The sequence below is a fragment of the Streptopelia decaocto genome (genome assembly GCF_964273445.1).
Source record: "Streptopelia decaocto genome assembly, contig: HAP1_SCAFFOLD_244, whole genome shotgun sequence".
In the NCBI taxonomy this organism is placed as follows: Eukaryota; Metazoa; Chordata; class Aves; order Columbiformes; family Columbidae; genus Streptopelia; species Streptopelia decaocto.
Genome location: NW_028116390.1, coordinates 57,967 through 116,966, shown reverse-complemented (window position 1 = coordinate 116,966; position 59,000 = coordinate 57,967). Strand labels below are relative to the sequence as shown.

Genomic DNA, 59,000 nt, shown 5'->3' with positions numbered 1-59,000 from the left:
CATTGAAACTTTTCAAATCCCTCTCAACATTATTGAAATTCTCTTGAAGCTTTTAAAATTCTCTGTAGAATTTTCAAAATCCATGTCCACATGTTTACAATTTCACGTCAAAAAATGGCTAAAATTCCAGTTGAAATTTTTTCAAAGTCCCTGAAAAATTTTCCAATTTTTGTCCCAATTCTTCCCATTCCCATTGAAACTTTTCAAATCCCTCTCAACATTGTTGAAATTCTCTTGAAGCTTTTAAAATTCTCTCTAGAATTTTCAAAATCCATGTCCACATGTTTACAATTTCATGTCAAAAAATGGCTAAAATTCCAGTTGAAATTTTTTCCAAGTCCCTTAAAAATTTTCCAATTTTTGTCCCAATTCTTCCCATTCCCATTGAAACTTTTCAAATCCCTCTCCAAATTGTTGAAATTCTCTTGAAGCTTTTAAAATTCTCTCTAGAATTTTCAAAATCCATGTCCACATGTTTACAATTTCACGTCAAAAAATGGCTAAAATTCCAGTTGAAATTTTTTCAAAGTCCCTTAAAAATTTTCCAATTTTTGTCCCAATTCTTCCCATTCCCATTGAAACTTTTCAAATCCCTCTCAAAATTGTTGAAATTCTCTTGAAGCTTTTAAAATTCTCTCTAGAATTTTCAAAATCCACGTCCACATGTTTACAATTTCACGTCAAAAAATGGCTAAAATTCCAGTTGAAATTTTTTCAAAGTCCCTTAAAAATTTTCCAATTTTTGTCCCAATTCTTCCCATTCCCATTGAAACTTTTCAAATCCCTCTCAACATTGTTGAAATTCTCTTGAAGCTTTTAAAATTCTCTCTAGAATTTTCAAAATCCATGTCCACATGTTCACAATTTCACGTCAAAAAATGGCTACAATTCCAGTTGAAATTTTTTCAAAGTCCCTTAAAAATTTTCCAATTTTTGTCCCAATTCTTCCCATTCCCATTGAAACTTTTCAAATCCCTCTCAACATTGTTGAAATTCTCTTGAAGCTCTTAGAATTCTCTCTAGAGTTTTCAAAATCCACTTCAACATGTTTACAATTTCACGTCAAAAAATGGCTAAAATTCCAGTTGAAATTTTTTCAAAGTCCCTTAAAAATTTTCCAATTTTTGTCCCAATTCTTCCCATTCCCATTGAAACTTTTCAAATCCCTCTCCAAATTGTTGAAATTCTCTTGAAGCTTTTAAAATTCTCTCTAGAATTTTCAAAATCCATGTCCACATGTTTAAAATTTCACGGAATAAAATGGCTAAAATTCCAGTTGAAATGTTTTCAAAGTCCCTTAAAAATTTTCCAATTTTTGTCCCAATTCTTCCCATTCCCATTGAAACTTTTCAAATCCCTCTCAAAATTGTTGAAATTCTCTTGAAGCTTTTAAAATTCTCTCTAGAATTTTCAAAATCCACGTCCACATGTTTACAATTTCACGTCAAAAAATGGCTAAAATTCCAGTTGAAATTTTTTCAAAGTCCCTTAAAAATTTTCCAATTTTTGTCCCAATTCTTCCCATTCCCATTGAAACTTTTCAAATCCCTCTCAACATTGTTGAAATTCTCTTGAAGCTTTTAAAATTCTCTCTAGAATTTTCAAAATCCATGTCCACATGTTTACAATTTCACGGAATAAAATGGCTAAAATTCCAGTTGAAATTTTTTCAAAGTCCCTTCAAAATTTTCCAATTTTTGTCCCAATTCTTCCCATTCCCATTGAAACTTTTCAAATCCCTCTCCAAATTGTTGAAATTCTCTTGAAGCTTTTAAAATTCTCTCTAGAATTTTCAAAATCCATGTCCACATGTTCACAATTTCACGTCAAAAAATGGCTAAAATTCCAGTTGAAATTTTTTCAAAGTCCCTTCAAAATTTTCCAATTTTTGTCCCAATTCTTCCCATTCCCATTGAAACTTTTCAAATCCCTCTCAAAATTGTTGAAATTCTCTTGAAGCTCTTAAAATTCTCTCTAGAATTTTCAAAATCCATGTCCACATGTTTACAATTTCACGTCAAAAAATGGCTAAAATTCCAGTTGAAATTTTTTCAAAGTCCCTTAAAAATTTTCCAATTTTTGTCCCAATTCTTCCCATTCCCATTGAAACTTTTCAAATCCCTCTCAAAATTGTTGAAATTCTCTTGAAGCTTTTAAAATTCTCTCTAGAATTTTCAAAATTCACGTCCACATGTTTACAATTTCACGTCAAAAAATGGCTAAAATTCCAGTTGAAATTTTTTCAAAGTCCCTTAAAAATTTTCCAATTTTTGTCCCAATTCTTCCCATTCCCATTGAAACTTTTCAAATCCCTCTCAAAATTGTTGAAATTCTCTTGAAGCTTTTAAAATTCTCTCTAGAATTTTCAAAATCCATGTCCACATGTTTACAATTTCACGTCAAAAAATGGCTACAATTCCAGTTGAAATTTTTTCAAAGTCCCTTCAAAATTTTCCAATTTTTGTCCCAATTCTTCCCATTCCCATTGAAACTTTTCAAATCCCTCTCCAAATTGTTGAAATTCTCTTGAAGCTTTTAAAATTCTCTCTAGAATTTTCAAAATCCATGTCCACAGGTTTACAATTTCATGTCAAAAAATGGCTAAAATTCCAGTTGAAATTTTTTCAAAGTCCCTTCAAAATTTTCCAATTTTTGTCCCAATTCTTCCCATTCCCATTGAAACTTTTCAAATCCCTCTCAAAATTGTTGAAATTCTCTTGAAGCTCTTAAAATTCTCTCTAGAATTTTCAAAATCCATGTCCACATGTTTACAATTTCACGTCAAAAAATGGCTAAAATTCCAGTTGAAATTTTTTCAAAGTCCCTTAAAAATTTTCCAATTTTTGTCCCAATTCTTCCCATTCCCATTGAAACTTTTCAAATCCCTCTCCAAATTGTTGAAATTCTCTTGAAGCTTTTAAAATTCTCTCTAGAATTTTCAAAATCCATGTCCACATGTTTACAATTTCACGTCAAAATTGCTAAAATTCCACTTGAAATTTTTTCAAAGTCCCTGAAAAATTTTCCAATTTTCGTCCCAATTCTTCCCATTCCCATTGAAACTTTTCAAATCCCTCTCAAAATTGTTGAAATTCTCTTGAAGCTTTTAAAATTCTCTCTAGAATTTTCAAAATCCATGTCCACATGTTTACAATTTCACGTCAAAATGGCTAAAATTCCAGTTGAAATTTTTTCAAAGTCCCTTAAAAATTTTCCAATTTTTCTCCCAATTCTTCCCATTCCCATTGAAACTTTTCAAATCCCTCTCAAAATTGTTGAAATTCTGTTGAAGCTTTTAAAATTCTCTCTAGAATTTTCAAAATCCATGTCCACATGTTTACGATTTCACGTCAAAATTGCTAAAATTCCACTTGAAATTTTTTCAAAGTCCCTGAAAAATTTTCCAATTTTTGTCCCAATTCTTCCCATTCCCATTGAAACTTTTCAAATCCCTCTCAAAATTGTTGAAATTCTCTTGAAGCTTTTAAAATTCTCTCTAGAATTCTCAAAATCCCTGTCCACATGTTTACAATTTCACGTCAAAAAATGGCTAAAATTCCAGTTGAAATTTTTTCCAAGTCCCTGAAAAATTTTCCAATTTTTGTCCCAATTCTTCCCATTCCCATTGAAACTTCTCAAATCCCTCTCAAAATTGTTGAAATTCTGTTGAAGCTTTTAAAATTCTCTCTAGAATTTTCAAAATCCACGTCCACATGTTTACAATTTCACCTCAAAATTGCTAAAATTCCAGTTGAGATTCTTAAATTAATGTTGAAATTTTTCAAGTTCCTTCAAAATTTGTGAAATTCTGGTGAAACTTTTTAAATTCTCAATTGCTCTGCTCTGGTTTTCACTGTATTACACCAAAACACCCACCTGATGACATCATTTCAACACAAAGGCTGCAATTGGCAGAATTCGGGTTCTTTGGGCGACTGAGACGTTGCTGAACTGACACCAAGTGCTGCGGTGTCCCTGTCACCTGCAGAGTCACCACATCCTCTCCATGGTAGCGGGCATTGTGACAAAGGTTCTATGTCAGCTGGGTGTGGCAGCCGAGCGCCCCCTATGGGAGGGGGGGACTGTCAGCCCCAGGCCTGTCACTGCCTGCTGTCCTTCCTGTCACCAGCAAAGCCTCTGAAAAGTGGCCATACCATCCCCAGACTTGGGGCCAAAGTGGCCCAAAGTCTCCAACAGACAAGTCGGGAATAAAGATATGGGACAGAGGGAGAAAGCGAAGGGAGCAGGAGAAAGGGAAGGAAGAATAATGTAACAAGGTGGATGGATGATGGCAGAGCGGTGGATGTGGTCTACCTTGACTTCAGTAAAGCCTTTGACACAGTCTCCCACAGCATCCTCACAGCTAAGTTGAGGAGGTGTGGTCTGGACAATAGAGTAGTGAGGTGGGTTGCAAACTGGCTTAGGGAGAGAAGCCAGAGAGTGGTAGTCAATGGTGCGGAGTCTAGTTGGAGGCCAGTATCTAGTGGAGTGCCCCAGGGGGCAGTGCTGGGGCCAATATTATTCAATATATTCATTAACGATTTGGACGAGGGAATTGAGTGTACTATCAGCAAGTTTGCTGGTGACACCAAGCTGGGAGGAGTGGTGACACTGGAAGCTGTGCTGCCATCAGAGACCTGGACAGGCTGGAGAGTTGCGGGGGGAATAACCTGATGAAATTTAACAAGGGCAAGTGTAGAGTCCTGCACCTGGGCAGGAACAACCCCAGGGTCCAGTAGAGGTTGGGAGATTACATATTAGAGAGCAGTGTAGGGGAAAGGGACCTGGGGGTCCTGGGGACAGCAGGGTGACCATGAGCCAGCACTGGGCCCTTGTGGCCAGGAAGGCCAATGGCATCCTGGGGTGTATTAGAAGGGGGGTGGTTAGTAGATCGAGAGAGGTCCTCCTTTCCCTCTACTCCGCCCTGGTGAGACCACATCTGGAATATTGTGTCCAGTTGTGGCCCCTCAGTTCCAGCAGGACAGGGAACTGCTGGAAAGGGTCCAGCGCAGGGCAACAAAGATGATGAAGGGAGTGGAGCATCTCCCTTATGAAGAAAGTCTGAGGGAGCTGGGTCTCTTTAGTTTGGAGAAGAGGAGACTAAGGGGGGACCTTATTAATGCTTATAAATATCTAAAGGGTGAGTGCCATGAGGATGGAGCCAGGCTCTTCTGGGTGGCAAACAATGATAGGACAAGGGGTAATGGGATCAAGCTGGAACACAAGAGGTTCCACTTAAATTTGAGAAGAAACTTCTTCTCAGTGAGGGTGACAGACACTGGAACAGGCTGCCCAGGGGAGTTGTGGAGTCTCCTTCTGTGCAGACATTCCAACCCGCCTGGACACCTTCCTGTGTAACCTCACCTGGGTGTTCCTGCTCCATGGGGGGATTGCACTGGATGAGCTTTTGAGGTCCCTTCCAATCCAAACATACTGTGATACTGTGATACTGTAATAAAAAGTAGTGTTGGGCTGCAGGACTGAAATGGAGGATTTGAGAGAAAAGAGGCAGGAAGCAGGAGAGTGAGAGAAAAGCAAAGAAGAGAAGAGAGGAAAGAAGAGACATGCAGCATGACGAAGGTTTAGTGAGAGAGGGTGGGACAGATTACAGGATGAGAAGGTGTCGAGGGTTAAGACTGCGGGGTGACAATAAAACCCTTCCCACTCAGGACAGGCGATCGGGAGGGAAAGAAGGACAGAGAGAAGAGAGTTGGAAAAATTAACAATGTTTTACTAATGCTACTAATAAGAATAGAGAAAATAATACAAAATATACAAAAGCAATCTTGAAAGTCTCAGCAACTGCAGGGCAGGCACCCAAAGTCCTGGACTGGACTCTGCAGCCAACCGGAGCTGGATTCAGTCTCTCACTAGGCCTCAGTTCTCAGGGATGACTCGCAAGGTCCTCTGCTAATGTCGCCATAAGGAAAAAAGGGAAAAGGTACAAGATCCTCGTGATCTCCCACTTTTATATGAACTATTCACGTGAATGGAATGTTATACACAGTTGGTCAGTTTCTTGGTCACCGGTTTCTCGTCGCCCCTCTCGCGAGATGTCCATCCGTGCTTATCAATAAGTTTGCATTCCATTGATAGGTTCACCAAAACATGTGTCTGGTTCTCCAGGAAAATGCAGTTAATATGAAGCTTTAGCTGACAGGCAAAATTCACTGAAAGAGAAACTTGTTTTTAATAAAACCAGGACAGGACCTTGTTAGGGTCCACTCAGCGATGGACTCGTGATGGTTCATTGACGTTCTTCTCGAAGCACAAAATTAAGGCATCTGAAACGCCAAGGGCTTCGAATGCAATCAAACAGTGTTATTTTATGATTTTGCCCGTAAAGCGGCACGTGATAGCGAGAGAGTAAGAAAACGGGAAAGGAAAAAGAAACAGGGAAAGGAGAAGGAAAAGAGGGGAATGAGGACTGGTTTACCAGCAGATGAGTTCCAAAGGCGTCCGTCCCTCTGGGGTCCAGTCCCGTGGAGTCCTGCCGGTCCTCATGGTGGTTTGGGATCCTCTGGTGGGGAGATCTCAATGACGTCCAGTCAGGAACCATCTTTATACTTCTTCACCCCCCCTCGCTCCCATTGTTTCAGGCCAATCTCCGCCTTTGGTTCTCAATCCGGGCTTAACTGTGCAGGCTCGAAAAGTCTTTGCCTCTCTTGCCAGCGCTTGTCTGCGCCTGCGTGGCCTGCACTCAGGGGTATCTCTCTGGTCCATTGGGTGACCTCAGGACCCTTGGTGGGCTTCTGGGCATGCTCTTTTTTGTTGTCCTTTGTTCGAGGGAGCGGGTGGGGACAAGGTGTGGCTGAGGCTGCAGGTAAGAATCCATCTTCTGGACGGCAGCGATTGTCCCTGGGTCAGAGAGACCCATCTAACAATCCCTTTTAGGAGGTGGGGGCTAGCTTGGCTGAAGCAGCAGGCAAACTCCACACAGCAGCCATTGTTAGCAGCAGCCTTCCAGGCTGGAGACACCTCTGCAACACAATGCTTCTCCTCAGGCCTCTGTCTAAGTCACTGTCAGTCTGTTCTGGATCACAGAATCACAGAATCACAGAATGGACTGGGTTGGAAAAGACCTCAGAGATCATCGAGTCCAACCCTTGGTCCAACTCTAGTCCGTTTATTAGATCATGGCACTAAGTGCCATGGCCAATCTCAGTTTAAAAACCTCCAGGGACGGCGAGTCCAGCACCTCCCTGGGCAGCCATTCCAATCCTGACCACTCTCTCTGCACAGAATTGCTTTCTAATCTCCAGCCTCAATTTCCCCTGGCAGAGTTGAAGCCCATGGCCCCTTGTCCTATTGCTGATGCCTGGGAGAAGAGCCCAATCCCCCCCTGGCTAGAACTGCCCTTCAGGTAGTTCTAGAGAGTGCTGAGCTCAGCTCTAAGCCTCCTCTTCTCCAGACTAAACAAGCCCAGCTCCCTCAGCCTCTCCCCATAGGGCTTGTGCTCAAGTCCCTTCCCCAGTCTTGTTGCTCTTCTCTGGACCCGCTCCAGCACTTCAATCTCTTTCCTGAGCTGAGGGGCCCAGAACTGAACACAATACTCCAGGTGTGGCCTCCCCAGTGCAGAGCACAGGGGAAGGATCACTGCCCTTGTCCTGCTGACCACGCTGGGTTGGATACAGGACAGGACACCATTGGCCTTCTTGGCCACCTGGGCACACTGATGGCTCATGTTGAGCTTCCTGTCCATTAGTCCCCCAGGTCCCTTTCTGTCTGACTGCTCTCCAGAGCAGATGGCGATGTTCAGGCAGATCCTGGTTTTGGACCGACGCTTACGGACCTGGAGCAGATTCTGAGAGTTTGCTGTTCCAGAAAGGTTTGGCTGGTGCAGCAGCTGAGAGGAAATGGCCAGCTATGATGCGTCCCAGGGTGATGCTTTGGGACCGGTGGCACGTGCATCTCCCTAACCAGGCAGTAGAATGCACTTTGGGCCCGGTAGAAGGAAGGTGGCAGAGGCAATGCATTGGAGAGCTGGTCATAGCCAGAGGCCATTGTGACACGGGGTCGTCATAGCCAGAGGCCATTGTGACACGGGGTCGTCATAGCCAGAGGCCATTGTGACACAGGGTCGTCATAGCCAGAGGCCATTGTGACACGGGGTCATCATAACCAGAGGCCGTTGTGACACAGGGTCGTCACAGCCAGAGGCCATTGTGACACGGGGTCGTCATAGCCAGAGGCCATTGTGACACGGGGCCGTCATAGCCAGAGGCCGTTGTGACATGGGGTCGTCATAGCCAGAGGCCGTTGTGACACGGGGTCGTCATAACCAGAGGCCGTTGTGACACAGGGTCGTCATGGCCAGAGGCCATTGTGACACGGGGTCGTCATAGCCAGAGGCCGTTGTGACACGGGGTCGTCATAGCCAGAGGCCATTGTGACACAGGGTCGTCATAGCCAGAGGCCGTTGTGACACAGGGTCGTCACAGCCAGAGGCCATTGTGACACGGGGTCGTCACAGCCAGAGGCCATTGTGACACGGGGTCGTCACAGCCAGAGGCCATTGTGACACGGGGTCGTCATGGCCAGAGGCCATTGTGACACGGGGTCGTCACGGCCAGAGGCCGTTGTGACACGGGGGTCCCCGCCCGGACCGTGGGGGTATTTAAGGAGCGAGAGCCCTGGGGTGCTCACTCCCAGGAGAGCAGCTTCTCAGGAGGCAGCATCTCCTCTGGGTGCCCGTTGCAGCTCTTTGGTAGACGAGACCCAAGATGCCCATCGACGAGGAGGCGAACGCCCACTCCCAGCCCTTCGGGCTGCCCCCCTTGCTCCACAGGCCACAGGGGAGGGACGGGACAGGGCAGGAGGGAGAGGCCGGTGGTTGGACGGGGCCGCAAGCAGCTGCTGCAGTGCCGGGACTGCCACCTCCATCCCCTGTGTCCTGCTCCTCCTCCTGCCCGCAGATCAGCCGCAGCCTGGGCCAGCGCAGCATCCAGAGCACCTCGGTCACCCCCTCGGTCCGGGAGCACGTCCAGGACCACCATAAAGGTCCCCAGGAGGGGTCTGGCTGGCCTCGCAGCACCAACACCGAGGCAGCAGCAGAGGCAGAGTGCCCGGCACCTGCCCCACAGGGCCCCACAGCCGACGACGCGGCTCTGTGGGACACAGCCCAGCGCATCGTCAGTGAGACCATGCGCAGGGCTGTGGCTGAGATCATGGGAGCCGGCCAGGAACCGCAGGAACAGCAGGACCTGGCCCAGCGCATGGACTTGCAAGATGAGAACAGCAGAGAGGGGTGCCAAGGCCGAGACACCATCCCCAGCATCTGGATCAACCCCTCGGTCCAGGAGCACCTCCAGGACGCCCCTGCAGGGCCCCAGGAGGGGTCTGGCTTGCCCAGCTGCACAGACACAGAGGCGGCAGCAGAGGCAGAGCACCTGGAACCTGTCCAGCAGAGCCCTGCAGAGGACGATGTGGCTCTGTTAGACATTGTGGAGCACATCATCAGTGAGGCCGTGCACAGGGCTGAGGCTGAGATCCAGGGACCTGGCCAGCAACCGGTGGAACAGCAGGACCTGGCCCCATGCACTGATGTTCCAATGGCAGCACCAGCACCCGCAGGACTTGAAGAAACTGAGGCTCATTTGGCAGGAGACAATGAGGGACAGGCCAGCACAGCCCCTCTCATCCCAGCTGCAAAGGACGAAGAAGAGAACACGGTTTCTCCAATGTCTGCAGAGCACGGAGGAGAGACCAGCGCAGACATGGCCTGCCCAGCGCAGGGCCCAGCTCCACGGCGACGGCCTTCCCGGTTCCGGAGGGCGCTGCGGGCTCTGCGCAGGGCTTTCCGCTGCAGCTGCACCGCGGGGCAGCACGAGGAGTAGAGCCCGGCTCCAGCGCCACGCGGGTGCCTGCGCATGCGGCTGGTCCTGAGCCTGCGCAGCGTCCACGCCAGGGATGGTGCACGGACGGCGACCGCGGCGTTCACCGGCCCTGAGGACGTGGTGCCGCCAGCCTCTGCTCGGCCTTGGGTTGTGTTCAGAAATCAATAAAGCCAATTAAAAAAAAAAAAAAAGGCAGTTTTCCGCCTGCGCTCATCTGTTCCTGCCCCACCTCGGGACAAAGAAGGCTGCAGGAAACCTCTGTCCTCGGGGTGTCCCGGCGTTGGTTGCGGGAAGCCTTGGGCTGGTGCCACCGCAAGCCAGGAGTTTGGCTGGATCCCCCTCAGGCTCCCTTCCCACCCGCCTGTCTCCAATTCCAGTCCACGTGGAACATTGGAGATCTATGGCCGACTTGGCCTGGTTGACAATCCCTGCACCGTACGGCATCCCCTTCGTCTCACAAGGAACCTCCCCATTGCGGGGGTGTTCCGGAGCACCTCCATGAGCTGATACAGGCGAGACCCTCCAAACCCACTGTCACGAAATATTACACGGAGGCACCCCGAGGTTCATTTAAGGGACAACAGAGTCCACAGCAACTTTTATTAAACCAGTGAGAAACAGGGTTTTAGCGCTCCACAAGTGACTTAAATACAGGTTCGGATATCAGCTGAGGAAATAATTTGAAGGGGCAGCAACTAATACAACAGCGGTCCACAGTGTGCATGCACGTGGCTGCACCAAAACAATGCCGGAGCCGTCCTGGGTCCCGGAGGAGCACACACTTGCCAAACACGGTGCAAAAGAGATGCACGTACTCGTAGTGAGTACGAGAAGTGTGCACTCGCGATTCCGCGAGGGTAAATTTATAATACACTCGCGATTGTGCGAGGAAATAATTTACTTACACGTGCCAGTGTGCACGGAATCCTACGCGTGCTTATGTGGAAGCACGGGAGGAAAATACACTCGCGGTTGTGCGAGGGGCTCTCGGCGGCCACTCGCGACTGTGCGAGGATTAATTTAAAGTACCCGTGCAAATGTGCACGGGAAATACATGTGCAAATGTGCACGGAAATATATAAATATGCTCGCAATCCTGCGAGAAGTTTACTTACACACGTGGCGGCAGGGCGAGCGGAGTCTTCATCCCGGGGAGCGGGGGGGCCCGTGGCTCCGGGCACCAGTGGCCAAGCTCGTGCTCCGAGGGACCCGCACAATGGGCCGAGTCGCCACCGAGAGTCCCGTTTTTATACTGGCTGATCAGATTATGACGTGTCGGCACTCTAGAAGCTTCTCTGCACCCCCGCACTGGAGTGGGTGCCCCTGGAGCCTTCCATCATCCCCCACCCTGCCTGTGGGTGCCCAGCGACTGGGCTAATGGGCCTGGCCAGGGTGCTCTGGGGCCAAACAAAAGCAGCTGTTAGCCTCAAGTATCAGAGAAAGAGGGAGACGTGCCTGCTCCTTCCAAACTGGAGGGGGGTTGCATTCCACGACACCCACACGTGGTCCCTCGCCTCCACCGAGGGTCTCCCAAGTCAGGAAGAGCCGGCTGCTCGCTCCCTTGCTGGAAATCCGAGCCGTGATCCATCTCTGCACAAGGCTCTGATGCACGAGGCTTCCAGCGTCACCAGAGCGCGTTCAGGCCTGAGACACCGGGGAGAAGCGCCGCAAACAGGGCTGGTCTGGAGAAGAAATCCGCCCGCTCAGAGCTTCGTCTCAGACGCGAGTTACTCTGCCCTGGGTTTCCGGGGCCCAAAAACGGGGGGAGGCTCAGGTATAAACCCCGTTAGCCAAGAGCCGCAGCAGCTGCTGATCCCTGTGTGGCGCATTGCAAACCAGCCAGGGCTGTCTGTGGCTGCTGCATGCCCCGGGCTGCAGCCTTCGCAGCATCCTCCTCTTCCCCAGCACCCCCGTGCACTGCACAGAACCAGAGCTGATTGCAATGACTGGGGCAGCACCGGGCAGCAGCAGCATCTCTCTCCCCAGCCTCCAGCTGCCCAGTTGCCCTGCGGGGAGTTTCTGCCTGGGAAGGGCACAGTGGATTGCGATCGGCCGGGGGCTCAGGACAAAGCACAGCAGCGCCACGTCCCCGGAGCAGAGCCCTTCATTCCCGGCTCGGACTGGTGTATTCCTCCTACTCACAGCGCGGTCCTTCTCTGAGATAAGGTGACGCCAGCGCTTTCAGGGAAATTGGAACGTCATGATGGAGCGGACGTGAAACAGCCTCACTTCATGAAAAGCCAAAGGAGTAAAACTGACATGGAACCAAGCAAGTAACTTGCCGCAGCTGTCCAACCTGCGCTCCTCAGGCGGGACGCGACCGGCGACATGTTCTGGTGCTGCGGGGCTGCGCCGCAACAAGTCAGTTGGGGCTGTGGCCAGAAAGGTAGTAGCACAGTATCACAGTATGTTTGGGATTGGAAGGGACCTCAAAAGATCATCCAGTCCAATCCCCCTGCTGGAGCAGGAACACCCAGGTGAGGTCGCACAGGAACATGTCCAGGCGGGTTTTGAATGTCTCCAGAGAAGGAGACTCCACAACCCCCTGGGCAGCCTGTTCCAGTGTCTGTCACCCTCACTGAGAAGAAGTTTCTTCTCAAATTTAAGTGGAACCTCTTGTGTTCCAGCTTGATGCCTCTGGTATTAGTTTTACCTGCTATGTATTTGAAAAAGTTCTTTTTGCTGTCCCGCTCGCCAGCTGTAATTCTAAGGAGGCCTTGGCTATCCCAGCTGCCTTCCTACATCCTCTAACAGCAGCCTTATATTCCTCCCAAGTGGCCAGCCCCTGCTTCCATGACCTGTAAACTCTCCTCTTCTGCTTGAGCATACCCAACAGATCCCTATTCAACCACGCAGGCCTCCTGGCTCCCTTCCTTGACTTCCCACGTGTGGGGATGCTCTGATCCTGAGCGTGGAAGAAGCAATCTCTGAATGCCACCCAGCTATCTTGGGCCCCTTTTCCTTCAAGCAGTCTTGCCCATGGGATTTCCCCCAGCAATTGCTTGAAAAGGCCAAAGTCAGCCCTGCTGAAGTCCAGGGTTGCAATTCTACTTGCTATTCTGTTCCTGTATCTGGGATACTGTATCTGGGATGCTGCATCCTGGATGCTGTGGCTTGGATGCTGTATCTAGTATGCTTAATCTGGGATGCTGTATCTACGATGCTGTATCTGGGATGCTTTATCCAGGATGATGTATCTAGGATGCTGTATCGGGGATGCTGTATCTAGGATGGTGTATCTGGGATGCTGTATCTGGAATGCTGTATCTAGGATGCTGTATCCGGGATGCTGTATCTAGGATGCTGTATCTAGGATGATGGATGTAGGATGCTGTATCTGGAATGTTGTGTCTGGGATACTGCATCTTGTATACTGTATCTGGGATGCTGTATCTAGATAGATGTATCTGGGATGCTGTATCTCAGATGCTGTATCTAGGAGGATGTATCAGGGATGTTGTATCTAGGATGGTGTATCTGGGATTCTGTATATCAGACGCTGTATCTAGGATGATGTATCAGGGATGCTATGTCTAGGATGGTGTATCTGGGATTCTGCATATCAGATGCTGTATCTAGGTTAATGTACCTAGGATTCTGTATCTGGAATGTTGTGTCTGGGACACTGCATCTGGGATACTTTATCTGGGATGCATCCCAGGTACAGCACCCCAGATATCAACATCCTAGATACAGCATCCCAGATACAACATCCTAGATACAGCATCCTAGATACAGTATCCTAGATACAGCATCCTAGATACAGCATCCCAGATACAGTATCCTAGATACAGCATCCTAGATACAGCATCCCTGAACCAGCATTCTAGGTACAGCATCCCAGATACATCATGCTAGATACAGAATCCCAGATACGGCATTCTAGAGTCAGCATCCCAGATACAGCATCCCAGATAAAGTAACCCAGATAGAACATTCCAGACACAGCAACCTAGATACAGCATCCCAGATACAGCATCCCAGATACAGTATCCTAGATACAGTATCCCAGATACAACATCCCAGATAGAGCACCCAAGATACAGTATCCCAGATACAGGATCCTAGATACAGCCTCCTAGATACAGTATCCCAGATACAGCATCCCAGATAGAGCATCCTAGATACAGCATCCAAGATACAGCATCCCAGACTCAGCATACTGTTTACAGCATCTCTGATGCAGCATCTGAGATACAGCATCCTAGATACAGCATCCCAGATACAGTAACACAGATACAGCATCCCAGATACACCATCATAGATACATCATCCTAGATACAGCATCCCAGATACAGCAACCTATATACAGCATCCCAGATGCAGCATCCCAGATAGAGTACCCCAGATACAACATTCCATATACAGCATCCTACATACAGTATCCCAGATACAGCATCCCATATACAGCATCTCAGATACAGCACACTAGTTACACCATCCTAGATACAGTATCCTAGATACAGCATCCCAGATACACTGTTCTAGATACAGCATCCCTGATACAGCATCCCAGATACACCATCCTAGATACAGCCTCCCAGATACAGCATCCTAGATACGGTATCCTAGATAAAGCATCCTCGATACAGCATCCCAGATACAGCACCCCAGATACAGCATCCTAGATACAGCATCCCAGATACAGCATAATAGGTACATCATCCTAGATACAGCATCCTAGATACAGCATCCTAGTACAGCATCCTAGATACAGCATCCCAGATACAGTATCCCAGATGCGGTATCCCAGACACAACATACCAGATACAGCATCCTAGATACATCATCCTCTATATGGGATACTGTATCTGGGATGCTGTATCTAGGATGCTGTATCTGGGATGCTGTATCTAGGATACTGTATCTGGGATGCTGTATCTAGGATGCTGTATCTAGGATGATGTACCTATTATGCTGTATCTGGGATGCTGTATCTGGGATGCTGTATGTAGGATGCTGTATCTGGGGTGCTGTATCTGGGATGCTGTATCGAGGATGCTTTATCTAGGATGCTGTATATAGGATGCTGCATCTGGGATGCTGTATCCGGGACGCTGTATCTCGGCTGCTATATTTGGGATGCTGTATCTCGGCTGCTGTATGAGATGCCAACATCGCCACCAGCCGTGTGCTTGGAGGTGACCACTATGGCCACCAGGCATGTGCTTTCCTGTTGTCACCATTGCCACCAGTCACCCATGGCCATGAAATGCCACCATGGCCACCAACCACCCACGGCCATGAGATGCCACCATGGCCACCAGCCATGTGCTTGCAGGTAACTACCATGGCCACCAGCCACCAATGGTCCTGAGTTGCCAGCAATGCTCATGAGTTGCCACCATGGCCACCAGCACCAGACGTGTGGCTGCAGGTCATGACCATGGCCACCAGAACTGCTCAAGTAGGAGTAGTAACATTTATACAGTCCTAAAATTACATTCTGTCCTTTGAAGGCAACTGTGGGGCTGATGTGGCCCACAGTGAAATGAGTTTGATAGCCCTGCTTTAGCCCATCGATCCAGCTGGTCCAGATCCCTCTCTATATATGTATATTTGTATACATTTTATATAGATGTGTATAAAACCAGAGAAATTAAATATACATAACCATTATAATGTACATATAAAATGGATAACACCTTCTCCAATAAGACATAATGGAATGAAGAAGTCGATTTTAATGAGAGCAGAAAGAAAAGTACAAGGATGGGTCCACATTCCCCACTTTATCAGGTGCAGAAGCACCCACAGATGTGTGGGGTGGAGGAACTTCCAGAAGGTGGGGAGCACACAGGCAAGTTGGATCATGCCCAAGGGCCAAGATCCCCCAAGGGGGCCACCAAGGGGCCCTCAGCACAAATCCTTTAACATACAAAGAAAAGCCCAGTCCTGTGAGCTGGACTGGAAGGTCCCCACATCCAAGCCCAGCCCAGCAGGACAGGCCTTGCAGGATTACTGGGTCGGACTTTGAGCTCCTCTCGATGCTGCGAGACACAGGGAAACTGTCTGTGAACATGGGAAACCAGGAGAAAACGCCAGCTTCAGAAAAACATGTGCATGGGGACAGTATGGAAAAGACCCAAAGGGGATCTCAAAATACACCACGTGAAGCAGAGGAACTTGTCAATGAACTGATGGCCCACAAACTGGATTTTGAGGTGCCAGAGGAAGGGTGGTGGGGAACTGCCTTTCCCCATGGTTGTAGAGCTGCTTGTAAGGACACTGTGGGGTGCGGGCTGGTGATAAATAGGTTTCCTTGTCCTTAGTATCTCAAAGGGGATCTCAAAATAGACCACGTGAAGCAGAGGAACTCGCCAATGAACCCTGAACCACAAATTGGATGTTAAGGTGCCAAACAGAGGCACTCCCCTGGTTGTGGGGGTCTCCCAGCTGCCTGTAAGGCCAATGGGGGGTGCAGGCTGGTGATAAACAGGTTTCGTTGTGTGACAACCTTGAAGCGCTCCCCCCATCCTTAGCAGAACAAAGACCTTGTTATGCCTTAAACGTCTGGGTTTTGTTGCTTTGGGAGGAAGAGATAGATGACACCTCGTCTTTCCCCAAGTTTTATGGCCATGGAGGCAGAAGATAAGGACAATTAACAGTGTTGCTGTGAAAGGCCTCATGGCCTAATGGGGATGATAGAGATGAACCATCTGTCTGACAACCAACTACCAGAAGAAACCACGAACCATCCATAGAGACCCATGGAGACCATAGAGACCCATAGAGAACCACAGAGAGCAAAGAGACCATAGAGACCCATAGAGACCCATAGAGACCATAGAGACTCATAGAGACCCATGGAGACCATAGAGACCCTAGAGACCCATAGGGACCCATAGAGACCATAGAGACCCATGGAGACCATAGAGACCCATAGGGACCCATAGAGACCATAGAGACCCATAGGGACCCATGGAGACCATAGAGACCCATAGGGATCCATAGAGACCCATAGAGACCATAGGGACTCATACAGACCCATAGAGACCATAGAGACCCATGGAGACCATAGAGACCCATAGGGACCCATGGAGACCATAGAGACCCATAGGGATCCATAGAGACCATAGAGACCATAGAGACCCATAGACACCCATAGAGACCCATAGGGACCGCAGAGACCCATAGAGACCATAGGGACTCATACAGACCCATAGAGACCATAGAGACCCATAGAGACCCATAGATAGCCAGAGACACCCATAGAGACACATAGAGACCATAGAGACCCATGAAGACCCATAGAGACCCATAGAGAACCACGGAGACCATAGAGAGACCCATAGGGACTGTAGAGACCCATAGAGACCATAGAGGCCCACGGAGACCATAGAGATCCATAGGGACCCATAGAGACCATAGAGACCCATTGAGACCCATGGAGACCATAGAGACCCATGGAGACCATAGAGACCCGTAGGGACCATAGAGACCCGTAGGGACCATAGAGACCCATCGAGACCCATCGAGACCATAGAGACCCATAGAGACCCATGAAGACCCATAGAGACCCATAGGGACCATAGAGATCCATAGAGACCCATCGAGTCATCCCGGGACCAATGTACCCGCGGGGTGGTGATATCTGTGATCTCTCTCTCCCCCTTTCTCTTTCTGATATCTTAGTTTTCCTCTTCTCTCTCTCTCTTCCTTCTTCCCTCTTCATCCCATCTGTTGAGTCAAGATTAACTCATCCCTCATCCCATCTGTTGGGATGGGACAGGTTGTCCTTAGGCTCATAACCTGACTGAATGTTCCCAACTGCTCTGGCTGAGCGAGGGGAGAAGTCAGGAGTGCTGGGACCTGCCCTGGTCCACCTGAGCCACACCAGCCAAACCAGTGTGTGTGTGCGTCATGGCAAGGGCTGGGGAAGGGGTGGTGGTGGATGTCAATGTCTGATTGCTGTACGACCTGAGCAGGGTGCACACGGTGTGGAACAAGGGCCCTGTGCACAGAGCAAACAGGTTGTGCTGGTGAGGTCCCTGGGGTCTCAGTACAGTCTTGTATCTGGGCAGGAACAACCCCAGGTTCCAGTATAAGTTGGGGAAGGACCTGCTGGAGAGCAGCGTAGGGGAAAGGGACCTGGGGGTCCTGGGGACAGCAGGGTGACCATGAGCCAGCACTGGGCCCTTGTGGCCAGGAAGCCAATGGGACCTGTGATGGATTAGAAGGGGGGTGGTCAGTAGATCAGAGAGGTTCTCCTGCCCCTCTGCTCCGCCCTTGAAAAAAGGGTTTAGTTCAATTACTATCAGGATATACTTGGGGATCATATACATATATATATAATATATACAGCCATAGCACCCTGAGAATGGCTCATCTGGGAAGCTAAGCAGGGTCGGGCCTAGTTAGTACTTGGATGGGAGACCTTGTGGCCAGGAAGCCAATGGTACCTGGGGGGGATTAGAAGGGGATGGGCAGTAGGTCAGAGAGGTTTGCCTGTCCCTCTACTCTGCCCTTGAAGAAAGGGTTTAGATCGGATACTACCAGAATATACTTGAGGACCATATATATCTATAATATATGCAGCCACATCACCCTGAGAACATCCCATCTCATCTGCTCTGGGAAGCTAAGCAGGGTCAGGCCCGGTCAGTGCTTGGATGGGAGACCATAAAGACCAATGGTACCTGGGGTGGGTTAGAAGGGGGTGGTCAGTAGGTCAGAGAGGTTCTCCTGCCCCTCTGCTCTGCCCTGGGGAGACCACACCTGGAATCTTGTGTCCGGTTGTGGCCCCTCAGCTCCAGCAGGACAGGGAACTGCTGCAGAGAGTCCAGCGCAGCCACCAAGATGCTGGAGGGAGTGGAGCATCTCCCGGGTGAGGGAAGGCTGAGGGAGCTGGGGCTCTGGAGCTGGACAAGAGGAGACTGAGGGGGGACTCATTCATGGGGATCAATATGGAAAGGGGGAGTGTCAGGAGGATGGAGCCATTGGTGACAACCAGGGACAGGACAAGGGGCAGTGATGTCGCTGCTGGCTGAACGGCTGATAGGCCAGGACCAGGTGCACATCCTTACAGGGGCTGGTGAGGTCACTGTCAGTGTAACCAATGAGCACACAGTGCTGGCAGTAGAGGGTGTGAGGTCACTGTCAGTGTAACCAATGAGCACACAGTGCTGGCAGTAGAGGGTGTGAGGTCACTGTCAGTGTAACCAATGAGCACAGAGCGGTGGCAGTAGAGGGTGTGAGGTCACTGTCAGTGTAACCAATGAGCACACAGCGGTGGCAGTAGAGGGTGTGAGGTCACTGTCAGTGTAACCAATGAGCACACAGTGCTGGCAGTAGAGGGTGTGAGGTCACTGTCAGTGTAACCAATGAGCACACAGCAGTGGCAGTAGAGGGTGTGAGGTCACTGTCAGTGTAACCAATGAGCACACAGCGGTGGCAGTAGAGGGTGTGAGGTCACTGTCAGTGTAAACAATGAGCACACAGTGCTGGCAGTAGAGGGTGTGAGGTCACTGTCAGTGTAACCAATGAGCACACAGTGCTGGCAGTAGAGGGTGTGAGGTCACTGTCAGTGTAACCAATGAGCACACAGCAGTGGCAGTAGAGGGTGTGAGGTCACTGTCAGTGTAACCAATGAGCACACAGTGCTGGCAGTAGAGGGTGTGAGGTCACTGTCAGTGTAACCAATGAGCACACAGTGCTGGCAGTAGAGGGTGTGAGGTCACTGTCAGTGTAACCAATGAGCACACAGTGGTGGCAGTAGAGGGTGTGAGGTCACTGTCAGTGTAACCAATGAGCACACAGCGGTGGCAGTGGAAGGGGTGAGGTCACTGTCAGTGTAACCAATGAGCACACAGTGCTGGCAGTAGAGGGTGTGAGGTCACTGTCAGTGTAACCAATGAGCACACAGTGCTGGCAGTAGAGGGTGTGAGGTCACTGTCAGTGTAACCAATGAGCACACAGTGCTGGCAGTAGAGGGTGTGAGGTCACTGTCAGTGTAACCAATGAGCACACAGCGGTGGCAGTAGAGGGTGTGAGGTCACTGTCAGTGTAACCAATGAGCACACAGCAGTGGCAGTAGAGGGTGTGAGGTCACTGTCAGTGTAACCAATGAGCACACAGCGGTGGCAGTAGAGGGTGTGAGGTCACTGTCAGTGTAACCAATGAGCACACAGTGCTGGCAGTAGAGGGTGTGAGGTCACTGTCAGTGTAACCAATGAGCACACAGTGGTGGCAGTAGAGGGTGTGAGGTCACTGTCAGCGTAACCAATGAGCACACAGTGCTGGCAGTAGAGGGTGTGAGGTCACTGTCGGTGTAACCAATGAGCACAGAGTGCTGGCAGTAGAGGGTGTGAGGTCACTGTCAGTGTAACCAATGAGCACACAGCAGTGGCAGTAGAGGGTGTGAGGTCACTGTCAGTGTAACCAATGAGCACACAGTGCTGGCAGTAGAGGGTGTGAGGTCACTGTCAGTGTAACCAATGAGCACACAGTGCTGGCAGTAGAGGGTGTGAGGTCACTGTCAGTGTAACCAATGAGCACACAGTGCTGGCAGTAGAGGGTGTGAGGTCACTGTCAGTGTAACCAATGAGCACACAGCAGTGGCAGTAGAGGGTGTGAGGTCACTGTCAGTGTAACCAATGAGCACACAGCAGTGGCAGTAGAGGGTGTGAGGTCACTGTCAGTGTAACCAATGAGCACACAGCAGTGGCAGTAGAGGGTGTGAGGTCACTGTCAGTGTAACCAATGAGCACACAGCGGTGGCAGTAGGAGCAGCAGTGCTCACGTCACCGGTGACACCCCATGGCCCTGGAGCTCGGTGCCACCGTCCCTGTGCTGTCACAGGGTCCCCAGCAGGCACAGGAGCTGCCCGGCCCCGTCCCTGCGAGGCCGAAGGAGCAGCCCCTGCAGCCCTGGCTGCAGCCGTCGGGCTGGGGGTGTCTCGGGGGCACCGCAGGGATGTGCCGGGCACGGCGCCAGGAGGAAACCGCAGACTTCCTGCCCGGGCGCCGCGGGGGGAGCGCGGGGGCTGTGGTTTGTGCACCTGCAGGCTGCAGCTCTGATCCACCCGTGGGGAATAACGGCCCCTCGGTGACTCGCTGACAGTCAGGGACACGTCTGAGCCTCCGGGCTGCACGTCTGCTGCCAGGACAGGGACGTGTCCCAGCTCCAGCTCCTGTGAGGGACCTTCCGCGGGCTCTCCGGGGAGCGGCGGGTGAGCCAGCGCTCCTGGGATGGGGCTCTGCCCTGGGCTAAGGCCCTTTCCCAGCTGCTGCTCCTCGCACAGCCGGCTCTGTCACAGGGGCTGTTTCTTCCCTTCCTGACACAGCCCCGGTGCAGCCCCAGCCCCCTGGGCCTTATGGCACCGGGGTGACTGGACACTCTCACCTCGGGCTCTTGGATGTGCCCGTCGCAGCACATGCTCAGTGCTCCTGGTCCACACTCAGAGCTCAAGGGGTGAAAAACTGTTTCCCCCACTACAGCCAGCCCTGTCCTGTGATGTTCTACCATTGCAGTGCTGTGACACCTGCGGCGGAGCCGTCCCTCATATATGGTCATGAACGGCGCTGGAGAAGTTCATTGGAGGACTGGGCCGTGTCGGAGGGGAGATAGCTCCCGATAATGTCTAAAAAGGTGCTGCTGCTTCGGTTGGCTCCTCCTGTAACTGGGGGCATCTGCAGAGATATATTGCCCTCCCATCATCATTGCTCCCACGCGTCCCTGGAGCTGTGGCAGGGAGTGCGGCACAGAGGGCTGTGCCATCAGGGCAGGAGGCTCAGGATGGGCACAGAGGGACTCGTGTCCCCTCAGACGCTGTGGCTGCTCCTCTGGGTACAGCTGTGCAGGGGTAAGTGCTGACTCAATGTCCCACCGCCCAGGGCCAGCGGGTACCAGTGTGGTCATGGGGATCTGTCTGGGAATGGGGTTCCTCTGCAGGTGCTGCTGACACAGGGGGCAGAAGGTGCTCAGTTCCATGGAGCCTGTGCCGTTCCCTGTGCCCGTCTGGGTGGGAGACAGTATCTCCTTTCCGGGGCTCCGGTGTTCTGTGCCTGGCTGGATTCACAGCCCCCTGTCCTGGGGTACCGTTGGGGACCCCTTGTTCCCAGCACTCTGCCTCTGGACCAGTGGTGGCCTCACTGGCGATGGCAGCACCCAGAGATCCCCAGGGCACTGCCAGCCTCTGGGCTGCCCCAGAGGGTTTGTGTGCTGCTCAGCACCCCTTGTTCAAAGGGAAACCTGACCCCACGAGGGCAGTTTGTGCCCCCAGAGAGAGAGGACGGGGACATCTGCAGTAGAGACATGTCCTTCTGGGGGGCCTGGCCCAGAACTGATGCCAGGGGAGAGGAGGGGAGGTGGGATCCTCTGGATCACCTCAGTGGGAACAGGGAACGCCCTGGGGATGGGGTTGGTTTGGATGGTGCTGGGGCAGGTGGTTTACAGGGGAAGCTGCAGCCCTGGGTACACGGGGCTGTTCAGGGGGTGCTGGGCTGGGGGAAGAGGAGACTAAGGGGGGACCTTATTAATGTTTATAAGTATATAAAGGGTGAGTGCCATGGGGATGGAGCCAGGCTCTTCTCGGTGGCAAACAATGATAGGACAAGGGGTAATGGGATCAAGCTGGAACACAAGAGGTTCCACTTAAATTTGAGAAAAAACTTCTTCCCAGTGAGGGTGACAGAGCCTGGAACAGGCTGCCCAGGGGGGTTGTGGAGTCTCCTTCTCTGGAGACATTCAAAACCCGCCTGGACATGTTCCTGTGCGACCTCACCTGGGTGTTCCTGCTCCATGGGGGGATTGGACTGGATGAGCTTTTGAGGTCCCTTCCAATCCCAAACATACTGTGATACTGTGATACTGTGAAGCGGGTGCCCAGTGCAGAGCTGGGCAGTGTGTGGGTGGGCATGGGTGGGGGGGCACGTGGCCGCTGGGGTGGAAAGAGGTGCCCTGTGTGGTGGGATGGAGAATGACCCAGCAGGTCTGGACCTGAGCACTCCCAGCCTTGTGCAGCTGTGGGGACAGATGGACCCTCACAGTGCTCTGGGGACCTGCAGGGGAGGGGGCTCCCACCCTGGTGCCCCTGACTCTGCCCAGGCAGGAGGTTCCCCCAGAGCTGCAGCACTGGGCTCGGTGCTCTCCTGACTCATCCCGTGTTGGTGTCTGAAGGTGCTGCGGAGGTGAGGCTGGCGGACGGCGGCGGGCGCTGTGCCGGGAGAGTGGAGGTGAAACACCAGGGACGGTGGGGGACCGTGTGTGGTGACTCCTGGGACATGAACGATGCAGCAGTGGTTTGTAAGCAGCTGGGCTGTGGATCTGCTGTTGGAGCTCACCAGTACGGACACTTTGGGGCAGGATCTGACCCCATTTGGATGGATGATGTTGGCTGCAAAGGCACCGAATCTGCCCTGTCTGACTGCAGACACGCAGGATGGGGTGAACATAACTGTGTTCATGCTGAGGATGCTGGAGTGACGTGTTCAGGTAAGAAGTCAGAGTAATACCTAACTTCGGGGATGGGACTGGGGAAGGGACATGTCTGTGCCCTCAGTGAGCAGCAAACATTCCGGACCTGGGCTCAGTGTGGCCAGTCGTGCTGCTGAGCTGGAACTGTCATTGCTGCTGTAACTGGTCCCTGGGGAAAGCTGTGACAACCCTGAGGGGACAGGACCCCATGCAGGCAGCGCTGACCAGCTGCCCAGCCCCTCCTGCCTGCCCACAGCTCCCCACACTGACCCATGAAACAGGGTCTATACCAGCACTTACTGACTCTCGTCTGTGCTGCTGTCACCCTCTGAGGCAGCGGGAGGCCAGGGGGACATGCAGGTCTCCTGTTCCCAGCCTGGCCATTGGCCTGGGACCTGTGCACCCCAGATAACGGTGCCCCTGGATGAGAACACCCCCCTGGAGCAGGCAGGGGAGGGCTCTGGAAAGCACCAGCTGTGATAACAGCTGCTCCATTTCTGTGCTCTGGGACTTCTCCCACCTAAAAGGAACCTCCCAACAAACCAGGAACACCCTGGGATCAGAGTGAGCCTCTGGTTGCACCCAGGTGATGATGGTCCCACCTGGCCCAAGCTCTGCAGGGGCTGAGCAGCTGCAGCTTCACCACCGTCTGGGCCAGTTCTCCTGGACCCCATAGGCTCACATGGCTGCGGTGCTGGGGGAGCGTGCTGGGCAGCACAGAGGACCTTGTGTGGGACCCTTTGTCTGAGCACACCTGTGGCTGTGAGTGTGTGGCTGACACACACACTTCAAGTGCTCTGGTGCTGTAGAGAAGGGGCGGAGGAGCCTTGGATGTGTTTGTGGCACCAACACTCCCCCAACAGCTTTGACTGGGATGTGCACTGTGCAGTTTGTCCAGGGATTCCTTGGGGGTGATGTGGGATGTGGGCAAGTAAGTGTCAGAGGGCTCTGGGAACTCCCAGGCTTTTTGGTGGTTTTTTTTCCAGGATTTGTCCGGCTGGTGGACGGGAAGAGCCGCTGCTCAGGGCGTGTGGAGATCCGTGATGGGGACCAGTGGAAAACTGTTTGTGGTTCCCGCTTTGGCCCCAAGGCTGCTGATGTGGTCTGCAGGGAGCTGCGGTGCGGCGTGGCCCTGCCTGTGTCTGGAGGAGGTCACCTTGGAGAAGGGGCTGGTCCCGTGTGGGATGGAGAGCTGCAGTGTGTGGGCAATGAGTCCCTCCTGTCCTCCTGCCCCACGGGGTCCTCCAGGGACCAGGCCTGCCCCCCGATGAACAGCGCTGCTGTTAGTTGCACACGTGAGGAATTGGGGTGGGGTGCTGAACGCTGGGGCTGTGCCGGGGCTTGGGGACAGAGCAAGGACTGCGCTGGGTGTCTGTAGGGCCGGAGGGGTCATGGGACAGTCTGCAGCATGAAAACCGTGCAGAAGGAGAAGAAAGGCCTCTGTCCCTCTGGCCTTTCCACCAGCTACCGAGGCTACAAAAGCACCAACCCGCCCTCTCTCCTCCTCTGTCCGCAGAGTACACAGGGTTCAGGCTGGTGAACGGCAGCACGGCGTGTGCGGGGAGGGTGGAGGCCCAGGTGCTGGGGAGCTGGGGGACCCTCTGTGCCTCCCGCTGGGATCTCTCGGATGCCCATGTCCTGTGTCATCAACTCAACTGTGGGTTTGCCGAGTCCATTCCTGGAGGAGAGCATTTTGGGAGAGAGACCGGCCCTGTCCGGAGAGACTCATTCCACTGTGACGGGACTGAAGCCCACCTGGGACAGTGCCCAGTGGCCACCCTGGGGGCCTCCCCGTGCTCCCCCGGGAACAACGCTGCTGTCATTTGCTCAGGTGAGTGCTGGGAAAACGGTGCGTTAGCTCTGTTTCCCTTTGCGTGAGACACGGCCACCCCAAGCAGGGGTCCCATGGCAGCACCGGGCCGAATTTCTCCCTGGAGGGGCCCTGGGGGGCTTTCCCTGCTCAGGCTGACCGCTCTGCTCTGGGAGAGCTGCGGTCTGAACAGACACAGACACCTGTCCCCAGGGCAGCGCCTTAGGCCCTGGTACCACTGCCCAGCCCGGGTTCCATAGGATGAGCCCAGGACAGGCTGGTGGGGCTCTGCTCCATCCCTGTGGCTGCAGACAAACACATCCCATCCCCACAGAGAGCCCTGCAGAGCCTCATCCCACCACCCGCAGCCGCAGACCCGGTGTGAGCTGCAGACAGGGCTGGGCTTTGCCCTCGCTGCTTGTCAGCACAGGGCTCGCTCTCGCCCTGTTTGGTCGGACACCCCTTGCCCTCCCCAGGGGCTGCCGCGCTGCCGGTGCCGCTGATGGCTGCGGCTCCTCTGCTCTCCCCAGGCCCGGCCGACTCCGCGTCCCTGCGGCTGGTGGGCGGCGGGAGCCGGTGCGACGGGCGAGTGGAGATCTTCCAGCGCGGGACGTGGGGCAGAGTGCTGGACGACCAGTGGGACGTGCGGGAGGCCAGCGTGGTGTGCCGGCAGCTGCGCTGTGGAGAGGCACAAAAAGCCTACACCCCCCCAAAGCCTGAGCGAGGGACGGGCCCCGTGGGGCTGCGAGGGGTCCGGTGCGCAGGGCACGAGGCCAGCCTGACCCTCTGCAACACCTCCCTGCCCGGGAGTGCCCTGCTGGGAGCGGTTGTGGAGGACGTGGGAGTCATTTGCCGGGGTGAGCGGCACTGCACGAGCCCCCAGATGATGGGGTGGGGGGGCAGCCACCCCCTGACAGCACCTGGGCTTTCTCCCCACTGCAGGGAGCCGGCGGGTCCGGCTGGTGAACGGGCCGGGGCGCTGCGCAGGGAGAGTGGAGATCTACCACCAGGGCAGCTGGGGGACCGTCTGTGACGATGGCTGGGACCTGTCTGATGCCGCCGTCGTGTGCCACCAGCTGGGCTGCGGAGGGGCGCTGGAGGCGGCCGGCTCCGCTCGCTTCGGGGAAGGCTCCGGGCAGATCTGGCTGGACGGTGTGAACTGCTCCGGGGCCGAAGCTGCTCTCTGGGACTGCGCTGCCGGGCCCTGGGGGCAGCACGACTGCGGGCACAAGGAGGACGCGGGCGTCCTGTGCTCAGGTGTGTGCCGGGAGCTGTGCCGGGATGGCTCCTGGGAGGCCGGGACGCAGGAAAAGCCGGGCATGGCCAAGGCTGGCCCTGCCTGAGCCCAGCCTATGGACCCATGCACGGGTGCCCTCAGTTCAGCGGGGTCCCTGGGGAGCTCAGTGTCCCCCAGGGCGAGCGGGGAGAGCAGGGGCTGTGTCCATCAGGGACTTCTCTCTGCCCTGGGTGCGACGGGGACTTGCTGGCCCTGCCCTGCCTGGCTGGGGGCCTGGGGAGCGCAGGGGTGTCCTGGCTCCCACAGCCCCACACCAGCCTGTTCTCTTGCTGCCTTTCCTCCCAGAGTTCGTGGCCCTGAGGCTGGAGAACAGTGACGGCTGCTCCGGGCGCCTCCAGGTTTTCTACAACGGGACGTGGGGGAGCGTTTGCTCCAACTCGATGACTCCTGACACGGTGTCGCTGGTGTGCAAGGAGCTGGGCTGCGGGGACGGAGGATCCCAGGAAACAGGCCTGCCCTATGGCAGGGTGTCTGGCACTGCCTGGCTGGATTACGTGCGGTGTGGAGAGGGAAACGTCTCTTTTTGGCAGTGTCCATCCACCCCCTGGGACCCACAGTCGTGCGATGACCTGCGAGATGAGACCCACATCACCTGCAATGGTAACTCTGAGCCACTCGGGCACCGGTGCCACCCCAGCTTCTGCTCCCCTCTGGGCACGGCCAAACGCAGAGAAAGAGCTTGGAGGAGTTTTCCTTGCCACGTCAGATGCTTGTGCTGCTGGTGGCACAGATGCGACCACAGTTCTCTGTGTCCCACGTGTCCAGCAGCGGTTGCCACCCAGCAGTGCCTGGGGGAGCAGCGACATCTCCAAGTGGTCTCAGCAGAGACCAGAGAGGGTTCAGAGGAGCCTCCCCTCCATGGACACCCTCCTGCTTCTCTGTGACCAAGACGGCACACACAGGCACAGCAGAGCTCAGCCCCGCTCTCTTCTGCACAATCCCCGAGCCAGCCCCTTCACCACAGTGTTTCCTTCCTCAGGGGGACGCCCAGAAATGCCCCCAGAGCCTTTGGCCCCGTGCCCCAACTCCAGCAGCTGCACAGGTAGGGAGCTGCTCCTCCGCGTGCTCCTCTTGCCTGGCTCCCCTGCTGTCTGAGTGCCGTGGGAGCTCCTTGCCCTCTGCTGTCTGAGTGCCGTGGGAGCTCCTTGCCCTCTGCTGTCTGAGTGCCGTGGGAGCTCCTTGCCCTCTCCAGACAGGGAGAAGATCCGTGCCGTGGGAGGCGAGGACGGGTGCTCGGGCAGAGTGGAGCTCTGGCACCGCGGCTCCTGGGGGACAGTGTGCGATGACTCCTGGGACATGCAGGATGCCCAGGTGGCGTGCAGGCAGCTGGGCTGCGGCCCCGCGGTGTCTGCCCTGCACGAGGCTGCTTTTGGGGTGGGCCAGGGCCCCATCTGGCTGGAGCGGGTGGAGTGCCGGGGGACGGAGTCGTCTCTGCAGGACTGCTGGGCCCGGCTTGGGGACGGACGTGCTTGCCGGCATAAAGAAGACGCTGCCGTGCGCTGCTTAAGTGAGTGGGGGCTGGGACCCCTTGGTCAGGTATTGGCAGTGAGCTGGGAAAGGTCTTTCACCCGCTTGGTCCTGGCACGGCCCCCGAGCTCCCGAGAGCAGGAACGTTCCTGTGGGGGGCAGCAGCTGGTGCCAAGCAGGGAGCAGCCTCGGTGGAACGGGGTGTCCTTGGGCCACTGCTCATGGAGCCCTGCGGCTCCAGGACCATCCACCCCCGGGCTGCCTGTGCCACCCTGCCCGCCGCCCAGAGCAGAGGCCCCCGCCCTGTCCTGGGTCCCTTTCTGGCACTACGGGAGCGGCAATTGGGGTGGGATGTGTCAGGGACACTACAGACACACACCGGGGTGTTGCAGGGGAGGCTCCCTGGTACGGGCACTCCCACCCCCTCAGCCCAGCTCTCCTTTTCCTCTCTGCAGCTGCGCCCAGGACAGCAGCATCCCCAGCCCGAGCAGGTAACTCGTCCTCCCCAGGGCTGGGTATCCCAGGGCCGGGCTCTGACCCACACTGGGGTGCAAGGGGCTCCTTGCTGGGGCGTGAAACTCCCAGGAGGAGGCACTGGGGTGGTGGTGTGGGGGTGAAATTCACTCAGCAGGGTGGAAGCTTCTCCATCACTCACCCCCCTGCTGCCTTGTGCGATGGGGTCAGACCATTTTGAGAGGAAATGGCCTCAAGTTGGCCCAGGGAAGGTTCGGATTGGATATTAGGAAAAAATTTGTCACAGAGAGGATTGTGAAGCAGTGGAACAGGCTGCCCAGGGAAGTGATTGCGTCACCATGCCTGGAGGGGCTTAAAAGGCATTTAGATGAGGTTCCTAAGGACATGGCTTAGTGCTAGACTTAGGTTATGTTTGGACTCAATGATCCTGAGGGTCAGTTGTGGTTGAGACGGACAAACGACATGGACCAAGTTCTTCCAGGATGAAAGTAGTAGATGCCATTTATTGCCACAAGTGCATTTTTATACGGTTTTACCAATTCATGTGTCTCTTCACTATTGGTTACAAGTTACAGCAGTAACATCTCACTGGCTATTTTTGCTCTCATCAACGTTACTCTTCTACTCCCTTCTCTCTCACGGGTACATCCTGAACATCTCCAGACACTCCTTTACCCCCATCTTTCTCACGGGTGGGCCTTCATATCTTCAAGGCTGATTTCTGTTCCCATGCCCTTCGTCAGGGAATCCACGGACCCACCGTAGTCCCCCACAAGGGTCTCTTCCAACTGAAATGATTCTGTGATTCTATGATTCTGTGACTGGTGCTGCCCCCACCTCTCCCAGGGCTGGTGCTGTTCTTCCATGTTCTTGCCCGTGCAGATCCCACCCGGGGCCGTCCGACTGTCAGTGGGAGAACCTCAGTGCCCGTCATCATCTGCATCATCCTGGGGGCCCTTTGCCTGCTCCTGGCCCTGCTGGCCGGGCAAGCGCTCAGGGCCAGGGCTGGGCGCAGAGGTGGGTCCTTCCACAGAGCTCCAGTGATGCCTCCTGGAAGGGCTGGGGGTGCTGCGGGGGGTCAGTAAGGGGCACCAGCAGAGCTGGGGGGAGGAGACTGTGTGCTGCCACCTGCCCCACGCACCCCATTGACTGTCTGGCCATAGGGCACCAGCAGCAAAGGGTGGAGAGAGCCCAGAGGTGGTGGGAGCAAGAGATGGGGCAAGGAGAGACATGGCAGAGCAGGACTGTAGGAGATGTTATCCTGGGGGAGAAGTTATCCTGGGGGAGAAGTTATCCTGGGGGAGAAGTTATTCTGGGGAGATGTTGTCCTGTAGGAGATGTCATCCTGGGGGAGATGTCATCCTGGGGGAGACGGCCAAGGCTGGCAGTGCTCTGGGTAGTGCTGGAGGGCGCTCTGGGGCAAAGGAGAAGACGGGAGGAACACAGGGCAGCAGGGCCCATCCCCATGGAGTCAGGCCCCAGGCTGACCCTCTGCCCAGCCCTGCCTGCCCTTGGTAGGGCGGGGGCCCTGCTATGGACTCGTGGGGCAGACAGGGGTCGGCTCCAGGTGGAGGGGAAGCACGGGAGCTGCTCTGGGGTCAGACAAGGGGGTGACCCAGGGGCCAGAGGCGCTTGAGCGCTGTCTCCAAGGGGCTGATGTGAGGGTGATGCTGCCCCAGATCATCTCCACAGTGATGTGGCCCTCACTGGGGATGTGGCAGCTGTTCCTGCACAGCACCCTGGGGCTGTGCTGTTGGAGCAGTCCTGGGCTGGGCCAAGGAACAGGTTTGGGGAGCACAGTGGGGTCCCACTGCCCCTCTGCCTGTCCCCATGCCAGCTCTGCCTCTGTCCCCAGGCTCCAGGACAGCCCAGGAGCTCTTCCCCGAGGCCGTGTACGAGGAGATCGGGCACAGCCCAGCGTGGGAGAAGCAGGCGAGGTTTGGTGGCTCAGGTGGGTGCGGGCACATCTGCAGGACCCTTTCCCCTCACCCCAACCCAGGGCTGATCCCCTGAAGCCCCCAGCCCGTGGTCCCTGCAGTGCTGGGGCTGTGTGGTCTGTGGGACAGCACCCCAGCCCTGGGCTGGGAGAGGAGCTGCCTCCCAAGCCGCTTTGCCCATGGCAGCTGGACAGCCCCTCCCTTCCTGCCCCTGCACCCGTTGACGAGTGAGGAAGAGCTGTCCTGGGGCAGCTCTGGGAGCACCTTTGAGACAGGGCTTGTCCCAGGGAGCAGGGTGAATTCCCAGCCCTCCTCCCCATGCAGCCCCAGCTCTGTGGGTCCCCTCCCCAGCAGCGCTGACCACGAACAAGGTCAGTGGGCTCGTCCCATAACTCACTGCACGTCTCTCCAGGCTCCTCTTCAGAGCAGTCCCTGACCCAGCTGCAGCCTTACCCTGGGCACCGAGAGGAGGAGGATGGTCTGGGATCAGCACGAGGTAATGATCAGGAAGGGGCTGATCTGCCTGCAGACCAGTGAAGGACAGAGGTGTCACTGGGTGTCACCGTCAGAGATGGGGAGGACCTGGGGGTCTCCTGTGCTGCTGCCAACACCAGCGCCTCCCATCCTCTGCTCTGCAGGATGGATCTGCTCACTGTCACCAGCTCCCCTCTCTTTTCAGGTGTTCCCGTTCTGCCTGGGGGTGACCCAGTGGATGGCTACGATGATGCCAGGGAGGTTTCTGACCCTGGGGAGGGCGATGCCCCTGGACAGGGAGCTCGGGAAATGCCCAGGGTGCCAGCGGAGGGAGCAGGACCCAGCGATGCACCCAGAGGTGAGAGGGAAACTCAGCGCTGCTGGTTCCTGGGGTGCCATCCCACGGCCACCCTGGTTGCTGCTGCACTGCACCCAAACCTCCCGGGAAGGGGGAACCTGCCCCAGGAGTTTCCCGTGGAGGGACCGAAGGGTGGGAGAAGGAGCTGAGTGTGATAGGAGCAGGGGGAAGGCGATGCACAGACCCCATGGGCTGAGCTGCAATTCCCGCATTGCTGCTTGCAGGGGGCAGCCTGTGCTCCCAGGGAAGGGCCGGGGTCCCTGGAGCCGAAGGAGACACCGCGTCCCTGTCCCCGGGGAGCACGGGCTATGATGACGCTGAAGAGATCTCTCTGGCACATCCGTGACACACAAAGGCTGTGACAGAGCTGGGTGGCACTGGGAACCGCCTCCCTTTTCCCATGGGCAGCACAAACAGCACAGAGCTTCCTCTACTTTCCCCTTTTTTCCACTGTGTATCGTATTGTTCTTATTAAAAGTGCCGGTGGACTTTGACTTGGAGCTGGTTTGTGTCTGCCCAGGCGTCAGGAAATCTTCCTGAGTTTGATCAGGGGCAGCACAGACCAAAAACACCCCTGGGGTGGTTTCCATCCTGCTTGCCACAGGCAGTTCCTAGTCAAAATGACTCTCCAACAGGTCCCATGATGCTCCCCAGTGCCCATCTCTTCACCCCGAGATCCCCAGCTGCTCTTTCCCCAGGCCCTGCCTGGGCCAGGCTGGTCCCGCAGTGCAGAGGCCGTGACAGAGCTGCTGTGCCAGGGCGAGTCCTGGATGCGACCCCACAGATGTGAGCCCTACGGTCATCACCGTGCCCTTTAAACTCCAGATGGCCCAGGGGGGATCACAGCCCAGATCACCTCCCACAACGGTCAGCGGGCAGCTGTGCTCCCCATGCCCGGCACAGGGTGCGGAGCCACTTTCTGGGACACGCAGGGCTGGGGTTCCCTCTGCTCTGGCTCTGCCAGGGCCCCAGTCTCCATGGGCTGCTCCTGCTGCCTTGGGCCGTCACAGACCCGAGCACTCTTGTCACAGCCACAGAGCCGCGTTCTTCCTGAGCAGGGGCTGTGAGGCCCCCCGGGGACATCCTGGGTCATCCTGGGTCTTGGTGGCCTCACGGGGTCCAGGGATGGGACATCTTGACCTTGGTAGCCCAAGGGGGCTGGAGATGGGACATCTTGGGTGCAGGGATGGGACATCCTGCATCTTGGTGGCCCAGAGTGTCCATGGATGGGACATCTTGGGTCTTGGTGGCTTCACACAGTCCAGGAAGGGGACACTTTGGCCTGGATGGCCCAAAGGCTCCAGGCATGAGAAATCTTCGATGCAAGGATGGGGCATCTTAGGACTTGGTGTCCCCAAAGTTTGCAAGGATGGGTCGACCTGGGTCTTGGTGGCTTCATGGGGTCCTTCTGGGCCTGGGTGGCCTAAAGTGTCTAAGGATGTGACATCTTGGATCCAGGGATGGGACATTTTAGGTCTTAGTGGCCCAAAGAGGGATGGGAGCGGGCGGGTGTCACGGTCCATTCAATGATGGACTCCTGATGGTTCTTTTACCTTGATCTCAGAGCGCAAAATTAAGGCGACCAAAAAGCCAAGGGGTTATAATTCAATCAAGCAGTGTTGCTTTATTAATTTGCCCATAAAGCGGCACATGACAGAGAGAGAGTAAGAAAGAGAAAGGGGAAAAAAACGGGGAAAAGTAAAGGAAAAGATGAGAAATGAGGTTGCGTTTATCACCAGTCCAGTTCCAAAGGCGTCCCTCTGGTCTCCGGTCCCATGGAGTCCTGCCGGTTCTCCGTTGTGGTTCAGGATCCTCTGGTGGGAAGATCTTCAATGGTGTCCATTCTGGAGGCACCTTTTATGCTTCTTCACCCCCCCCTTGCTCCCATTGTTTTAGGGCAGTCTTGCCTTGATTTCACAGCCCAGGCTCGACTGCGCAGGCTCCAAAGACCCACGTTTTCTTTTGCCAACATGTCCAGCATTCAGGGGTCTTTCTCTGGTCCACTGGGTGACCTCAGGACCCTTGGCGAGCTGCTGGCCATGCTCCTTTTCGTTGGCCATTGTTTGGGGGAGCAGGTGAGGGACACGTGTAACTGAGGCCGCAGGTGAGAACACATCTTCTGGACGGCAGCGATTGTCCCTGGGTCAAAGAGACCCTCACGACAACAGCTTTCAGGAGGGGGGGCTGATTTGGCTGGAGCAGCAGCAAAGTCCACACAGCAGCCATTGTAAGCAGGAGCCCCCCCGTATCGGACAAAGCAGTTCAACACAATGCTGCTCCTCGGGCCTCTCTCCAAGTCATGGTCCATCTGTTCCTCCAGTCAGGGCCTCGGTTCTCTCAGTTCTTGATGGTGATGGGCAGGCGAATACTGCTGCATCTTCAGACCATCTCTCACAATCCTCCAACCCACTGGAGATCCCTCAACCCACTGGAGATCCCCCAACCATGGGAGATCCCCCAACCCATTGCAGATCCCCCAACCCATTGGAGACCCCCAAAACCCGATCATGAGAGATCCCCCAACCCATTGGATATCCCCTCAAACCCATTGAAGATCCCCCAACCCATTGGAGACTCCCCCAACCCAACCATGGGAGATCCCTCAACCCATTGGAGATCCTCCAATTGACTGGAGATCTCACCAAACCCACTGGAGATCCCCTAACCAAACCATGGGAGATCCCCCAAACCCACTGGAGATCCCCTAACCCTTTGAAGATTTCACCAAACTCATTGGAAATCTCCCCCACCCAACCATTGGAGATCCCCCAGCCCATTAAAGATCCCAGCAAACCCATTGGAGATCCCCCCCAAACCCAAAGATGGGAGATCCCCTCAAACCCATTGAACATCCCCCAACCCACTGGAGATCCCCCCAAACCGAAACATGGGAGAAGCCCCAACACATTGGACATCCCCCCAAAACTATTGGAGATCCTGCCAAACCAACCATGGGAGATCCCTCAACCCATTGGAGATTCCCCAATCCACTAGAGATGCCCCCCAACCCATTGGTGATCCCCAAAGCCATTGGAGAATCCACAAAACCCATTGGAGATCCCCAAACCCAATCACGGGAGATCTGCCAAACCCACTGGAGATCCCCAAACCCATTGAAGATCCCCCAAGACATTGGAAATCCCCCAACCCAACCATGGGAGATCCCCCAGCCCACTGGAGACTCCCCCAAACCCACGGGAGACCTCCCCAATCCATTGGAGATCCCCCAACCCAACCCATTGGAGACCCCCCCAAACCCACTGGAGATCACCCAATTCACTGGCGATCCCCCAAACCCATTGGAGATCCCCCAACCTAACCATGGGAGATCCCCAACCCATTGGAGATCCCCCCAACTCATTGCAGATCCCCCCAAACCCATTGGAGGTCCTCCAATTCACTGCAGATCCCCCTAACCCACTGGAGATAACCCCAAACACATTGGAGATCCCCCAACCCATTGCAGATCTCCAAAACCCATTGGAGATCCCTCAAACCCATCAGAGGTCCCCCAACCCAACCATGAGAGATGCCCCAACCCATTGGATGTCCCCCCCAAGCCCACTGGAGATCCCCCCAATCCCATTGGAGATCCCCCCCCAACCCATTGGAGATCCCCAAACCCATTGGAGATCCCCTCAAACCCATTGGAGATCCCCCAACCGAACCCATTGGAGATCCCCCCCAACCCATTGGAGATCCCCCCCAACCCACTGGAGATCCCCCGAAACCCATTGGAGATCCTCCCAAACACATTGGAGATCCCCCAGCCCACTGAAGATCCCCCCCACCCATTGGAGATCCCCCCCAAACCCATGGGAGACCCCCCCAAACCCACTGGAGATCCCTCAACCCAACCATGGGAGATTCCCCAACCCACTGGAGATCCCCAAACCCATTTGAGATTCCCCCAAACCCATTGGAGATCCCCCAACCCAACCATGAGAGATCCCCAACCCATTGGAGATCCCCCCAACTCATTGCAGATCCCCCCAAACCCATTGGAGGTCCTCCAATTCACTGCAGATCCCCCTAACCCACTGGAGATCACCCCAAACCCACTGGAGATCCCCCAACCCATTGCAGATCTCCAAAACCCATTGGAGATCCCTCAAACCCCCCAACCCAACCATGAGAGATGCCCCAACCCATTGGATGTCCCCCCCAAGCCCACTGGAGATCCCCCCAATCCCATTGGAGATGCCCCAACCCAACCCATTGGAGATCCCCAAACCCCCTGGAGATCCCCCCAAAACCCCCTGGAGATCTCCCAACCCAACCCATTGGAGATCCCCCCCTAACCCATTGGAGATCCCCCCCAACCCATTGGAGATCCCCCCCAACCCACTGGAGATCCCCCGAAACCCATTGGAGATCCTCCCAAACACATTGGAGATCCCCCAGCCCACTGGAGATCCCCCCCACCCATTGGAGATCCCCCCCAAACCCATGGGAGACCCTCAGCCCACTGGAGATCCCTCAACCCAACCATGGGAGATCCCCCAACCCATTGGAGATCCCCAAACCCATTGGAGATCCCCCCAAACTCATTGGACGTCCTCCAATTCACTGCAGATCCCCCTAACCCACTGGAGATCACCCCAAACCCATTGGAGATCCCCCAACCCATTGCAGATCTCCAAAACCCATTGGAGATCCCTCAAACCCATCAGAGGTCCCCCAACCCAACCATGAGAGATGCCCCAACCCATTGGATGTCCCCCCCAAGCCCACTGGAGATCCCACCAATCCCATTGGAGATGCCCCAACCCAACCCATTGGAGATCCCCTAACCCATTGGAGATCCCCCCAACCCACTGGAGATCCCCCGAAACCCATTGGAGATCCTCCCAAACACATTGGAGATCCCCCAGCCCACTGAAGATCCCCCCCACCCATTGGAGATCCCCCCCAAACCCATTGGAGACCCTCCCAAACCCACTGGAGATCCCTCAACCCAACCATGGGAGATCCCCCAACCCATTGGAGATCCCCAAACCCATTTGAGATCCCCCCAAACCCATTGGAGGTCCTCCAATTCACTGCAGATCCCCCTAACCCACTGGAGATCACCCCAAACCCATTGGAGATCCCCCAACCCATTGCAGATCTCCAAAACCCATTGGAGATCCCTCAAACCCATCAGAGGTCCCCCAACCCAACCATGAGAGATGCCCCAACCCATTGGATGTCCCCCCCAAGCCCATTGGAGATCCCCCCAATCCCATTGGAGATGCCCCAACCGAACCCATTGGAGATCCCCCCCCAACCCATTGGAGATCCCCAAACCCATTGGAGATCCCCTCAAACCCATTGGAGATCCCCCAACCGAACCCATTGGAGATCCCCCCCAACCCACTGGAGATTCCCAAACCCATTGGAGATCCTCCCAAACCCACTGGAGATCCCCCCCAAACCCCTTGGAGTTCCCCCAATTCACTGGAGATCCCCCAAACCCACTGGAGATCCTCCCAAACCCATTGGAGATCCCCCAACCCCTTGGAGATCCCCCCCACCCATTGGAGATCCCTAAACCCATTGGAGATCCCCCACAACCCATCGGATGGATGGGACATTTTAGGTCTTGGTGGCCTAAGGGCCGCAGGGATGGGACATCTTGCCCTGAGTAACGCAAGGGATAAAGGGATGAGAAATTTTGGCTCCTGATGGCTTAAGGGTGTTGCCTCTCAGTAGGCAGTGCCGACCTGGTCCAGGGACAGCACAGCGAGCACGCCCCAGGTCGCTCGGCCCATCAGCACGCAGGCACCAATGTGGTGGACGGCAAATGGCGTTTATTAACAGATATCACAGCGTTATATACCTTAGGTCTGCAGCGTCACGTCCGTCTGCTTGCCTCACATACTCCTGCCTACCTGGGGAGGGGCTGTTATCTTTCCGTACAGCGCGAGATCTTCCGGCCGCCAGAGCCCGACTACCTACATTTCCCCCCTCCCCATGCAAAACTAAATTAGCCAAGAAATGTAACAGTCTTTAAAAATTTGTGCTTCTACCTTAGTGCAATATTTTTGTGAGTAAAGTGACTACAGTGAACGGTAAGGCACTATAAATTGGTTAGAACTAGGGGGTGATAGTGTACAATACTGTGTAAGTAATCTCTAGAGGTAGACTAAATAATGTGAGCAGCAAGACACCATAGACTGGTGAAAACTAGAGAGTGACAGCAATGGATTGTAACTAGGGATAACTGGGGATAACCCTAGGTAAATGCCTCCTTTTAAAGGAGTTGTTGGCGTTCAATCAGCATGATGTTAACTCGCTCGAGTCGGCTTCTAACAAACGCTACAAGCTTATTCAGTACGCAGGGTCCGAAGATTAGTGCTAGCAGACCTACAACGACCGGCCCTGCTAAAGCAGATATAAGGGCGGCTAGCCATGGTGACCATGACTCAAACCACCCCTGTAGGGCTTCTCTATCTCTTTTCCTCTTTTCTAGACCCTCTCTAAGTCTGTAGCAACAAACCCCAGGATCAAGATCACACAGAAGTGTCGCAGCTTCCCTCCTCGGAAGCCGCTTCGCTGCTGTCTGGATTCTATCGGTGCGGAACTCTCGGGCCGGGATGGGATGCTCGCTGGCTTGTTGACTTCTCTGGTCACCGGGGTACACGGGTCACGGGGGCGTCCGATGATCCGGTCCTGAAAGCAGAAACTCACAGTTTTCATTAGTTTTAGCTCAAAGATCCGGTTTGATGGACTTCAGCAGACACCATTTGATTCCGCCATCTTTTCTGACTGCGGCATAGCCTCGCCCTGTGTCGTGGAATGCAACCCCCGTCCCGTTTGGAAGGAGCAGGCACGTCTCCCTCTTTCTCTGATACTTGAGGCTAACAGCTGCTTGTGTTTGGCCCCAGAGCACCCTGGCCAGGCCCATTAGCCCAGTCGCTGGGCACCCACAGGCAGGGTGGGGGATGATGGAAGGCTCCAGGGGCACCCACTCCAGTGCGGGGGTGCAGAGAAGCTTCTAGAGTGCCGACACGTCATAATCTGATCAGCCAGTATAAAAAACGGGACTCTCGGCGGCGACCCGGCCCATTGTGCGGGTCCCTCGGAGCACGAGCTTGGCCACTGGTGCCCGGAGCCACGGGCCCCCCCGCTCCCCGGGATGGAGACTCCGCTCGCCCTGCCGCCACGTGTGTAAGTAAACTTCTCGCAGGATTGCGAGCATATTTATATATTTCCGTGCACATTTGCACACGTATTTCCCGTGCACATTTGCACGGGTACTTTAAATTAATCCTCGCACAGTCGCGAGTGGCTGCTGAGAGCCCCTCGCACAACCGCGAGTGTATTTTCCTCCCGTGCTTCCACATAAGCACGCGTAGGATTCCGTGCACACTGGCATGGGTAAGTAAATTATTTCCTCGCACAATCGCGAGTGTATTATAAATTTACCCTCGCGGAATCGCGAGTGCACGCTTCTCGTACTCACTACGAGTACGTGCATCTCTTTTGCACCGTGTTTGGCAAGTGTGTGCTCCTCCGGGACCCAGGACGGCTCCGGCATTGTTTTGGTGCAGCCACGTGCATGCACACTGTGGACCGCTGTTGTATTAGTTGCTGCCCCTTCAAATTATTTCCTCAGCTGACATCCGAACCTGTATTTCAGTCACTTGTGGAGCGCTAAAACCCTGCTTCTCACTGGTTTAATAAAAGTTGCTGTGGACTCTGTTGTCCCTTAAATGAACCTCGGGGTGCCTCCGTGTGATATTTCGTGACCCCCTGTCAGAACCAGCTTCCACCCCGGTTCCCATTCTCCCGGCTCATTTCTGACAACAACCGACGGGCCCTGTTCTAGCGCTCGAGTGGCCCAGTGTTTTTGGGCAGGACCATTCGCCTCCTCCCCCCCGGGGAATTGGTTTAGTGCCAGCAAAGCAGTCGCTAGCGAGCCAGCCTGCTCTCCCGAGGGAACGGTGTTGGCAAAACCCCCTGAGTTTGCTAAGACTTCCAGCTTAGCTTTCAGAGTTTGGTTCGCTCGTTCGACTATCGCCTGCCCTGTGCTGTTGTACGGGATCCCATGGGTTAGAGTGATACCCCATTTCTGAGCGAATGCCTGGACTGATTTGGACACGACATGCGAGCCATTGTCTGTTTTGATCTGCGTAGGGACGCCACGCCGCGCCGTGGCTGTCGGCCAATGGTGGACGGTTGCTTTGGGGCTGGCCCTAAGATGCTGCGTGGCTACGATCACCCCGCTCTATGTGCCCACGGCTCCTGGTGGCCGCGCTCGAGGTCTCAGCAACTGGCAGAGCGTAAAGTGCGACTCCACACCTCGGAGGCTTTGAGACCTCTGGGGTTGACCCCACTGGACCACAGTGGTGCCTTTGGACAGCGGCGACACGTAGCTACTACGTGCTTTGCGTCAGTGGTCGAAACCCCACACCTCTTTGCTAGAGCCTTAGTTCCAATGCGGAGGGACTCGTGTAGCCGACGGGCATCTCTTAGCGTCCATTGCCCTTTTGCAGCGGCGTCTGCTGTATCGTTGCCGATCTGGTAAAACCCTTTGGCTGGGTCGTGGCTGTCGACGTGGATGACCGACACGGTTCCTTTTGGGGAGGAAAGTGCTTCTTCCAGCATTAGAGCAGCTGCGGATGGTGACACGTTCCCTCCCTCCGGGCTCGCCCCGCCTCCTGCTCGGGGAGGTGTCCGCCCCCCATGGCACCTCGATGGGCTCTCCGCCCCTTGTTCGCGCCTCCACCCCCAAGGCTCAACGCTCTACTGTTCACTTCCACGCGCTCGCTCGCACCTGCAAGGTCATCGTCCACATTCTCCGCCAACACTATCTCCCCGTGCCCCCCGAGGACACCGTTCCACCCAAGAATGCCATTCCCCCCAAGAATCTCTTCATCCCTCTCCCCCCCGCGCGCTGGGCGCCACCTTGGGGACAACCCTAGGTAAATGCCTCCTTTTAAAGGAGTTGTTGGCGTTCAATCAGCATGATGTTAACTCGCTCGAGTCGGCTTCTAACAAACGCTACAAGCTTATTCAGTACGCAGGGTCCGAAGATTCGTGCTAGCAGACCTACAACGACCGGCCCTGCTAAAGCAGATATAAGGGGGCTGAGACCATCCCGGCTCCCTCAGATTCTGTTTTCTCAGCAGCACGCCCGGCTTCCTCAACTAACCCACCCCAAAAAGATTTAGCTCGCTCCTGCGTCTCATTTTCGCCTTCTCGCTGATCTTTGAGCTCAGCCGGATCGTCATTATCCGGAGAGTGCAGGGTCTGCGTAGCCGCCCCGACCCCCAATTGCGGGGTGGCCAACAAACAAGCCTGTGCTGCCTTCCAGGTTTCCTGCGCTCGTCCAGCCTCCTGCAGAGCTTTTACAGCTTCCCCCCACGACTTAAGGTTTTTCCCACTACCCGAGGACATCGTTTCGTCGGCAAGCGCTTTAGTGCACTTGTCCCACAGCTCCGGGTGGAGAATTTCCACCGGCTGTTCGATAACCCCCATTTGCAAGAGCCTCGCAACTGCGAGAGTAAAATCTTTAGACTTGCAATCAATACCCCATTGTTTATGTAACTGAGATACGACCTTCACGAGGGCTCCATCCTCCTCGCGGGAGCATCCATAAGTGTCACCCCATAAGTGACTCATGGAGCCCCATAAGGGACTCATAGAGACCCATAAGGGACTCATAGAGCCCCATAAGTGACCCATAGTGCCCCATAAGTGACTCATAGAGCCCCATAAGTGACCCATAGAGCCCCATAAGGGACTCATAGAGCCCCATAAAGTGACCCATAGTGCCCTATAAGTGACCTATAGTGCCCCATAAGTGACTCATAGACACCCATAAGTGACTCATAGAGACCCATAAGTGACCCATAGTGCCCCATAAGTGACTCATAGTGCCCCATAAGTGACTCATAGAGACCCATAAGGGACTCATAGAGCCCCATAAGTGACCCATAGTGCCCTATAAGTGACCCATAGTGCCTCATAAGTGACTCATAGACACCCATAAGTGACTCATAGAGACCCATAAGTGACCCATAGTGCCCCATAAGTGACTCATAGAGACCCATAAGTGACTCATAGTGCCCCATAAGTGACTCATATGGACCCCTAAGTGACTCATAGTGCCCCATAAGTGACTCATAGTGCCCCATAAGTGACTCATGGAGACCCATAAGTGACCCATAGTGCCCCATAAGTGACCCATAGAGACCCATAAGTGACTCATAGAGCCCCATAAGTGACCCATAGTGCCCCATAAGTGACCCATAGTGCCCCATAAGTGACTCATAGAGACCCATAACTGACCCATAGTGCCCTATAAGTGACCCATAGTGCCTCATAAGTGACTCATAGAGCCCCATAAGTGACCCATAGTGCCCCATAAGTGACCCGTAGTGCCCCATAAGTGACTCATAGACACCCATAAGTGACTCATAGAGACCCATAAGTGACCCATAGTGCCCCATAAGTGACTCATAGTGCCCCATAAGTGACTCATAGAGACCCATAAGGGACTCATAGAGCCCCATAAGTGACCCATAGTGCCCTATAAGTGACCCATAGTGCCTCATAAGTGACTCATAGACACCCATAAGTGACTCATAGAGACCCATAAGTGACCCATAGTGCCCCATAAGTGACTCATAGAGCCCCATAAGTGACTCATAGTGCCCCATAAGTGACTCATAGAGACCCATAAGTGACCCATAGAGCCCCATAAGTGACTCATAGAGACCCATAAGTGACTCATAGAGACCCATAAGTGACCTATAGTGCCCCATAAGTGACCCATAGTGCCCCATAAGTGACTCATAGAGACCCATAAGTGACCCATAGTGCCCCATAAGTGACCCATAGTGCCCCATAAGTGACCCGTAGTGCCCCATAAGTGACTCATAGAGACCCATAAGTGACCCATAGTGCCCTATAAGTGACCCATAGTGCCTCATAAGTGACTCATAGACACCCATAAGTGACTCATAGAGACCCATAAGTGACCCATAGTGCCCCATAAGTGACTCATAGAGCCCCATAAGTGACCCATAGTGCCCCATAAGTGACCCATAGAGCCCCATAAGTGACCCATAGAGCCCCATAAGTGACTCATAGTGCCCCATAAGTGACCCATAGTGCCCTATAAGTGACCTATAGTGCCCCATAAGTGACTCATAGACATCCATAAGTGACTCATAGAGACCCATAAGTGACCCATAGTGCCCCATAAGTGACTCATAGTGCCCCATAAGTGACTCATAGACACCCATAAGTGACTCATAGAGACCCATAAGGGACTCATAGAGCCCCATAAGTGACCCATAGTGCCCTATAAGTGACCCATAGTGCCTCATAAGTGACTCATAGACACCCATAAGTGACTCATAGAGACCCATAAGTGACCCATAGTGCCCCATAAGTGACTCATAGAGACCCATAAGTGACTCATAGTGCCCCATAAGTGACTCATATGGACCCCTAAGTGACTCATAGTGCCCCATAAGTGACTCATAGTGCCCCATAAGTGACTCATATGGACCCCTAAGTGACTCATAGTGCCCCATAAGTGACTCATAGTGCCCCATAAGTGACTCATGGAGACCCATAAGTGACCCATAGAGACCCATAAGTGACCTATAGTGCCCCGTAAGTGACCCACAGTGCCCCATAAGTGCCTGTTCGTGTCCCTCAAGTGCCCCATAGCGACCCACAAGTTCCCCATTACTGCCCCATTAGGGCACTCCTGGGTCCCTCCCAAACTCCTGGGTCCCTTGGGGCACTCCTGGGTCCCTCCCAAACTCCTGGGTCCCTTGGGGCACTCCTGGGTCCCTCCCAAACTCCTGGGTCCCTTGGGGCACTCCTGGGTCCCTCCCAAACTCCTGGGTCCCTTGGGGCACTCCTGGGTCCCTCCCGAACTCCTGGGTCCCTTGGGGCACTCCTGGGTCCTCCCGAACTCCTGGGTCCCTTGGGGCACTCCTGGGTCCCTCCCAAACTCCTGGGTCCCTTGAGGCACTCCTGGGTCCCTCCTGAACTCCTGGGTCCCTTGGGGCACTCCTGGGTCCCTCCCGAACTCCTGGGTCCCTTGGGGCACTCCTGGGTCCCTCCCGAACTCCTGGGTCCCTTGGGGCACTCCTGGGTCCCTCCCGAACTCCTGGGTCCCTTGGGGCACTCCTGGGTCCCTCCCGAACTCCTGGGTGGGTTTCCCATAGGAAACGCAAATAGGGGACCCAGGAGTTCGGGAGGGACCCAGGAATACCCCATAAGTGACAGCCGCTCCGGCCGCTGTTCACCCGAATCCAGGCGATGTTCCCGGGTTTCGGCACCACTTGTTGCCTCTCAGTGGGCAGTGCCGACCTGGTTCAGGGACAGCACGGCGACCACGCTCAGGTCGCTCGCCAACACCAAACCGGCCCCGCCAACACCAAACCGGCCCCGCCAACACCAAACCGGCCCCGCCAACACCAAACCGGCCCCGCACCGGCACCGGAGGCGCAGCCGGACGCCGCGCGCGGAGCAGCGTTTACTGAGTAGCCAGGAAACCAAATCACACCGAAGAAACCAGGTTCACTCCCCAGGCAAAAGAGCCACAAGCGATCGCAGGTGTGAACAGGGCAGGAAACGCCCCGGGCAGAGGAGCCGCCAGCGCGGTGGGACCGGTGCGGTGGGACCGGTGCGGTGGGACCAGCACGGTGGGACCGGTGGCCACCTCCTCCCGCTGGCCCCGGGGCAGGGGCCGCATCCAGCCGCATGTCCGGTGCTCAGGCGCTGAGCACTGTGGGGACTGAGGAATAGAGCGCGTCACCCAGGACCACCTCCCCGTCCCCAACCCTGTGTCCCCATCCCCGTGTCCCCTCCCACAGCGCCATGTCCCCAGCCCCGTGTCCCCCAGGGCCACCTCCCCGTCCCCAGCCCCGTGTCCCCTCCCACAGCGCCATGTCCCCAGCCCCGTGTCCCCCAGGGCCACCTCCCCGTCCCCAGCCCTGCATCCCCTCCCGCAGCCCAGTGTCCCCGTCCCCAGCCCCACGTCCCTGGGCTCGGGGTCCCAGGGAGAGCCGGGGCCGCCCCATCCCCCCCTTCCCCCCCTGGGGCTGCGCCGTTGGAGCCGCTGGAGCCGCCGGACCCCCCGCCCACACCTGCAGAGAGAACCAGCCGTGAGCGCCGGGAGCCGCGGCCACGCCGCAGCCCCCACAGGCGCCACCAGCACCGGGGGGACAGCGACAGCGGCCACAAAGCGCAGCCGCGAGCCCCCCGGCGCTGGGCAGCGAACGGAGCCGGATGCGCCCCCGGTGCCCCCGGTACTCACCGGGCGCCACGCCGCAGCCCTATGGAGACAAAGAGGTGTCGGCACCCGCCGCGGGGGGACCCCGAGTGCCCGGCCCCCGCGCCCTCGCCACCCCGCTTTACCTGAGCGGCGCCGCCAGACGGCGACTCCGGCGCCCACGGTGATGACAACCAGGACGGCGGCCACGGCCCCCAGGATGGTGAGCGGGCTGGACTCCGGCTCTGGGGAGGGACGGGCGTGCGGGGGGAACCGGACCCGCCGCGCCCCGCGCCCACGGGCCTCAGCGCTGGCAAACAGCCGCGGCTCGGGCAGGCTGGCGTGCTCCACGCCGCACCGGAACCTGTTCCGCGCCTCGATGGCCGCCCACGTGTAGCAGGTGCCGTTGGGCACGACGCCGCCCCGCTCGGTGTCCTGGTCCCGCACCTCGCCGTCCTTGAGCCAGCTGACGCCGAGGGGCCGCGGGTAGAAGCCGAACGCGCCGCAGCGCGGGGTCAGGGTCCCGTGCGCCTCCGACGCCGACACCGCACCGCGGGCGGCTCTGGAAGGGCCGCGGTGAGCGCCGGCACACGCGCCATCCCCGGTGTCCCCGGCGTCCCCGGCGTCACTCACCTTTGCGCTCCAGCGCGTCGTGCCCATAGCTCAGGTATCTCCGCAGCCGCTCCATGCAGGTGTTCTCCACGAAGCGCTTCACCCGCTCGGCTTCAGCCGTGTCCTCCCACCTCCTCTTGGTGTTCTGTGCCGCCACGTCCGCCGCGGTGAACGTCATGGTGTCCAGGTCCAAGGCGATGTAATCCTTCCCGTCGCAGGCGGACTGAAAATACCCCCCGGTGCTGCCGTCCTCCAGGAGGTCACAGCCGGACATGCCCTGCATGGTGTGAACCCCTGAAACACGACCGGGGACAGGGGGACGTTCAGTGGGCACAGAGCCCTGGTAGCGCCCCCACCCAGCCCCGCGTGAGCCCGGGGGGTCGGGGCACAGCACCCGGGCTGCCCCACGGAGTGTGACACAGAGCCCTGCACACGGGGCACGGCCGCGCTGCACCGGCCCCATGGCACCCGGGACAGGACGGGGGACGGGGACCCAGGAGCTGGGGGGACAGGGGGGCTGGGAATGGGGACCCAGGAGCTGTGGGGACGGGAGGGGCTGGGAATGGGGACCCAGGAGCTGGGGGGACAGGGGGGGCTGGGAATGGGGACCCAGGAGCTGGGGGGACAGGGGGGCTGGGAATGGGGACCCAGGAGCTGTGGGGACGGGAGGGGCTGGGAATGGGGACCCAGGAGCTGGGGGGACAGGGGGGGCTGGGAATGGGGACCCAGGAGCTGGGGGGACAGGGGGGGCTGGGAATGGGGACCCAGGAGCTGGGGGGACAGGGGGGGCTGGGAATGGGGACCCAGGAGCTGGGGGGACAGGGGGGGCTGGGAATGGGGACCCAGGAGCTGGGGGGACAGGGGGGGCTGGGAATGGGGACCCAGGAGCTGTGGGGACGGGAGGGGCTGGGAATGGGGACCCAGGAGCTGGGGGGACAGGGGGGGCTGGGAATGGGGACCCAGGAGCTGGGGGGACAGGAGGGGCTGGGAATGGGGACCCAGGAGCTGGGGGGACAGGGGGGGCTGGGAATGGGGACCCAGGAGCTGGGGGGACAGGGGGGGCTGGGACAAGGGACCCAGGAGCTGGGGGGACAGGGGGGGCTGGGAATGGGGACCCAGGAGCTGGGGGGACAGGGGGGGCTGGGAATGGGGACCCAGGAGCTGGGGGGACAAGGGGCTGGGAATGGGGACCCAGGAGCTGGGGGGACAGGGGGGGCTGGGAATGGGGACCCAGGAGCTGGGGGGACAGGGGGGGCTGGGAATGGGGACCCAGGAGCTGGGGGGACAAGGGGCTGGGAATGGGGACCCAGGAGCTGGGGGTCAGGGGGGGCTGGGAATGGGGACCCCAACCGGCACCCCAACGTGGAAATAGCGCAGGGAGTGGGGCCCTGTGGGGACGGGGGGGCAGTGAGAAGCGGGGGCAGATCGGGGTGCGGGGCAGCGTCAGGGGGGACACTGGGGGGGCGAGTTGTGTCCTGGGTCCGGGAGCGGAAGCCCAGGACGTGCTGGGATCAGGCAAACGGGCTTTGGTGGTTGGGGGACCCGAGTTGCCCGGGAAGGTGGGTCCAGGGGGTCCTGGTGCCCTGGGAAGGGGGTCCAGGGGTCCCGGTGCCCAAGGCAGAGGATCCAGGGGGTCCAGGGGGTCCCAGTGCCCAGGGAAGGTGGGTCCAGGGAGTCCCGGTGCCCTGGGAAGGGGGTCCAGGGGGTTCAGGGGGTCCCGGTGCCCAGGGAAGGTGGGTCCAGGGGTCCCGGTGCCCAAGGCAGAGGGTCCAGGGGGTCCAGGGGGTCCCGGTGCCCAGGGAAGGTGGGTCCAGGGGGTCCAGGGGGTCCTGGTGCCCTGGGAAGGGGGTCCAGGGGGTCCCGGTGCCCAGGGCAAAGGGTCCAGGGGGTCCAGGGGGTCCCGGTGCCCAGGGAAGGTGGGTCCAGGGGGTCCCGGTGCCCAGGGCAAAGGGTCCAGGGGGTTCAGGGGGTCCCCGTCCCCAAGGCAAAGGGTCCAGGGGGTCCAGGGGGTCCCAGTGCCCAGGGAAGGTGGGTCCAGGGGGTCCCAGTGCCCAGGGAAGGGGGTTCAGGGGATCCCCGTCCGCAAGGCAAAGGGTCCAGGGGGTCCAGGGGGTCCCAGTGCCCAGGGAAGGTGGGTCCAGGGGGTCCTGGTGCCCTGGGAAGGGGGTTCAGGGGGTCCCGGTGCCCAGGGAAGGTGGGTCCAGGGGGTCCCGGTGCCCAAGGCAAAGGGTCCAGGGGGTCCAGGGGGTCCCGGTGCCCAGGGCAAAGGGTTCAGGGGGTCCAGGGGGTCCCGGTGCCCAGGGCAAAGGGTCCAGGGGGTCCAGGGGGTCCCGGTGCCCAGGGAAGGTGGGTCCAGGGGGTCCCGGTGCCCAGGGCAAAGGGTCCAGGGGGTCCCGGTGCCGGGTGAAGGGGGGTCCGGGGGTTCCAGGGGGTCCCGGCCCCCGCGCTCACCGCCCCGCCCAGGGCCCCCAGCAGCAGCAGCAGCCGCAGAACCGCCGCCCGTCCCGGCCCCACGGCCGCTCAGCTCCGCTCCGCTCCGCTCCTCTGCCGCTCCGCTCCTCAGGGGACCCGCCGCAAAGCCCCGCCCCGAGCCCGGCTCCACCCCCGCCCCTCCCCGCCATTGGCGCCGCCGCCGCCCGCCCGCCAATGGCCGCCCGATCGGTGCCTGACGTCACCAAGCGCCAGGCAGATCCCGGCTCCGCAGCTTGGAAGCGAAAGCGAAAGCGCCGGAGGCAGCGCGGGGGGCGGGGACAGGGACGGGGAACGGGGACCCCGGGACCCCTGGCGGCCCCGCCCCCCCCGGGACCCTCGGGCCGGGACCCCCACGGGGCAGCCCCGCCCCCAGCGCCCCGGACCCTCCCCAGGGGCCGAGACCCCCGCCCCCCCAGTTCCCGGGGTCCCTTGTTCCCGCTGTCACTTGTTCTGGTGTCCCTCGTTTCTTGTGTCCCTGCACCCAGTGTCCCCTGTGCCCCGTGTCCCTTGTTCCCGGTGTCCCTCGTTTCTTGTTCCCCGTGCACATTGTCCCCCGTGCCCCGTCCCACCCGTGTCCCACCCGAGTGTCCCCACCCGCCCCCCTCGGCGCCATCCCCCCCCATTGAACCCCCTCGTCACCACAGAGCGCCTTTATTGCCGGCAGCGCGGCGTCACCGGGAAACCAGGGCTTCGCGCCCAAAGCTTCGCTGGTCAGTCTAAGTCACACAGTATTTACACAGTCCATTCACATACATATTCATGTATTCATTAAGATACGTAACGGTTACTCAACATTGATTACAACGTCGGCTGCAGCACCTTGGAACTATTTGGATCATGTGCAGCGCCCTCACTCTATGCGTATTTAGGCTGAGATTAAAGCGGGTTGTTAAGATAAAATATACTCGAACACGGTTTGCTTGAACATCCTCTCAGGGCCAGTTTACAAAACCGATTCATCCTTCCAGGAACAGTTTGTCAAACTGGTTCTGTCTCTGACATTTCCAACTCTGAAAATGCTTTTCTATTCTTGGCCAATGCATTTTCACCTCGATCGATTTCTCCCGTTATTGATTCATTTGCTGTTATTGATTGGTAATTGCCCTCAGGGGTGATAGTTCCAGTCGTGCCTCTTCATAAGCTGCAGGGTCATCAGATACAGGATTAGCATAATTCCTACTCAGGATACTGAAAATGCCATTATTCCTAGCATTCATTTGACTAATTATGCGCTTAATACCCACATACAACAGAAGAACAATGACAATTGCAAGCACAACTCCACTTTCTCGTAGTGAATGCACCCATCCTCCCAAATCTAAATCGAATTTATTCAGCAGAGCCCCTATCCAGCTGTGTTCTGCGTCTTGTCTTTCCTTTTGCAGCCCCGCTTGTGTTCGGGTCACAGCATCACAGTATCACAGTATCACAGTATCACAGTATCACAGCATCACAGCATCACAGTATCACAGTATCACAGCATCACAGTATCACAGCATCACAGTATCACAGTATCATGGTATCACAGCATCACAGCATCACAGCATCACAGTATCACAGTATCACAGTATCACAGTATCACAGTATCACAGTATCACGGTATCACAGTATCACAGTATCACAGCATCACAGCATCACAGTATCACAGTATCACAGTATCACAGTATCACAGCATCACAGTATCACAGTATCACAGCATCACAGTATCACAGTATCACAGCATCACAGCATCACAGTATCACAGTATCACAGTATCACAGCATCACAGTATCACAGTATCACAGTATCACAGTATCACAGCATCACAGTATCACAGTATCACAGTATCACAGCATCACAGTATCACAGTATCATGGTATCACAGCATCACAGTATCACAGCATCACAGTATCACAGCATCACAGTATCACAGTATCACAGTATCACAGTATCACAGTATCACAGCATCACAGCATCACAGTATCACAGTATCACAGTATCACAGCATCACAGCATCACAGTATCACAGTATCACAGTATCACAGCATCACAGTATCACAGCATCACAGCATCACAGCATCACAGTATCACAGCATCACAGCATCACAGTATCACAGTATCACAGTATCACAGCATCACAGTATCACAGTATCACAGTATCACAGCATCACAGCATCACAGTATCACAGCATCACAGTATCACAGCATCACAGTATCACAGTATCACAGCATCACAGTATCACAGTATCACAGTATCACAGTATCACAGTATCACAGTATCACAGCATCACAGTATCACAGCATCACAGCATCACAGTATCACAGTATCACAGTATCACAGTATCACAGTATCACAGCATCACAGTATCACAGTATCACAGCATCACAGCATCACAGCATCACAGTATCACAGTATCACAGTATCACAGTATCACAGTATCACAGTATCACAGTATCACAGTATCACAGCATCACAGCATCACAGTATCACAGTATCACAGTATCACGGTATCACAGCATCACAGCATCACAGCATCACAGCATCACAGTATCACAGCATCACAGTATCACAGCATCACAGTATCACAGTATCACAGTATCACAGTATCACAGCATCACAGTATCACAGCATCACAGTATCACAGCATCACAGTATCACAGTATCACAGCATCACAGTATCACAGCATCACAGCATCACAGTATCACAGCATCACAGTATCACAGTATCACAGTATCACAGTATCACAGTATCACAGTATCACAGTATCACAGTATCACAGCATCACAGCATCACAGTATCACAGCATCACAGCATCACAGTATCACAGTATCACAGTATCACAGTATCACAGCATCACAGTATCACAGCATCACAGTATCATGGTATCACAGCATCACAGTATCATGGTATCACAGTATCACAGTATCACAGTATCACAGCATCACAGTATCACAGCATCACAGTATCACAGCATCACAGTATCACAGTATCACAGTATCACAGCATCACAGTATCACAGTATCACAGTATCACAGTATCACAGTATCACAGTATCACGGTATCATGGTATCACAGCATCACAGCATCACAGCATCACAGCATCACAGCATCACAGTATCACAGTATCACAGCATCACAGTATCACAGCATCACAGTATCACAGTATCACAGTATCACAGTATCACAGTATCACAGCATCACAGTATCACAGCATCACAGTATCACAGTATCACAGTATCACAGCATCACAGTATCACAGTATCACAGCATCACAGCATCACAGTATCACAGCATCACAGCATCACAGCATCACAGCATCACAGTATCACAGTATCACAGTATCACAGCATCACAGTATCACAGCATCACAGTATCACAGCATCACAGCATCACAGTATCACAGCATCACAGTATCACAGTATCACAGTATCACAGCATCACAGTATCACAGTATCACAGCATCACAGTATCACAGCATCACAGTATCACAGCATCACAGCATCACAGCATCACAGCATCACAGTATCACAGTATCACAGCATCACAGTATCACAGTATCACAGCATCACAGCATCACAGCATCACAGCATCACAGCATCACAGTATCACAGTATCACAGTATCACAGTATCACAGTATCACAGCATCACAGCATCACAGTATCACAGTATCACAGTATCACAGTATCACAGTATCACAGTATCACAGTATCACAGTATCACAGCATCACAGCATCACAGCATCACAGTATCACAGTATCACAGCATCACAGTATCACAGTATCACAGTATCACAGTATCACAGTATCACAGTATCACAGTATCACAGTATCACAGCATCACAGCATCACAGCATCACAGTATCACAGTATCACAGTATCACAGTATCACAGCATCACAGCATCACAGTATCACAGTATCACAGCATCACAGTATCACAGTATCACAGTATCACAGTATCACAGTATCACAGTATCACAGTATCACAGTATCACAGTATCACAGTATCACAGCATCACAGTATCACAGCATCACAGTATCACAGTATCACAGCATCACAGCATCACAGTATCACAGCATCACAGCATCACAGTATCACAGTATCACAGCATCACAGCATCACAGTATCACAGTATCACAGTATCACAGTATCACAGTATCACAGCATCACAGCATCACAGCATCACAGCATCACAGCATCACAGCATCACAGCATCACAGTATCACAGCATCACAGTATCACAGTATCACAGTATCACAGCATCACAGTGTCACAGTATCACAGTATCACAGTATCACAGTATCACAGCATCACAGTATCACAGTATCACAGCATCACAGTATCACAGCATCACAGCATCACAGCATCACAGCATCACAGTATCACAGCATCACAGCATCACAGCATCACAGTATCACAGTATCACAGCATCACAGTATCACAGCATCACAGTATCACAGCATCACAGTATCACAGTATGTTTGGATTGGAAGGGCCCTGGAAAGCTCATCCAGGTCAATCCCCCCATGGAGCAGGAACACCCAGCTGAGGTTCCACAGGAAGGTGTCCAGGTGGGTTGGAATGTCTGCAGAGAAGGAGACTCCACAACCCCCTGGGCAGCCTGTTCAGTCTCCATCACCCTCACTGGGAAGAAGTTTCTTCTCAAATTTAAGTGGAACCTCTTGTATTCCAGCTTGATCCCATTACCCCTTGTCCTATCATGGTTTGCCACCCAGAAGAGCCTGGCTCCATCCCCATGGCACTCACCCTTTATATATTTATAAACATTAATAAGGTCCCCCCTTAGTCTCCTCTTCTCCAAACTAAAGAGCCCCAGCTCCCTCAGCCTTTCTTCATAAGGGAGATGCTCCACTCCCTTCAGCATCTTCATTGCCCTACGCTGGACTCTCTCCAGCAGTTCCCTGTCCTGCTGGAACTGAGGGGCCACAACTGGACACAATATTCCAGATGTGGTCTCACCAGGGTGGAGCAGAGGGGCAGGAGAACCTCTCTGACCTACTGACCACCCCCTTCTCATCCACCCCAGGTCCCATTGGTCTTTATGGTCTCCCATCCAAGCACTGACCGGGCCTGACCCTGCTTAGCTTCCCAGAGCAGATGAGATGGGATGTTCTCAGGGTGATGTGGCTGCATATATTATAGATATATATGTTCCTCAAGTATATTCTGGTAGTATCCGATCTAAACCCTTTCTTCAAGGGCAGAGTAGAGGGACAGGCAAACCTCTCTGACCTACTGACCATCCCCTTCTAATCCCCCCCAGGTACCATTGGCTTCCTGGCCACAAGGTCTCCCATCCAAGTACTAACTAGGCCCGACCCTGCTTAGCTTCCCAGATGAGCCATTCTCAGGGTGCTATGGCTGTATATATTATATATATGTATATGACCCCCAAGTATATCCTGATAGTAATTGAACTAAACCCTTTTTTCAAGGGTGGAGCAGAGGGGCAGGAGAACCTCTCTGATCTACTGACCACCCCCCTTCTAATCCATCGCAGGTCCCATTGGCTTCCTGGCCACAAGGGCCCAGTGCTGGCTCATGGTCACCCTGCTGTCCCCAGGACCCCCAGGTCCCTTTCCCCTACACTGCTCTCTAATATGTAATCTCCCAACCTCTACTGGACCCTGGGGTTGTTCCTGCCCAGGCGCAGGACTCTACACTTGCCCTTGTTCAATTTCATCAGGTCAGCTCGGAAATGTCTCTCTCAGCCTCCGAAGTTACGTCTGGAATGCGGATGCGCAGCGATCCATTCTGCCTTTCAAATACCCACAGACGCCATTTCTTTCAATAACATCATGCGAGTGCCATTCTGTTCTGCAAGGTCATTTTAGTCGCAGCTTGCAATTGTATATTGAGATCCCGAAATCCCCTTTTTAGTTATTCTGGCCAATCGATCCATTTGCCCCATCGATTTATCAATCATTTCTCTATTCCTATAGGCTGCGATTGGTGCAAAGAGAGATTCTAATTGAACACGGCTTGATGGTTCATGCCGCGCATCACCCTCGTTTATTTCCTTTTATATCTGACCTGTAATAGTTCTTGCTTATTTTCCAAGGTGACCTTTTCCAAATGGGCCATAGCGTTGGCAACCCCAAGGTAATTCCTCTAATTGGTCCTCCCATTGGCAAACTGTACTCCAGGTCCCACCACCAAACTCAATGTCCCATATGCCTATAGCCCCTTTGCAGTCAATTTTGTCTTTATCAATCCCAATTCTAAATGCTGCCCGTGGGTCTAATTGTTTCCGACAAGTGCAGCGCGTAATCACTGCTACTTTGACAATGGACAAAGGGATCTCTTTAATGTCTGTTTGACAAGTTATTCCACCATGGTCCCGTCATTCCTCCTGTTACGTCGCCCCGCCGTGTGCACCGCGGAATCGCTTCACTGCATTGGTATTATTGTACAATCCTCAATGTCCACATATTGTTCCACAGTCCAGTTATGGTTTGTTATCCCCATCTTTGCATCCCCAGTCTGTTCAGCCTTTTGATTCACTATTCCAGCGGTCCGCTTATAGAAGCACCATCCTGCATCGTGCAATCGTCCTGTTGTAATATACCTCGCTTTAGGTAATTTTAAGCAATCTGCCCTGTGTCCTGGCGTTTTCCATTTTTGTCGCTCTCTTATCCTTTGTTCAGTTGGGACTTCAATTCTAGTGTGGGATTCACATGCTATATTACCAGCTCTGTTTATTTCTGGTAGGGTAGCAGCGATTATTCCCCACTGTACTGGATTATTCCCCACTGTGCTGGATTATTCCCCACTGTACTGGATTATTCCCCACTGCGCTGGATTATTCCCCACTGTACTGGATTATTCCCCACTGTACTGGATTATTCCCCACTGTACTGGATTATTCCCCACTGCGCTGGATTATTCCCCACTGTACTGGATTATTCCCCACTGCGCTGGCTCCTCAGCAGATTTTGGGATGGGAAGGCAGGCAGTGATGCTGCTGATATCTTGTGTTGGCGCAAAGGCTCGGATCCATCCCATCATTAGGTTTGAAATAAATAACTTACGCTTTTTCTATGGATAAACAACGTTTAATGCAATTCCTTGTATTCCTTAAACACGTGTTCGTTAGAGCATCAGCAAAACAGCGCTGGGTGCGCGGGGGATTCGCTCCGCCCAACACGCACACCTTTAACAATAAGAAGTGTGCTTAAATACAGTATGGTATTACACATTCATAATGACCCCAGGAACGCCTCTACATATTCATGACCTTCCCCGCTTTTTATTAAAATGAGTCTCAGATACCCATTTACATATTCCCCTCCTTGCCCCTCCCCTGTTCCCTGCGCAGGTCACTTGGTGAATTTGAGGAGGGGTCTTTAGGGGTCTTTGGATGAAGCAATGGGGATATTGGGGTCAATGGGACATTGGGGGATCAATGGGACATTGGGGATATTGGGGTCAATGGGGATATTGGGGTCAATGGGACATTGGGGGATCAATGGGACATTGGGGATATTGGGGTCAATGGGGATATTGGGGTCAATGGGACATTGGGGGATCAATGGGACATTGGGGATATTGGGGTCAATGGGGATATTGGGGTCAATGGGACATTGGGGGATCAATGGGACATTAGGGATATTGGGGTCAATGGGGATATTGGGGTCAATGGGACATTGGGGGATCAATGGGACATTGGGGATATTGGGGTCAATGGGGATATTGGGGTCAATGGGACATTGGGGGATCAATGGGACATTGGGGATATTGGGGTCAATGGGGATATTGGGGTCAATGGGACATTGGGGGATCAATGGGACATTGGGGATATTGGGGTCAATGGGGATATTGGGGTCAATGGGACATTGGGGGATCAATGGGACATTGGGGATATTGGGGTCAATGGGGATATTGGGGTCAATGGGACATTGGGGGATCAATGGGACATTGGGGATATTGGGGTCAATGGGGATATTGGGGTCAATGGGACATTGGGGGATCAATGGGACATTGGGGATATTGGGGTCAATGGGGATATTGGGGTCAAGGGGACATTGGGGGATCAATGGGACATTGGGGATATTGGGGTCAATGGGGATATTGGGGTCAATGGGACATTGGGGGATCAATGGGACATTGGGGATATTGGGGTCAATGGGGATATTGGGGTCAATGGGGCATTGGGGGATCAATGGGACATTGGGGATATTGGGGTCAATGGGGATATTGGGGTCAATGGGACATTGGGGGATCAATGGGACATTGGGGATATTGGGGTCAATGGGGATATTGGGGTCAATGGGACATTGGGGGATCAATGGGACATTGGGGATATTGGGGTCAATGGGGATATTGGGGTCAATGGGACATTGGGGGATCAATGGGACATTGGGGATATTGGGGTCAATGGGGATATTGGGGTCAATGGGACATTGGGGGATCAATGGGACATTGGGGATATTGGGGTCAATGGGGATATTGGGGTCAATGGGACATTGGGGGATCAGTGGGACATTGGGGATATTGGGGTCAATGGGGATATTGGGGTCAATGGGACATCGGGGGATCAATGGGACATTGGGGATATTGGGGTCAATGGGGATATTGGGGTCAATGGGACATTGGGGGATCAATGGGACATTGGGGATATTGGGGTCAATGGGGATATTGGGGTCAATGGGACATATTGGGGGATCAATGGGACATTGGGGATATTGGGGTCAATGGGGATATTGGGGTCAATGGGACATTGGGGGATCAATGGGACATTGGGGATATTGGGGTCAATAGGGATATTGGGGTCAATGGGACATTGGGGGATCAAAGGGACATTGGGGATATTGGGGTCAATGGGGATATTGGGGTCAATGGGACATATTGGGGGATCAATGGGACATTGGGGATATTGGGGTCAATGGGGATATTGGGGTCAATGGGACATTGGGGGATCAATGGGACATTGGGGATATTGGGGTCAATGGGGATATTGGGGTCAATGGGACATTGGGGGATCAATGGGACATTGGGGATATTGGGGTCAATGGGGATATTGGGGTCAATGGGACATCGGGGGATCAATGGGACATTGGGGATATTGGGGTCAATGGGGATATTGGGGTCAATGGGATATTGGGGGATCAATGGGACATTGGGGATATTGGGGTCAATGGGGATATTGGGGTCAATGGGACATTGGGGGATCAATGGGACATTGGGGATATTGGGGTCAATGGGGATATTGGGGTCAATGGGACATTGGGGGATCAATGGGACATTGGGGATATTGGGGTCAATGGGGATATTGGGGTCAATGGGACATTGGGGGATCAATGGGACATTGGGGATATTGGGGTCAATGGGGATATTGGGGTCAATGGGACATTGGGGGATCAATGGGACATTGGGGATATTGGGGTCAATGGGGATATTGGGGTCAATGGGACATTGGGGGATCAATGGGACATTGGGGATATTGGGGTCAATGGGGATATTGGGGTCAATGGGACATTGGGGGATCAATGGGACATTGGGGATATTGGGGTCAATGGGGATATTGGGGTCAATGGGACATATTGGGGGATCAATGGGACATTGGGGATATTGGGGTCAATGGGGATATTGGGGTCAATGGGACATTGGGGGATCAATGGGACATTGGGGATATTGGGGTCAATGGGGATATTGGGGTCAATGGGACATTGGGGGATCAATGGGACATTGGGGATATTGGGGTCAATGGGGATATTGGGGTCAATGGGACATATTGGGGGATCAATGGGACATTGGGGATATTGGGGTCAATGGGGATATTGGGGTCAATGGGACATTGGGGATATTGGGGTCAATGGGGATATTGGGGTCAATGGGGATATTGGGGTCAATGGGACATTGGGGGATCAATGGGACATTGGGGATATTGGGGTCAATGGGGATATTGGGGTCAATGGGACATTGGGGATATTGGGGTCAATGGGGATATTGGGGTCAATGGGGATATTGGGGTCAATGGGACATTGGGGGATCAATGGGACATTGGGGATATTGGGGTCAATGGGGATATTGGGGTCAATGGGACATATTGGGGGATCAAAGGGACATTGGGGATATTGGGGTCAATGGGGATATTGGGGTCAATGGGACATATTGGGGGATCAATGGGACATTGGGGATATTGGGGTCAATGGGGATATTGGGGTCAATGGGACATATTGGGGGATCAATGGGACATTGGGGATATTGGGGTCAATGGGGATATTGGGGTCAATGGGACATTGGGGGATCAATGGGACATTGGGGATATTGGGGTCAATGGGGATATTGGGGTCAATGGGACATATTGGGGGATCAATGGGACATTGGGGATATTGGGGTCAATGGGGATATTGGGGTCAATGGGACATTGGGGGATCAATGGGACATTGGGGATATTGGGGTCAATGGGGATATTGGGGTCAATGGGACATTGGGGGCTCAATGGGACATTGGGGATATTGGGGTCAATGGGGATATTGGGGTCAATGGGACATTGGGGTATCAATGGGACATTGGGGATATTGGGGTCAATGGGGATATTGGGGTCAATGGGACATTGGGGGATCAATGGGACATTGGGGATATTGGGGTCAATGGGGATATTGGGGTCAATGGGACATTGGGGGATCAATGGGACATTGGGGATATTGGGGTCAATGGGGATATTGGGGTCAATGGGACATTGGGGGATCAAAGGGACATTGGGGATATTGGGGTCAATGGGGATATTGGGGTCAATGGGACATATTGGGGGATCAATGGGACATTGGGGATATTGGGGTCAATGGGGATATTGGGGTCAATGGGACATTGGGGGATCAATGGGACATTGGGGATATTGGGGTCAATGGGGATATTGGGGTCAATGGGACATATTGGGGGATCAATGGGACATTGGGGATATTGGGGTCAATGGGGATATTGGGGTCAATGGGACATATTGGGGGATCAATGGGACATTGGGGATATTGGGGTCAATGGGGATATTGGGGTCAATGGGACATATTGGGGGATCAATGGGACATTGGGGATATTGGGGTCAATGGGGATATTGGGGTCAATGGGACATTGGGGGATCAATGGGACATTGGGGATATTGGGGTCAATGGGGATATTGGGGTCAATGGGACATTGGGGGATCAATGGGACATTGGGGATATTGGGGTCAATGGGGATATTGGGGTCAATGGGACATTGGGGATATTGGGGTCAATGGGGATATTGGGGTCAATGGGGATATTGGGGTCAATGGGACATTGGGGGATCAATGGGACATTGGGGATATTGGGGTCAATGGGGATATTGGGGTCAATGGGACATATTGGGGGATCAATGGGACATTGGGGATATTGGGGTCAATGGGGATATTGGGGTCAATGGGACATATTGGGGGATCAATGGGACATTGGGGATATTGGGGTCAATGGGGATATTGGGGTCAATGGGACATTGGGGGATCAATGGGACATTGGGGATATTGGGGTCAATGGGGATATTGGGGTCAATGGGACATATTGGGGGATCAAAGGGACATTGGGGATATTGGGGTCAATGGGGATATTGGGGTCAATGGGACATATTGGGGGATCAATGGGACATTGGGGATATTGGGGTCAATG

General features: G+C 54.4%; 2 protein-coding genes across 2 annotated transcripts; one reads left to right on the top strand and one right to left on the bottom strand.

Annotated features, from left to right (window-relative positions):
* Positions 1–18,809: 18,809 nt before the first annotated feature.
* Positions 18,810–30,774, top strand: LOC309452228 (antigen WC1.1-like; the record flags this gene model as incomplete). The annotated part of the gene is made up of 10 exons (XM_082076900.1): positions 18,810–18,870; positions 22,956–23,270; positions 24,769–25,083; positions 25,593–25,919; positions 26,005–26,319; positions 26,645–26,959; positions 27,552–27,866; positions 29,183–29,317; positions 30,156–30,251; positions 30,650–30,774. 10 exons carry the CDS (start codon positions 18,810–18,812, stop codon positions 30,772–30,774), a joined length of 2,319 nt encoding a protein of 772 aa, XP_081933026.1.
* Positions 30,775–43,493: 12,719 nt separating this feature from the next.
* On the bottom strand, positions 43,494–47,440 carry LOC309452227 (class I histocompatibility antigen, F10 alpha chain-like). Its single transcript, XM_082076899.1, has 6 exons — positions 47,358–47,440; positions 44,928–45,200; positions 44,441–44,854; positions 44,340–44,358; positions 44,122–44,169; positions 43,494–43,811 (listed from the first exon to the last, which is right to left on the bottom strand). The coding sequence occupies exons 2-6, from the start codon at positions 45,187–45,189 to the stop codon at positions 43,601–43,603; spliced, it is 954 nt and encodes a 317-aa protein (XP_081933025.1). The 5' UTR covers positions 45,190–45,200; positions 47,358–47,440; the 3' UTR covers positions 43,494–43,600.
* Positions 47,441–59,000: the final 11,560 nt, after the last annotated feature.

Bases quoted from the DNA above. Each gene is read 5' to 3' on its own strand.
- LOC309452227 (XM_082076899.1), bottom strand. From the start codon at position 45,189: ATGCAGGGCATGTCCGGCTGTGACCTCCTGGAGGACGGCAGCACCGGG. The intron at 44,855-44,927 runs GTGAGTGACGCC...GCCCTTCCAGAG, and splicing joins CGACGCGCTGGAGCGCAAAG to CCGCCCGCGGTGCGGTGTCG. The intron at 43,812-44,121 runs CAGGGGGGGAAG...CCTCAGTCCCCA, and splicing joins CGGCTCCAACGGCGCAGCCC to CAGTGCTCAGCGCCTGAGCA.